The 72,089-nt window shown below is 42.7% G+C and overlaps 1 pseudogene; it reads left to right on the plus strand.

Annotated features, from left to right (window-relative positions):
* Nucleotides 1-8,507: 8,507 nt before the first annotated feature.
* On the plus strand, nt 8,508-59,820 carry LOC123120757 (uncharacterized; annotated as a pseudogene).
* Nucleotides 59,821-72,089: the final 12,269 nt, after the last annotated feature.

Here is a 72,089-nt window from a genome sequence, read left to right on the forward strand (position 1 = left end):
TGCGCTCGCGATCTACAAGGGTATGTAGATGCACTCCTTCCCTCTCGTTGCTAGTAAACTCCATAGATTGATCTTGGTGATGCGTAGAAAATTTTGAATTTCTGCTACGTTCCCCAACACACGGTTCCCGTGCTCCTGGACGCGCCCACTGCGGTGCTCCCTGCGCCCGTGGCCAGGCGCCCATGGGGTACGACCCGTGGCTGGTGGCCGGCCCGAGCGCCCCCATGATGCACGGGGCCGCTACCGCACCTGCCCTGCCCACTGGGTCTCCACCTCCACCACCTCCTCCGCCGGCCGCATGGATCCCGCCGTCAACGCCGACGCCTGATGCCGTGGCCGCTGGCCCGAGCCTCCGCCCGCCTGGCTACGCCCCGGTGCCGATGCGCTCGACGGTGAATGCAGAGGAAGCGCTCGCCTTCATCTTCGCTCCATCCGGCGCCTCTGGTGTCGTCCGCCTTGGAGTCGGCATGGAGGGCGCCGCCGCCGGCACGCCTCAACAGGAGACAACCGCGGGCTCGAGCAGCCGCGCGGAGCGGCGTTTCGGCCGCCTCTTCGGGCGTGCCGTCGCAGCCCTCGATCGCCGTCCCGGCCGTCGCCCAGGCTCATGGGCTCCGGCGAACCTCGGCTTCACCGCTACTCCACTGCGCCAGGCCTCCACCGTCGTCGTCTCCTCTTCAGATGAAGAGGCCTCGTCGGTGTCGCATCGCTGACAACTGGAGATGCGAGGGGAGGCGCCGGCACTTGCCCCAATCGCCGGCACTTGCCCCAATCGCCGGCGACTGGGCTCCCTGCTCCTTGCGAGTACTGGTGGTGGTGGGGGATCGAGCGTGGTGCGGGTCGGGACGGGTCCTTATCCGTAACCGCCCCACCCCTCGCCTCCTCTTATGCGGTATGTGTGGCTGCCGGCTGGCCTCGGTCGGCGGTGGCAGGCCCAGGCGATCGACCTGCTCCCTTCAAGTTTTTTTTTTAAAATCTCTGTTTTTATTAGTCTAGTACTAATTATTATATATGGTGCAGTTTTAGACCCTGTTTAGTACCTAGTTTGACTGCTACTTACATACTAGTCCAGTTCTAGATTAAATCTGACCAGGTCTTGTGTAATTATTAGTGTGTTTATATTATGTAATGGATTGATAATATAAATAAAGTACCGGATTTCATCTCGGAAGAATGACATGTTCCATGTGTTTACCACATCTCATTTTTATTAAACATGTCTTTGCGATTGAGATCTTCTCTCGCATATCAAACTTGCAAATTTTTGAATGTTTCTCCCTCGTCTTATTTGGAATCACAAGGTAATGAGTTGTGATCTACTGCTCATTTGCAGACTATCCTCTCTTACTGTGAGGTCTACGCTTTGTCATTCTCGACAAACGATTACCTCCAACGTGTATTCCTTATATCTGAATTGTAGCATACACAAGGTAATGGCGATGTAGCCTATTACTGTGAGATCTAAGTGATCTTCAAAGTGTTATGTTCACACAATTGAGGTTGAGAATTTTTCAAGTTTACACTTGAGTATCAAATTTTTGCATTCTTATTACACAACCATGATGGTTTTTAATTTACCACCCGTAAATTATTTATCTCTGGTTTCCCATGTAGGCAAAGATGACTGCCAAAGAGTTTGAGGAGCTTGCCCTCAATGGCCACAATTACCCTACATGGGCTATGGACATCAAGATCAGTCTTGCGTCCCGTGGGATAGCGCGTGCAATACAACCCCCGGAGACTCCTCTCCCGGCTGGGGCCACGCCGCTGACAGAACAGCAGAACTATGCTGCCTTATTCATCATAAGGCATCATATTCATCCAGATCTCAAGTCTAAGTATTTACAGGAGGAATCTCCTAGTACTCTGTTTCTGGCCCTCAAAACGAGGTATGAACAGCAGAAGGCAGTAGTCCTGCCCGAAGCACTCCATGATTGGACTCATCTCCGTCTTCAGGATTTCAAGTCCATCGGTGAGTACAATCATGCTGTTCATAAGATATGTTCCAAACTGCGCTTTTGTGAGAAGGAACCTACTGAGGGGGAGAAGATAGAGAAAACTTTGTCTACTATGCTCCCTTCAGATAAGATCCTCCAACAACAATACCGTGCTCGTAACTACACTGTCTATTCCGAGCTTATTCGCATGTTACTTCAGGCTGAAAAGCATGATGAGCTACTTGCTAAGAATGGCTCTCAGCGCCTAGTTGGGACACAACCTTTACCTGAAGTCCATCTGAATGTTGCAAATAGACAAAAGTTTAATGGTACCCCTCGGGGTAAACAATCCAATTTCGAGCATAAGCGAAAGCGCAATGGGAACAGGAGATCTAGATACCCAGGCAAGGGAAAAGGCACTTCAAAGCCCAGGCTTGATAAATCTAAGCTTTGCAACAAGTGTGGATGCTCCAGGCATTCTACTGAAAAGTGCACAATGCCCAAGCATCTGGTTATGCTGTACCAGCAATCTCAGGGACGCAAAGCACCTCAAGGGAAAAGGTTTGAAGCCAACTTCAACCTTCATCCGGATAGCGCAAAAGGAGCTGGTGGTTCACACGATGTTCCTCCTGGACCGAGCAACGCCGTGGTTCCTTATCTGCCTGAGGCTACTGCTGAAATGGAGAACACATTGATTGAGTACACCGCAAACAACGTGTTTGGCGACTTCGACTAGTCCCTCAATCTCCTAGTGATCTACTTAATTATGTCCATTTGTGATGATTGTAATAAGAACATAAGTTTGTTGTTGTCTTTTTATTGTATTGTATCAGCATATTTGATATAATAAAGATTGTATTCTATATATTACTATGAGGTTTTCTTATTGAAAATTCTTTGTTTTATATAGTTTTCTACGGGGACAATCCGATGGAAGAGGAATTATGCCTTGTGGACAGTGGTGCCACAAACTCCATACTGAGGGAGATGAAATATTTCCAAACTCTGAAAAAGACGAATGGAGATATTCTAACTATCGCTGGACGCGATACTGTGATTGTTGGTACTGGACGTGCCATATTCACCCTCCCAAGTGGTACATATGTGACCATTGAGGATGCTTTACTGTATCCCGATTCTGCACGTACCCTGATCAGTTATCGAGATATCCGTAAAAATGGTTTTCATATTGAAACCCATGAAGACAACAAAGAGGAGTATCTACTCTTTACTAAAGATGACGGATATGGCAAAAAGGTACATGAGAAAATTCCTTCTCTATCATCTGGTTTGTACCATACGTACATCAAACCCGTGGAACATGTTGCATACAAAGTAATTTTCAGAATGTTAACGAATTCCAAACCTGGCATGATCGCCTAGGCCATCCTGGAATAGGGATGATGAGAAAAATTACTAGCAATTCCATTGGTCATAATTTGCTTGAGTCAAAATTTCCTCAATCATCTGATTTTGTGTGCACATCTTGTGCCACGGGAAAGCTAATTTTGAGGCCCTCACACCTCAAAATACAAGCTGAACCACTTCAGTTCCTTGAACGTATTCAAGGAGACATTTGTGGTCCCATTCACCCATTATCTGGACCTTTCCGGTATTTCATGGTTCTGATTGACGCATCTACACGATGGTCACATGTGTGTCTTCTATCCACACGAAACCATGCATTTGCCAAGATAATGAGGCAAGTCATTAAGTTGCAAGCCCATTATCCTGAAAGTCGAATTAAATCAATTCAAATGGACAATGCTGCAGAATTCTCCTCACGTGCTTTCAATGATTATTGCATTGCTTTGGGGATCGAAGTTCAGCACTCTGTTCCATATGTCCATACACAAAATGGTTTGGCTGAAGCGTTGATTAAGAGGATCAAACTCATTGCAAGACCTTTGTTGACGAATTGCAACTTGCCAACCTCTTGTTGGGGTCACGCTGTTTTACACGCTGCTGACTTCATACAATTGAGGCCAACTGCATATCACAGTTCTTCCCCTCTGGAATTGGTACGTGGAAATCCTCCAAGCATTTCCCATCTGCGTAAGTTCAGATGTGCTGCATACATCCCGATCTCACCACCACAGCGGACATCGATGGGCCCACACAGGAAGTTGGGGATCTATGTGGGGTACAAATCGCCGTCGATTATCAAGTACCTGGAACCCCTGACTGGGGATCTGTTCACAGCCCGTCACGCTGATTGCATATTTAATGAGGAACATTTTCCAGCATTAGGGGGAGATTTCAAGTACCAGAAAGAATGCCCGGAAATTGATTGGAATGCTCATGCCATTTCATCCTCTGATCCACGTACCCAAGAGACCGAACTTCAAGTTCAGAAGATCATTAATTTGCAACATCTTGCAAATAATCTGCCAGATTCATTTACTGATTTGAAAGGTGTTACAAAATCCTTAAACCCGGCCAGAAACGCGCCAGAAAGAGTGGAGGTACCAATAAAAACCACTCAACTCCCTATTCCTAAAAAGAGGGGGAGTAGTACGGCCTCTGACCCGGAGCATGCTTCTAGCAAGCAGCAAAGGAAATCGAGGAGAAAAACCTCGGAGTCAGTAAATGCAGGTCAACTCAACGTTGACAAACACCTGATGGGTAGTATACACCCAGTGGAAGGGCAACCTCCACAACCCAGTTCCAGTATGCACAAACTGACTGGGACATCGGAACACCCAGACTCGATCGTATTGGGAAATCACGAAGAGTCACTAGGGGTGCAGGAAATTTCCATCAACTATGTTGATTCTGGAGAATCATTTGACCGTAAGACTATGACTGTCGACATATATTTTGCTGAAAAGATTGCAGATACCCTTCTCACTGATCATGATCCAAGGTCTATCGTTGAGTGCCAAAAGCGCTCCGACTGGCCTAAATGGAAGGATGCAATCCAAGCAGAAATTGCCTCGCTTAACAAAAGAAAGGTATTCACTGAAGCAATACCTACACCTCCCGGTGTTTTCCCTGTGGGATTCAAATGGGTTTTTCTCCGAAAACGGAATGAGAACAATGAGGTGGTGAGATATAAAGCAAGGCTCGTAGCACAAGGTTTCACGCAAAAACCCGACATTGATTTCACTGAAACATATTCTCCAGTAATGAGTGCAACTACTTTCCGATATATTATACCCTTGGCAGTGCAAAATCGTCTATCTATGCATTTGATGGACGTCGTGACCGCATACCTTTACGGGTCACTAGATTCGGACATATATATGAAGGTTCCTGATGGAATCTCTGTCCCGAATAAAAATGCAGAACGCAACATGTATTGTGTAAAGCTGAATAAGTCATTATATGGCTTAAGGCAGTCGGGATGGATGTGGTACAACCGACTCAGTGAGTTCCTTCTTCAAAAAGGTTACTCCAATAGTGCTGATTGCCCATGTGTTTTCATCAAGAAGTCCTCTACAGGATTTTGCATCATTTCTGTGTATGTTGACGATCTCAACATCATCGGCAGCACACCAGACATTGATGAAGCACGCAATCACCTAAAGATGGAATTTGAGATGAAGGATTTGGGTAAAACCAAATTTTGCTTAGGTATTCAACTTGAGCATCTTCCCTCAGGAATCATGGTACACCAATCTTCCTATATCCAGAAAATACTGGAGAAATTCAATATGGACAAGTCCTATCCATCTAAAACTCCCATGGTGGTTCGGTCTCTAGACATAGAGAAAGATCCGTTCAGACCAAGGGATGATGGAGAAGGGGTGTTGGGACCTGAAGTTCCATACCTTAGTGCTGTTGGAGTGCTTATGTATCTTGCAAATTGCACAAGACCTGATATTGCATTTGCAGTGAATCTACTTGCTAGACATAGCGCAGCTCCCACCAAACGTCATTGGTCTGGAGTGAAGAATATCTTTCGATATCTCCAAGGCACAAAGGATCTTGGCCTATTTTTCCAGTTCCAGAAAAATCAGGACTCTGATATGATTGGATATGCAGATGCCGGTTATTTGTCTGATCCCCATAATGCCAGATCTCAGACCGGCTTCGTGTTCCTACATGGTGGCACTGCTATATCATGGAAGTCTTCGAAACAGACTCTGGTGGCAACATCTACCAATCATTCTGAAATAATTTCATTATTTGAAGCAACATGCGAATGTGTATGGCTTCGCAGAATGATAAACCACATACAACAGTCATGTGGAATGGGTTCGATAAAATCACCTACCATTATCTATGAAGATAATGCGGCCTGTGTTGCGCAGATGCAAACAGGATACATCAAGAGTAATATCACCAAGCATATTTCTCCTAAATGTTTTTCCCCCCATAATCTTCAGAAAAGCGGGGAAATAAGCATTCTGCAAGTCAAATCATGCGACAACCTTGCTGATTTATTTACCAAGTCTCTACCAAATTCTACATTCCAAAAATGTGTTCATGGAATTGGTATGCGAAGACTTAGGGACTTGCAGGTGTCAGGGGGAGTCTCTTCTTGAGATATCCTCATTTTAATGACATCACATTATGCTATCTTTCTTTGTGAGTATATGTTTCAGGATCTCATCAAAGATTTTATGAAGAACTTTTGAAGGAGAATCTTTTGAGATGATAGAGCTTCCCGGACAATTGTGAAGATGATCTACATGGTCAAGCGTAGATTAGGGGGAGTGTTAAAACTAATTCTGTAATTAGGGGAAAATCTCCCCTTGCCCAAACCGTCATTTCCGCAACCGACGCCTCCCTTCGATCTCCTGGAACCGACGCCCCCTCGAGGGATCGTCGTGTCTCTTCGGGACATATAAAAGGGGGCCTGTAACCATCGATCAATGGATTCGATCATTCTGATTCAAAACACGTATCATTGCATTGATAGGGGGGAAAACATACAGGGCGATGTCACGGTCGCGTATATAAAGCTCATGTTTCATTTTTTTTGAAAAGAGAATATACTATCAAGTGCTAGATACCAATTACATCCAGCCTCTACACCGACAATATGCATAAAAATATCCAGATTGCACACAGCCAAAACAAAAAGAGAGAAAAAAAAGAAAATACTACCCTGCCACGGTACGGTGATCAATCACCCGCAGTAGTAGTGCTCTAACCACCACCAAAGACAGCAGCTGGACTATAAAGAAGATTTTTCAAAAGCAACGCCTCCGAAAAGGAAACAATGCACAAGCGTTATCTTTGCCCGATCAAAGATCATAGATTTTCACCTTGGAGAAAGACTGCGTCCTAAAAAACAATGCCTTCAATAAGGCCACTGCCAGAGACAACCAATAAAGGTCAGACCTTGAGTTTTCACCCTGAAAATCATGGCTCGGTACTCCAAGGAGCACCACCAACAAAGAAGTCCTCCAATGTTGCGGAGGCTACTACTACAAGTCACGTACCATCAGGCTGACAGGAACTTGTGCCCGATCTGGACGGGAACATACCCCGCAAGCCAAGTCTGAACAACTGTGTGTGAAGCAAAGTCTTCATCGCCTCCAAGACCCGCCATCGCCGTTGTAGGTCCTCCAACCACACCATGGCATTCTCCGCATGTGTTGATTTCATGAAAATCTTGCTGCAGACATGTCCCGAGGTGTCAACAAAAGCAGAGCTTTGCGATACCTCAGAGGTGAACTTTCCGAGACAAATACCCATGATGGGATCATAAAAAATTGAGAGAGGAGAATTTATGCGGCACACTTATGCATTCTCTTTCTGAGGATTTATACAAGTTACAACAGCTTGTGATCACCTTAATAAATCCTAATAAACAACAGAGAAGTTATGGGAGGTGGGTTAGACGATCGAGGAGAATAGGACTCGTGAGATAAGATAACGATGGAGAGCCGGATGGATTAGCCCAAAAAACAACCTGATCCGGATTTTCGGAGGGGCGACTTCACGGCTGCGGTGGTCGTACCTCCTCCTACCCACCCCTCCTCACCCTTGCCGCCGGTGGCGGCTGGCGGTAGCGGCGTGGCTACCATCGGCATCGCGCGGGTCCGTGTGACCCGGAGGGCTGCAATCCGGTGGAAGTTTGCCGCATCTTGCACCGTCCGGCAGCTGCCAACAGCTCGAAACAACCACCATCGACGCTCAAGCTGCAGGTGAGACTTGAGCGGGCAACCCGCCAAATCTTACATGGATTAAGGGAATCTCCAATGTCAACATGGAATTTTCCTCTCGCATCCGTCCGCGGATAGAGGGATCAGTCCGCGGACATGGATACAGGAGGATGACATCCAACCGTAGTCGCATCTATTTGACAATAGTTCGAACCAACCAGGCGAAATTCACACAAACCAGGTAAATTTTGCTATAAACACAGATGGATTTCATATAAACATGAAGGATTTCATTACATTTACATCAACTAGGCGGTGCTAGTCCGCCTCTATAGGTAAAATTAATACCTAATCTAAATGGTCGCCGGCTTCATGGTCGTGGCGGCGGGGCGCGGCCTCGGCGGTGTCCTCCTCCTCGTCGGTCTTGCCGAACACCGCCTCGTCGCACTCCTTGTAGCGGCCACCACTTCTGCCTCTTGCTGGCGGCACTGCCAGCGGGCGAGGCGGATCTCGCATGCGGAGCGGTGGACTCGAGCAGCGCCTCCTGCTCCGCCAGGTCTGCATCCGACGCGATCGCTCTGCAGGCAGTGTGCTGCTCCTCTGCCTGCTGGTGCTACTGGAGGAGGTGGTGGTTGTAGGTGGCATCGACATGCGCCTCCTGAAACTGCTCCTCCCGCACCATGTCCATGTAATGGGCACGGCCCTCGCCGATGTTCATGGTGCAGTGCACCAACGAGGGTGGCACAGAAGAGGAGGAGGGTGGCATGGAGAAGTAGGAGGATGGCACCGGCTCGTCGTCGCCCGCGTCCTTCATTGGGACATCGTTGTCCTCCGGTTGCCTTTCGGCCAGCCAACCGGCAACAATGTGAGTTCAAATGCAGAGAAACTTTTTGGAGAATTTTTCTGGACCCGAAGACATATGATGGGCCAAGGAAGTACCAGAGGGGGGCTCCGAGGGGAGCACAACCCACATGGGCGCTCCTGGGGGCCCAAGCGCGCCTTGGTGGGTTGTGCCCACCTCGGCCTCCTCCCGCACCGCCTCTTTGCTCTATAAATACCCGAAAAATCCAAAACCCTAGAGGAGTCAACGAAACACAATTCCAGCCGCTGCAAGTTCCAGAAACAACAGATCCAATCTAGACACCATCACGGAGGGGTTCATCGTCCTCATTGGTGCCTCTCCGATGATGCGTGAGCAGTTCATTGTAGACCTACGGGTCCGTAGTTAGTAGCTAGATGGCTTCCTCTCTCTCTCTTTTGATTCTCAATACAATGGTCTCTTGGAGATCTATTTGATGTAATTCTTTTTGCGGTGTGTTTGTTGGGATCCAATGAACTTTGAGTTTATGACACTAGTAGAAAAAGGGTCAAATGTGAAGCACATTAGTGCCGGTTTGATTTTGAGCCGGCACTAATGTGCCCATTAGTGCCGGTTCCAACAGCTAGGCAGGCGGAGATCATTAGTACCGGTTCGTGAGCAACCTTTTGTACCGATTCGTGTCACGAACCGGTACTAATAATGCTGCGTCAGGCTATGGTCAGGCTGTGGCCCCACAGGCACCTTTAGTACCGGTTCGTGCCATGAACCGGTACTATAGTTTCTTAGTAAGCTGTTTTTTAGTCCCACCTCACGAAGAGAGAGGCACTAGGAGCGGTTTATAAGCCCTGAGTGCAGAGACGATGAAGGAGAGGCGCAATGCTCATCTGCACGTTGCTTAGCTTTAAGCCTTGAGGAATAGTGTAGACTGCACGGAGCTATGTGCAGTGCAGTTTGCACTATTCCGAAAGGCTTGAAGCTAATTAACGAGCATTGTGCCTCTTTTTTATCTTTAATAACCTATTACAACTCCGGACTTCTTGTGTTATGGCAAAAACTGGACGCACTTCGTGTACAAACTGGACAATCTCTTTCGAAGTATCAGGGTTTCTGACGAGAACTCATCTGTTACATGGGCACTTCATTTTTTTAAACTTATTACAACTCCAGACCTTTTTGCGTTTCGTACACACCATTCAAAGCGACGTCATCAATTTCCAACACGTTCTGACATCATTTGCTATTTTTCAGTCATTTGAACTCCAGCCTATTTTTGCATTCAGTATGCATCATTCAAAGCGACGTCATAAAATTTCCAACATGTTCTGACATCATTTGCTGTTTTTCAGTCATTTACCGATTTGTTTAGAGAGCTAAATGACGGTGAAATTGAAAATCACTACAAAATGAACTCTGAAAATGTTGGAACTTGGCATGGTATCATCATTTCGCCCGCATAGCATGTGCAAAAGAGTAGAGAGGGTCACGGCGAAAACTGGATGCACCTCGTGTACAAACTGGACAATCTCTTTCGGAGTATCAGGGTTTCGGACGAGAACTCATCTGTTACACGGGCACTTCAATTTTTTTAAAACTTATTTGAACTCCAGCCTATTTTTGCGTTCAGTATGCTTCATTCAAAGCGACGTCATCAATTTCCAACAAGTTCTAACATCATTTGCTGTTTTTCAGTCATTTACCGATTTGTTTAGGGAGCTAAATGACGGTAAAATTCAAAATCACTACAAAATGAACTCTGAAAATGTTGGAACTTGGCATGGTATCATCATTTCGCCCGCATAGCATGTGCAAAAGAGTAGAGAGGGTCGTGGCGAAAACTGGACGCACCTCGTGTACAAACAGGACAATCTCTTTCGGAGTATCAAGGTTTCGGACGAGAACTCATCTATTACACGGGCACATCAATGTTTTTTAAACTTATTTGAACTCCAGCCTATTTTTGCGTTCAGTATGCATCATTCAAAGCGACGTCATCAATTTGCAACACGTTCTGACATCATTTGCTGTTTTTCAGTCATTTACCGATTTGTTTAGGGAGCTAAATGACGATGAAATTGAAAATCACTACAAAATGAACTCTGAAAATGTTGGAACTTGGCATGGTATCATCATTTCGCCCACATAGCATGTGCAAAAGAGTAGAGAGGGTCACGGCGAAAACTGGACGCACCTCGTGTACAAACTGGACAATCTCTTTCGGAGTATCAGGGTTTCGGACGAGAACTCATCTGTTACACGGGCACTTCAATGTTTTTTAAACTTATTTGAACTCCAGCCTATTTTTGCGTTCAGTATGCATCATTCAAAGCGACGTCATCAATTTCCAACACGTTCTGACATCATTTGCTGTTTTTCAGTCATTTACCGATTTGTTTAGAGAGCTAAATGACGGTGAAATTGAAAATCACTACAAAATGAACTCTGAAAATGTTGGAAGTTGGCATGGTATCATCATTTCGCCCGCATAGCATGTGCAAAAGAGTAGAGAGGGTCACGGCGAAAACTGGACGCACCTCGTGTACAAACTGGACAATCTCTTTCGGAGTATCAGGGTTTCGGACGAGAACTCATCTGTTACACGGGCACTTCAATGTTTTTTAAACTTATTTGAACTCCAGCCTATTTTTGCGTTCAGTATGCATCATTCAAAGCGACGTCATCAATTTCCAACACGTTCTGACATCATTTGCTGTTTTTCAGTCATTTACCGATTTGTTTAGGGAGCTAAATGACGGTGAAATTGAAAATCACTACAAAATGAACTCTGAAAATGTTGGAACTTGGCATGGTATCATCATTTCGCCCGCATAGCATGTGCAAAAGAGTAGAGAGGGTCACGGCAAAACTGGACGCACCTCGTGTACAAACTGGACAATCTCTTTCGGAGTATCAGGGTCTCGGACGAGAACTCATCTGTTACACGGGCACTTCAATGTTTTTTAAACTTATTTGAACTCCAGCCTATTTTTGCGTTCAGTATGCATCATTCAAAGCGACGTCATCAATTTCCAACACGTTCTGACATCATTTGCTGTTTTTCAGTCATTTACCGATTTGTTTAGGGAGCTAAATGACGGTGAAATTGAAAATCACTACAAAATGAACTCTGAAAATGTTGGAACTTGGCATGGTATCATCATTTCGCCCGCATAGCATGTGCAAAAGAGTAGAGAGGGTCACGGCGAAAACTGGACGCACCTCGTGTACAAACTGGACAATCTCTTTCGGAGTATCAGGGTTTCGGACGAGAACTCATCTGTTACACGGGCACTTCAATGTTTTTTAAACTTATTTGAACTCCAGCCTATTTTTGCGTTCAGTATGCATCATTCAAAGCGACGTCATCAATTTCCAACACGTTCTGACATCATTTGCTGTTTTTCAGTCATTTACCGATTTGTTTAGGGAGCTAAATGACGGTGAAATTGAAAATCACTACAAAATGAACTCTGAAAATGTTGGAACTTGGCATGGTATCATCATTTCGCCCGCATAGCATGTGCAAAAGAGTAGAGAGGGTCACGGCGAAAACTGGACGCACCTCGTGTACAAACTGGACAATCTCTTTCGGAGTATCAGGGTTTCGGACGAGAACTCATCTGTTACACGGGCACTTCAATGTTTTTTAAACTTATTTGAACTCCAGCCTATTTTTGCGTTCAGTATGCATCATTCAAAGCGACGTCATCAATTTCCAACACGTTCTGACATCATTTGTTGTTTTTCAGTCATTTACCGATTTGTTTAGGGAGCTAAATGACGGTGAAATTGAAAATCACTACAAAATGAACTCTGAAAATGTTGGAACTTGGCATGGTATCATCATTTCGCCCGCATAGCATGTGCAAAAGAGTAGAGAGGGTCACGGCGAAAACTGGACGCACCTCGTGTACAAACTGGACAATCTCTTTCGGAGTATTAGGGTTTCGGATGAGAACTCATCTGTTACACGGGCACTTCAATGTTTTTAAACTTATTTGAACTCCAGCCTATTTTTGCGTTCAGTATGCATCATTCAAAGCGCATCATCAATTTCCAACACGTTCTGACAGCATTTGGTGTTTTTCAGTCATTTACCGATTTGTTTAGGGAGCTAAATGAAGGTGAAATTGAAAATCACTACAAAATGAACTCTGAAAATGTTGGAACTTGGCATGGTATCATCATTTCACCCACATAGCATGTGCAAAAGAGTAGAGAGGGTCACGGCAAAAACTGGACGCACCTCGTGTACAAACTGGACAATCTCTTTCGGAGTACCAGGGTTTCGGACGAGAACTCATCTGTTACACGGGCACTGCAATGTTTTTTAAACTTATTTGAACTCCAGCCTATTTTTGCGTTCAGTACGCATCATTCAAAGCGACATCATCAATTTCCAACACGTTCTGACATCATTTGCTGTTTTTCAGTCATTTACCGATTTGTTTAGGGAGCTAAATGACGGTGAAATTGAAAATCACTACAAAATGAACTCTGAAAATGTTGGAACTTGGCATGGTATCATCATTTCGCCCGCATAGCATGTGCAAAAGAGTAGAGAGGGTCACGGCGAAAGCTGGACGCACCTCGTGTACAAACTGGACAATCTCTTTCGGAGTATCAGGGTTTTGGACAAGAACTCATCTGTTACACGGGGACTTCAATGTTTTTTAAATTATTTGAACTCCAGCCTATTTTTGCGTTCAGTATGCATCATTCAAAGCGACGTCATTAATTTTCAACACATTCTGACATCATTTGCGGTTTTTCAGTCATTTACCGATTTGTTTAGAGAGCTAAATGACGGTGAAATTGAAAATCACTACAAAATGAATAGCAGAAAATAAATAATGCAGAAAAGAAAAAAACTAGATAATTTTTTTATATTCACAAAGAAACTAAATACAGCAAAAACAATTACTCGGAAATAAATAGAAGAAAGTTATATAAATAATTGTTGGGGCGCTGCCCGCTGGGCCTGCCAACCCTAGGGTTTGCAAATACAGGCCCAGAAGGGCTAGGAGGCTCAATGGGCAGCGCACCAAAGTTAGGCCCAGAAGCCTACTATAGAGAGGAGTTCGAGACAGCAGCCGTGCCGGGGCTTTTAAACTGGTGCGGGCGCCCCTCGGCTAGCAAGGTGGGACTAAACTTGCCCGCACCGCTCCTGCGCCAGCGCACACCTTTAGTACCGGTTCGTGGCTCCAACCGGTACTAAAGGGGGGCCTTTAGTACCAGTTGGAGCCAAGAACCGGTACTAAAGGGGCAGTTTCCCGCCGCTTGACCTGGCCAAAATTGGCCTTTAGTACCGGTTGGTGGCTCCAACCGGTACTAAAGGCCCCTCCTATATATATGACACTTACGAAAAATTCAGTTTCATCGACCACCACTTCTTCTCCAACTACTTCGCGCGACATTGCCGCCGCCCTCGCCGCCCCCGCCGCGCGCCGTCGCCCCCGCTGCGCGCTGTCGCCCCCGCCGCCCGTCGTCGCCGTCACCGCCGTCGCCATCACCGCCCGCCGTCGCCGTTGCCCTCACCGCCCGTCGTCGCCGTCGCCCCCGCCGCCCGTCGCCGCCGCCCCGTACCATGTCGCCGTCTCGATCGCGCCGTCGCCCCCGGCCTGCCGCTCGTCGTCGCGCCGTCCCCGTCGCATCGCCGTCTCGCGCCGCCGCCCGTATGCCGCCGCCCCCCGCTCGTACACACACACATACGTACACACACAAAGACACACACACACACACATATTGTTTTTACTTATTTTCTGTTTTCTGTTGTTTAGATTAATGTTAGATAATTTACGTAGATAAGAATGTTAGAATGTTAATGTTAGATGAATTATATGGAAAAGATGTTAAATATTAATGTCAATTTTAGATGAATTAGCTAGATATTAATTAGGTATATATATGAGATTTGAACTAGTTGAATTAATATAACTAGTTTATTTTTAGTATGAAAATTAATAGAACAAGTTTATTTAACATTAGTGCCGGTTTGATGTGAAGCACATTAGTGCCGGTTTGATTTTGAGCCGGCACTAATGTGCCCATTAGTGCCGGTTCCAACAGCTAGGCAGGCGGAGATCATTAGTACCGGTTCGTGAGCAATCTTTTGTACCGATTCGTGTCACGAACCGGTACTAATGATGCTGCGTCAGGCTATGGTCAGGCTGTGGCCCCACAGGCACCTTTAGTACCGGTTCGTGCCATGAACCGGTACTATAGTTTCTTAGTAAGCTGTTTTTTAGTCCCACCTCACGAAGAGAGAGGCACTAGGAGCGGTTTATAAGCCCTGAGTGCAGAGACGATGAAGGAGAGGCGCAATGCTCATCTGCACGTTGCTTAGCTTTAAGCCTTGAGGAATAGTGTAGACTGCACGGAGCTATGTGCAGTGCAGTTTGCACTATTCCGAAAGGCTTGAAGCTAATTAACGAGCATTGTGCCTCTTTTTTATCTTTAATAACCTATTACAACTCCGGACTTCTTGTGTTATGGCAAAAACTGGACGCACTTCGTGTACAAACTGGACAATCTCTTTCGAAGTATCAGGGTTTCTGACGAGAACTCATCTGTTACATGGGCACTTCATTTTTTAAACTTATTACAACTCCAGACTTTTTTGCGTTTCGTACACACCATTCAAAGCGACGTCATCAATTTCCAACACGTTCTGACATCATTTGCTATTTTTCAGTCATTTGAACTCCAGCCTATTTTTGCATTCAGTATGCATCATTCAAAGCGACGTCATAAAATTTCCAACATGTTCTGACATCATTTGCTGTTTTTCAGTCATTTACCGATTTGTTTAGCGAGCTAAATGACGGTGAAATTGAAAATCACTACAAAATGAACTCTGAAAATGTTGGAACTTGGCATGGTATCATCATTTCGCCCGCATAGCATGTGCAAAAGAGTAGAGAGGGTCACGGCGAAAACTGGATGCACCTCGTGTACAAACTGGACAATCTCTTTCGGAGTATCAGGGTTTCGGACGAGAACTCATCTGTTACACGGGCACTTCAATTTTTTTTAAACTTATTTGAACTCCAGCCTATTTTTGCGTTCAGTATGCTTCATTCAAAGCGACGTCATCAATTTCCAACAAGTTCTAACATCATTTGCTGTTTTTCAGTCATTTACCGATTTGTTTAGGGAGCTAAATGACGGTGAAATTCAAAATCACTACAAAATGAACTCTGAAAATGTTGGAACTTGGCATGGTATCATCATTTCGCCCGCATAGCATGTGCAAAAGAGTAGAGAGGGTCGTGGCGAAAACTGGACGCACCTCGTGTACAAACAGGACAATCTCTTTCGGAGTATCAAGGTTTCGGACGAGAACTCATCTATTACACGGGCACATCAATGTTTTTAAAACTTATTTGAACTCCAGCCTATTTTTGCGTTCAGTATGCATCATTCAAAGCGACGTCATCAATTTGCAACACGTTCTGACATCATTTGCTGTTTTTCAGTCATTTACCGATTTGTTTAGGGAGCTAAATGACGATGAAATTGAAAATCACTACAAAATGAACTCTGAAAATGTTGGAACTTGGCATGGTATCATCATTTCGCCCGCATAGCATGTGCAAAAGAGTAGAGAGGGTCACGGCGAAAACTGGACGCACCTCGTGTACAAACTGGACAATCTCTTTCGGAGTATCAGGGTTTCGGACGAGAACTCATCTGTTACATGGGCACTTCAATGTTTTTTAAACTTATTTGAACTCCAGCCTATTTTTGCTGTTTTTCAGTCATTTACCGATTTGTTTAGGGAGCTAAATGACGGTGAAATTGAAAATCACTACAAAATGAACTCTGAAAATGTTGGAACTTGGCATGGTATCATCATTTCGCCCGCATAGCATGTGCAAAAGAGTAGAGAGGGTCACGGCAAAAACTGGACGCACCTCGTGTACAAACTGGACAATCTGTTTCGGAGTATCAGGGTTTCGGACGAGAACTCATTTGTTACATGGGCACTTCAATGTTTTTTAAACTTATTTGAACTCCAGCCTATTTTTGCGTTCAGTATGCATCATTCAAAGCGACGTCATCAATTTCCAACACGTTCTGACATCATTTGCTGTTTTTCAGTCATTTACCGATTTGTTTAGGGAGCTAAATGACGGTGAAATTGAAAATCACTGCAAAATGAACTCTGAAAATGTTGGAAGTTGGCATGGTATCATCATTTCGCCCGCATAGCATGTGCAAAAGAGTAGAGAGGGTCACGGCGAAAACTGGAAGCACCTCGTGTACAAACTGGACAATCTCTTTCGGAGTATCAGGGTTTCAGACGAGAACTCATCTGTTACACGGGCACTTCAATGTTTTTTAAACTTATTTGAACTCCAGCCTATTTTTGCGTTCAGTATGCATCATTCAAAGCGACGTCATCAATTTCCAACACGTTCTGACATCATTTGCTGTTTTCAGTCATTTACCGATTTGTTTAGGGAGCTAAATGACGGTGAAATTGAAAATCACTACAAAATGAACTCTGAAAATGTTGGAACTTGGCATGGTATCATCATTTCGCCCGCATAGCATGTGCAAAAGAGTAGAGAGGGTCACGGCGAAAGCTGGACGCACCTCGTGTACAAACTGGACAATCTCTTTCGGAGTATCATGGTTTCGGACAAGAACTCATCTGTTACACGGGGACTTCAATGTTTTTTAAACTTATTTGAACTCCAGCCTATTTTTGCGTTCAGTATGCATCATTCAAAGCGACGTCATTAATTTTCAACACATTCTGACATCATTTGCGGTTTTTCAGTCATTTACCGATTTGTTTAGAGAGCTAAATGACGGTGAAATTGAAAATCACTACAAAATGAATAGCAGAAAATAAATAATGCAGAAAAGAAAAAACTAGATAATTTTTTTATATTCACAAAGAAACTAAATACAGCAAAAACAATTACTCGGAAATAAATAGAAGAAAGTTATATAAATAATTGTTGGGGCGCTGCCCGCTGGGCCTGCCAACCCTAGGGTTTGCAAATACAGGCCCAGAAGGGCTAGGAGGCTCAATGGGCAGCGCACCAAAGTTAGGCCCAGAAGCCTGTTATAGAGAGGAGTTCGAGACAGCAGCCGTGTCGGGGCTTTTAAACTGGTGCGGGCGCCCCTCGGCTAGCAAGGTGGGACTAAACTTGCCCGCACCGCTCCTGCGCCAGCGCACACCTTTAGTACCGGTTCGTGGCTCCAACCGGTACTAAAGGGGGGCCTTTAGTACCAGTTGGAGCCACGAACCGGTACTAAAGGGGCAGTTTCCCGCCGCTTGACCTGGCCAAAATTGGCCTTTAGTACCGGTTGGTGGCTCCAACCGGTACTAAAGGCCCCTCCTATATATATGACACTTACGAAAAATTCAGTTTCATCGACCACCACTTCTTCTCCAACTACTTCGCGCGACATTGCCGCCGCCCTCGCCGCCCCCGCCGCGCGCCGTCGCCCCCGCTGCGCGCTGTCGCCCCCGCCGCCCGTCGTCGCCGTCACCGCCGTCGCCATCACCGCCCGCCGTCGCCGTCGCCCTCACCGCCCGTCGTCGCCGTCGCCCCCGCCGCCCGTCGCCGCCGCCCCGTACCATGTCGCCGTCTCGATCGCGCCGTCGCCCCCGGCCTGCCGCTCGTCGTCGCGCCGTCCCCGTCGCATCGCCGTCTCGCGCCGCCGCCCGTATGCCGCCGCCCCCCGCTCGTACACACACACATACGTACACACACAAAGACACACACACACACATATTGTTTTTACTTATTTTCTGTTTTCTGTTGTTTAGATTAATGTTAGATAATTTACGTAGATAAGAATGTTAGAATGTTAATGTTAGATGAATTATATGGAAAAGATGTTAAATATTAATGTCAATTTTAGATGAATTAGCTAGATATTAATTAGATATATATATGAGATTTGAACTAGTTGAATTAATATAACTAGTTTATTTTTAGTATGAAAATTAATAGAACAAGTTTATTTTTAGTAAGAAAATTTAGGTATATGAGATTATTTAAACTAGTTGAATTAATATAACTAGTTTATTTTTAGTAAATGCTTAGTTGAACTAGTTGAATTAGTAGAACTAGTTTATTTTTAGTAAGAAAATTTAGGTATATATGAGATTTGATGATCTAATTAAAATATTACTATATATATAGCTACTTTATATATTTTAGTAAGAAAATTAATAGAACTAGTTTATTTTTAGTAAATTCTTAGTTGAATTAATAGAACTAGTTTATTTTTAGTAAGAAAATTTAGATATCTGAGATTTGATGATCTAATTAAAATATTACTATATGGAACTAGCTACTTTATTTTCGTAAGAAAATTAATAGAACACGTTTATTTTTATTAAATGCTTAGTTGAAATAGTTGAATTAATAGAACTAGTTGAACTAATAGAAATAGTTGAATTAGTTGAATTAATAGAACTAGTAAGTGTTTAATGTTTCACCTATATGAACATAGGAAATGTTGTCTGACGACGAAAAAGATTTCATTAAGTGTGAATTCTGTGAAGACCAGCGCGGCCTGTGCGACAGAAATTTCCTTGTTGATGATAGGCGCTTCAGCATCAAGCTGGATGAGACCTTCGAAGTGGATACAGTAAGTCACAACGACAAGTCTTTTTTCGTAATTAAGCATGACTTATATATGCTTCATTTGCTTCAACTTATAATTTTAAATTTTCACTATTCTACTAGCGCATCCCCTGCCATGCAAGAATTTTTGTCTTGGATAAGATAGGTTTCAGTGCTATGGAAACTATGGAGGTAAAGAGAGTTTACCTGAAGACCGAGCATGCTGGTTATACTTTCAACGTCAAATTATACAATGCAGACACGTACACCTATTTTGAATGCAAAACTTGGCAAGCACTATGCAAGGCTTTTGCATTTGAGCCTGATATGGTTATCACCTTTGATATTCGTCCGGAAGATGATATTGAAGGTAATAGGGACATCTGGGTCGATGTGCAGACGCCTCCAGTTCTACCATTATGTGAGTTTCTCAACCATATTTATGTCTTTGATATTGTTTATTCAAAAATAGTTGACAACTAATTTCTATTGACAGCTTATTTCCATTCAAGCAAACATGTCCGGCGCTTGGTAGACAGGACCTACTACTGTCCCGGAGCTGAACTAAACTGCGAGGAGATAAGTCATTATGTTTCATGGCTTGAGGATCTTGATGCTGTTAAGAGAAATCATTTTCCTGAATTTGAAAATCTTAGTACTCAAAACGTGCGACCAATAGTGATCGTATTGAACTACGGTCACATGTATTTAGGAAAGATGGTAAGGTCTTTACTATTAGTCCTCAGTGCATCTTTTGCATACATTATTTTTCAAGATAAACTTTCATTGATAAGTATATTAATTACTATACGATGTTCTTCATCAGGGACTCCCGATGACAGTTGTGCCTTAGTGGATCGAGACTAAAGGTCGCATGTCAATTTTTAGCTTACGGCCAAGATATCCTACAGTGCACATGAGTGCATTTAGGATTTCTGAAAGCGATGAATGCTTAATAGTGAAAGATTGGAGCAAAATTGTTAACGATCGCAGAGAAGTGCTAGGGGGCAGCAATCAGAAGCGCAACCCACGATTAGGAGACAGGTTCATCTGCATGCTCCAATATGATGAATCAGGAGAGCTATACATGTTCTATGCTATTTTACCTGAGAGAGAGCAGCAGGAGTGATTTAGCTAGTTATCATGCTCTTAGTACTTGTTGTCCTCTCATGCATTTCCGTGTTCTTCGTCCTGAACTTAATCTCAAAGAGTGATTTGCTTTTGTGGTGTTATGAACGCTTATAATATCATGACCATGTTGAACTCGATGATATCTTTGCTAGCTAGTATATACTGTTGTTGGTGATGATATGATGCAAGAGTTTTTATATTAATATGATGATGATGATGAGTTATTATATCATTTATGAAAGAAACCGCATATTAGTTTCAACTGGATGGATCCTAGCTAAGTGATCAAGTATATGCCATATCCATATTACTTAGATCACTAAGTGATCAAGTAATATGGATATGGCATATACTTGATCACTTAGCTAGGATCCACATGCATCCAGTCGAAACTAATCTGCGGTACTTTCACCTAATGATTTAACAACTCATTATAATGTAAAACAATCACTAAGTTAAATTGAAAACACATAACTAAAGGGAAAATAAAAATTAAAACCAAAACACACCCAAACATTTAGTATCGGTTGGTGTTACCAACCGGTACTAATGTCCTACACGCACCCGGGCCTAGCTCGTGCCACGTGGTGGCACGTTAGCGCCGGTTCGTGCCAAACCGGTACTAAAGGGGGGGCCTTTATTCTCCACTCCATAGTGCCGGTTGCAGAACCGGCACTAAAGGCCCTTACGAACCGGTGATAAAGGCCGGTTCTGCACTAGTGTGATCAGATCTATTTTATCCATGAAAGTTATTTGAGTTTTGTTCTCTTATATGCATGATTGCTTATAGCCTCGTATTTCTTCTTTGAATCTTTGGTTTAGTTAGGCCGACTAGATCGATTTTTCTTGCCATGGGAAGAGGTGCTTTGTGATGGGTTCGACCTTACAGTGCTCAATCCCAGTGACAGAAGGGGACATGACACGTATGTATCGTTGCTATTAAGGATAACAAGACGGGGTTTATTCTTACATGAATAGATCTTGACAGAAGGGGACATTACTCTGTTTTTCCATGAACTTAATACACCAGATGCATGCTGGATAGCGATCGATGTGTGGAGTAATAGTAGTAGATGCAGGCAGGAGTCGGTCTACTAATCTTGGACATGATGCCTATATAATGATCATTGCCTAGATATCGTCATAATTGTTTGAAGTTATATCAATTGCCCAACAGTAATTTGTTTACCCGCCGTATGCTATTTTTCTTGAGAGAAGCCACTAGTGAAATCTACGGCCCCCGAGTCTCTTCTTTATCATATTTGCCTTCAAGATCTATTTTTATTTGCTTTTATTTTCAGATCTATTAATACAAAAACCGAAAAATACCTTGCTGCAATTTTTTGTTCTTTATTTTATTTCACATTTCTGCGAGATCTATTTATCCAATCTACTACAAATTTATCAATCCTTTTACCCGGGAGGGATTGACAACCCCTCTTTCACGTTGGGTTGCAAGTATTTGTTCTTTGTGTGCAGGCACCGTTTACATAGTGTTGCGTGGTTCTCCTACTGGTTCGATAACTTTGGTCTCTGTTAGGAATATGCAACTTGTATTTCCAGGTGGCCATAGGCCAGTATATATACATGTACAGGTGTGGAATATATGCAGGAAACCCCTTATACAATAGGGTAAATATGAAAGGTTACATGGCTATATATATATAACTCTAACACCCCCCTCAAACTCATGGTGGATTAACAACACTGAGTTTGGAGAGATAGAAGCCATGCCGCGCTCTAGTCTGGGCCTTCGTCAGAAAATCCGCCAACAGTAACTCGGAAGGCACATACTGATGAGCAATAACCTGATCCTGCACACCAGCGCGCACATAGAAAGCATCAACACCAATATGCTTGGTGAGCTCATGCTTCACAGGATCGCGCGCAATGCTAATAGCACCTGTACTGTCAGACAAGAGCGGAGTAGGTTTAGTAATAGAAACACCAAAATCCTGAAGTAACCACCGTAACCAAGTCACCTCTGCCGTCAAAAGAGCCATAGCTCATAACTCAGCCTCTGCACTTGAACGGGAAACTGCAGTCTGTTTCTTCGTCTTCCAGGAAATGAGAGAACCACCAAGAAAAACACAGTAAGCAGAAAGTGAACGGCGATCAGAGGGATCACTAGCCCACGTAGCATCCGAATAGGCCTGAAGTTGTAAAGAACTGGAGCGAGGAAAGAATAGACGGTGAGAGATCGTGCCCCGAAGATATCGGAGAACACGAAGGAGGTGACTATAGTGAACCGAAGTGGGAGCAAAGACAAACTGACTCAGAATATGAACCGGAGAAGAGATATCTGGACGAGTGACAGCTAGATAGACAAGACTCCCAACAAGATGACGATAACGCGTCGGGTCAGGCAAGGGGTCACCATCAGTATCACGGAGGTGAACATTGAGCTCCATGGGAGTCTCAACAATGCGCTCATCGATAAGAGCAGCACGAACAAGAAGATCATGTATATACTTTTCCTGGGATATAAAAAAGTCATCAGAGGTAGAAGAGACTTCAATCCCAAGAAACTAGCGAAGAGGTCCAAGATCGGACATAAGAAACTGCTCACTAAGACGGGCCTTTACAAAGGCAATATACTCGGGGTCGTCGCTAGTGATGATCATGTCATCAACATAGAGAAGAAGAAGAGTCCGACCACGAGGAGAAAGGTGGACAAACAATGCTGGATCATGAGCACCCGATGAAAAACCAGCGGCAGTCACCACAGAGGCAAAATGCTCAAACTAGGCGCGGGGGGCTTGCTTAAGGCCGTAGAGAGAGCGACGAAGATGACATACCATGCCATCAGGAACATAATACACAGGTGGTGGCTGCATGTATACCTCCTCATGGAGCTCACCGTTAAGAAAGGCATTCTTAACATCAAGCTGAGATACAGACCAGTGGCGTGCAGAGGCCACGGCAAGAAGTGTGCGGATAGTGGTCATATGGACCACAGGAGCAGATGTCTCATCATAATCACGACCATGCTCCTGTTGAAAAGCACGAGCCACAAGACGAGCTTTGTAACGCTCAAGAGAACCATCAGAGCGAGTCTTAACCTTGTAGACCCACTTACAAGTGATGGGACGGACACCTGGAGGAAGAGAAACAAGATCCCATGTACCAGTGCGTTCAAGAGCAGAAATCTCCTCTGCCATCGCAAACTGCCATTCAGGGTGAACAACAGCCTCACAATAAGCAGTCGGTGCTACCTCTTGAGCATGCGTTGTTTTCCCTTGAAGAGGAAAGGGTGATGCAACAAAGTAGCATAAGTATTTCCCTCAGTTTTTGAGAACCAAGGTATCAATCCAGTAGGAGACTACACGCAAATCCCTAGTACCTGCACATACAATTAAGAACCTTGCAACCAACGCGATAAAGGGGTTGTCAATCCCTTCACGGCCACTTGCAAAAGTGAGATATGATAAAGATAATAAGATAAATATTTTTGGTATTATTGTTGTATAGATTGAAAAGTAAAGATTGCAAAATAAAATAAATAGTAAACAAGTGTAGATCGAAAACTTATATGATGGAAAATAGACCCGGGGACCATAGGTTTCACTAGTGGCTTCTCTCAAGATAACAAATTCTACGGTGGGTGAACAAATTACTGTCGAGCAATTGATAGAAAAGCGCATAGTTATGAGAATATCTAGGCATGATCATGTATATAGGCATCACGTCCGTGACAAGTAGACCGAAACGATTCTGCATCTACTACTATTACTCCACACATCGACCGCTATCCATCATGCATCTAGAGTATTAAGTTCATAAGAACAGAGTAACGCATTAGGCAAGATGACATGATGTAGAGGAATGAACTCAAGCAATATGATATAAACCCCATCTTTTTATCCTCGATGGCAACAATACAATACGTGCCTTGCTGCCCCTGCTGTCACTGGGAAAGGACACAGCAAGATTGAACCCAAAGCTAAGCACTTATCCCATTGCAAGAAAGATCAATCTAGTAGGCCAAACCAAACTGATAATTCGAAGAGACTTGCAACGATATCAAATCATGCATAAAAGAATTCAGAGAAGAATCAAATATTGTTCATAGATAATCTTGATCATAAACCCACAATTCATCGGATCTCGACAAACACACCACCATAAGTATTACATCGAATAGATCTCCAAGAGAATCGAGGAGAACTTTGTATTGAGATCCAAAGAGAGAGAAGAAGCCATCTAGCTAATAACTATGGACCCGAAGGTATGTGGTAAACTACTCACACATCATCGGAGAGGCTATGGTGTTGATGTAGAAGCCCTCCGTGATCGATTCCCCCTCCGGCGAAGCGCCGGAAAAGGCCCCAAGATAGGACCTCACGGGAACAGAAGGTTGCGGCGGTGGAAATAGGGTTTCGTGGTGCTCCTGGATGTTTTCAGGGTATATGAGTATATATAGGCGAAAGAAGTAGGTCGGTGGAGCTACGAGGGGCCCACGAGGGTGGGGGGCACGCCTACCCCCCTGGGCGCGCCCTCCTACCTCGTGGCTTCCTTGATGTCCACTCCAAGTCTCCTGGATTGCGTTTGTTCCAAAAACGATCATCGCGAAGGTTTCATTCCGTTTGGACTCCGTTTGGACTCCGTTTGATATTCCTTTTCTGCGAAACACTGAAATAGGCAAAATAACAACAATTTGCACTGGGCCTCCGGTTAGTAGGTTAGTCCCAAAAATAATATAAAAGTGCATAATAAAGCCCATTAAACATCCAAAACAGATAATATAATAGCGTGGAACAATAAAAAATTATAGATACGTTGGAGACGTATCAAGTATCCCCAAGCTTAATTCCCGCTCGTCCTCGAGTAGGTAAATGATAAAAACAGAATTTTTGATGTGGAATGCTACCTAACATAATCCTCAATGTAATTTTCTTTATTGTGGCATGAATGTTCAGATCCGAAAGATTCAAGACAAAAGTTTAATATTGACATAAAAATAATAATACTTCAAGCATACTAATAAAGCAATCATGTCTTCTCAAAATAACATGGCCAAAGAAAGTTATCCCTACAAAATCATATAGTCTGGCTATGCTCTATCTTCATCACACAAAATATTAAATCATGCACAACCCCAATGACAAGCCAAGCAATTGTTTCATACTTTTGATGTTCTCAAACTTTTTCAATTTTCACGCAATACATGAGCGTGAGCCATGGACATACCACTATATGTGGAATAGAATGGTGGTTGTGGAGAAGACAAAAAAAGGAGAAGACAGTCTCACATCAACTAGGCGTATCAACGGGCTATGGAGATGCCCATCAATAAATATCAACGCGAGTGAGTAGGGATTGCCATGCAACGGATGCACTAGAGCTATAAGTGTATGAAAGCTCAACAAAAGGAACTAAGTGGGTGTGCATCCAACTCGCTTGCTCACGAAGACCTAGGGCATTTTGAGGAAGCCCATCATTGGAATATACAAGCCAAGTTCTATAATGTAAAATTCCCACTAGTATATGAAAGTGACAACATAGGAGACTCTCTATCATGAAGATCACGGTGCTACTTTGAAGCACAAGTGTGGTAAAAGGATAGTAACATTGTCCCATCTCTATTTTTCTCTTTTTTTTGTTTGGGACTTTTTCTCTTTTTTATGGCCTCTTTTTTCCCTTTTTTTTCGTCCGGAGTCTCATCCCGACTTGTGGGGGAATCATAGTCTCCATCATCCTTTCCTCACTTGGGACAATGCTCTAATAATGATGATCATCACACTTTTATTTACTTACAACTCAAAAATTACAACTCAATACTTAGAACAAAATATGACTCTATGTGAATGCCTCCGGCGGTGTACCAGGATATGCAATGAATCAAGAGTGACATGTATGAAAATCATGAACGGTGGCTTTGCCACAAATACGATGTTAACTACATGATCATGCAAAGCAATATGACAATGATGGAGCGTGTCATAATAAACGGAACGGTGGAAAGTTGAATGGCAATATATCTCGGAATGGCTATGGAAATGCCATAATAGGTAGGTATGGTGGCTGTTTTGAGGAAGGTATATGGTGGGTGTATGATATCGGCAAAAGGTGCGCGGTATTAGAGAGGCTAGCAATGGTGGAAGGGTGCGAGTGCGTATAATCCATGGACTCAACATTAGTCATAAAGAACTCACATACTTATTGCAAAAATCTATTAGTTATCGAAACAAAGTACTACGCGCATGCTCCTAGGGGGATCGATTGGTAGGAAAAGACCATCACTCGTCCCCGTCCGCCACTCATAAGGAAGACAATCAATAAATAAATCATGCTCCGACTTCATCACATAACGGTTCACAATACGTGCATGTTACGGGAATCACAAACTTTAACACAAGTATTTCTCAAATTCACAACTACTCAACTAGCATGACTCTAATATTACCATCTTCATATCTCAAAACAATCATAAAGAATCAAACTTCTCATAGTATTCAATGCACTTTACATGATAGTTTTCATTATACCTATCTTGGATGCTCATCACTTTAGGACTAATGTTTTTAACCAAAGCAAATTACCATGCTGTTCTAAAAGACTCTCAAAATAATATAAGTGAAGCATGAGAGATCAATAATTTCTATAAAATAAACCACCACCGTGCTCTAAAAGATATAAGTGAAGCACTAGAGCAAAATTAGCTAGCTCAAAAGATATAAGTGAAGCACATAGAGTATTCTAATAGATTCCGATTCATGTGTGTCTCTCCAAAAGGTGTGTACAGCAAGGATGATTGTGGTAAACTAAAAATAAAAGACTCAAATCATACAAGATGCTCCAAGCAAAACACATATCATGTGGTGAATAAAAATATAGCCTCAAGTAAAGTTACCGATAGACAAAGACGAAAGAGGGGATGCCTTCCGGGGCATCCCCAAGCTTAGGCTTTTGGTTGTCCTTAAATTTTACCTTGGGGTGCCTTGGGCATCCCCAGGCTTAGGCTATTGCCACTCCTTGTTCCAAAATCCATCAAATCTTTACCCAAAAACTTGAAAACTTCACAACACAAAACTTAACAGAAAATCTCATGAGCTCCGTTAGCGAAATAAAACAAACCACCACTTTAAGTTACTGTAATGAACTCATTATTTATTTATATTGGAGTTAAACCTACTGTATTCCAACTTCTCTATGGTTCATCAAAATAAGCAAACAACACACGAAAAATAGAATCTGTCATAAAACAGAACAATATGTAGTAATCTGTAGCAAACGCAAACTTCTGTAACTCAAAAATTCTGTCAAAATAGGACGACTTAAATAATTTTATTATTGATCTACTTCATTTGGAATCATTATTTTATCACTTTCTGGTGATTTTTAACAATTTTTTTGTGAGCAGGAAGTTTCTGTCTTTTTCAGCAAGATCAAATAATTATCACCCAAGAAGATCCTATAGGTTTTACTTGGCACAAACACTAATTAAAACATAAAACCAAATCTAACCAGAGGATAGATGAAATATTTATTACTAAATAGGAAGAAAAATCAAGGAACAAAAATAAAATTGGGTTGTCTCCCAACAAGCGCTATCGTTTAACGCCCCTAGCTAGGCATAAAAACAAGGATAGATCTAGGTATTGTCATCTTTGGTATGCAAATCATAAGTGTCCCTCGTAATAGATTCATAAGGTAATTTAATTTTCTTCCTAGGAAAGTGCTCCATGCCCTTCCTTAATGGAAATTGGAATCTAATATTTCCTTCTTTTATATCAATAATTGCACCAATCGTTTTAAGGAAAGGTCTACCAAGAATAATAGGACATGTAGGATTGCAATCTATATCAAGAACAATGAAATCTACGGGCACATAATTCCTATTTGCAACAATAAGAACATCATTAATCCTTCCCATAGGTTTCTTAATGGTGGAATCCGGAAGATGCAAATTTAAAGAACAATCATCAAATTCATGGAAACCTAGCACATCACACAAAGTTTTTGGAATCGTGGAAACACTAGCACCCAAATCACACAAACAATAGCACTCATGATCTTTAATTTTAATTTCAATAGTAGGTTCCCACTCATCGTAAAGTTTTCTAGGGATAGAGACTTCTAATTCAAGTTTTTCTTCATAGGATTGCATTAAAGCATTAACGATATGTTTAGTAAAAGCTTTATTTTGACTATAGGCATGAGGAGAATTTAGCACGGATTGCAACAAGGAAATACAATCTATCAAAGATCAATTATCATAATTAAATTCCTTGAAATCCAAAATAGTGGGTTCATTGCTATGTAAAGTTTTGACCTCTTCAATCCCACTTTTACCAATTTTTGCATCAAGATTTAAAAACTCCGAATCATTGGGACGCCTTTTAACTAAAGTTAACTCATCTCTAGTCCCATCTTTATCAAGATTCATATTTCAAAACAAAGATTTAATAGGAGACACATCAATTACTTTTGGATCTTCATCATTATTATCATGAAAACTAGAAGAACACGCTTTCACAAAGCAATCTTTTTTAGCACGCATCCTAGCGGTTATTTCTTTGCACTCATCAATGGAAATTCTCATGGCTTTGAGAGACTCATTGATATCATGCTTAGGTGGAATAGATCTAAGTTTCAAAGAATCAACATCAAGAGAAATTCTATCCACATTCCTAGCCAACTCATCAATCTTAGGCAATTTTTCTTCAAGCAAAGCATTGAAATTCTTTTGCGAAATCATAAATTCTTTAACACTAGTCTCAAATCAGAGGGCATCTTATTAAAATTTCCATAAGAGTTGTTGTAGGAATTACCATAGTTATTAGAGGAATTACTAGGGATCGGCCTAGAATTAAAGTTTCCTCTATATGCGTTGTTGCCAAAATTGTTCCTACCAACAAAATTCACATCCATAGATTCATTATTATTCTCAATGAAAGTGGACAAAGGCATATCATTAGGATCGAAAGAAACACTCTTATTAGCAAACAATTTCATAAGTTCATCCATCTTTCCACTCAAAACATTAATCTCTTCAATCGCATGAACCTTTTTACTAGTGGATCTATCGGTGTGCCATTGGGAATAATTAACCATAATATTATCTAGGAGTTTAGTAGCTTCTCCTAAAGTGATTTCCATAAAAGTGCCTCCCATGGCCGAATCTAAAGGATTTCTAGAAGCAAAATTCAATCCGGCATAACTTTTTTGTATAATCATCCATAAATTCAAACCACGTGTAGGCAATACATATCATTAATTTTATCCTCTCCCAAGCTTGTGCAACATGCTCATGATCAAGTTGCTTAAAGTTCATGATATCGTTTCTAAGAGAGATGATCTTAGCGGGAGGAAAATACTTAGAGATAAAAGCATCTTTGCACTTATTCCATGAATCAATACTATTTTGGGCAAAGAAGAGAACCAAGTTTTAGCACGATCTCTAAGCGAAAACGGAAATAGCTTCAATTTAACAATATCATTATCCACATCTTTCTTCTTTTGCATATCGCACAAATCAACGAAGTTGTTTAGATGAGTAGCGGCATCTTCACTAGGAAGGCCAGAGAATTGATCTTTCATGACAAGATTCAAAAAAGCAGCATTAATTTCACAAGATTCAGCATCGGTAATAGGAGCAATCGGAGTGCTAAAAAATCATTGTTGTTGGTATTGGAAAAGTCACACAGTTTAGTATTGTCTTGAGCCATCGTGACAAACAATCCAACACACAAGCACACAAGAAGCAAGCGAAAAGAGACGAACGGAAAAAGGGAAAATAAAACGGCAAAGGTGAAGTGGGGGAGAGGAAAACGAGAGTCAAATGGCAAATAATGTAATGCGAGGGATAAGAGTTTGTGATGGGTACTTGGTATGTCTTGACTTGTGCGTAGATCTCCCCGGCAACGGCGCCAGAAATCCTTCTTGCTACCTCTTGAGCATGCGTTGGTTTTCCCTTGAAGAGGAAAGGGTGATGCAGCAAAGTAGCGTAAGTATTTCCCTCAGTTTTTGAGAACCAAGGTATCAATCCAATAGGAGACTACACGCAAATCCCTAGTACCTGCACAAACAATTAAGAACCTTGCAACCAACGCGATAATGGGGTTGTCAATCCCTTCACGGCCACTTGCAAAAGTGAGATCTGATAAAGATAATAAGATAAATATTTTTGGTATTTTTGTTGTATAGATTGAAAAGTAAAGGTTGCAAAATAAAATAAATAGTAAACTAGAAGTGTAGATCAGAAACTTATATGATGGAAAATAGACCCGAGGGCCATAGGTTTCACTAGTGGCTTCTCTCAAGATAGCAAATTCTACGGTGGGTGAACAAATTACTGTCGAGCAATTGATAGAAAAGCGCATAGTTATGAGAATATCTAGGCATGATCATGTATATAGGCATCACGTCCGTGACAAGTAGACCGAAACGATTCTGCATCTACTACTATTACTCCACATATCGACCGCTATCCATCATGCATCTAGAGTATTAAGTTCATAAGAACAGAGTAACACATTAGGCAAGATGACATGATGTAGAGGAATAAACTCAAGCTATATGATATAAACCCCATCTTTTTATCCTCGATGGCAACAATACAATACGTGCCTTGCTGCCCCTGCTGTCACTCGGAAGGGACACTGCAAGATTGAACCCAAAGCTAAGCACTTCTCCCATTGCAAGAAAGATCAATATAGTAGGCCAAACCAAACTGATAATTCGAAGAGACTTGCAAAGATATCAAATCATGCATAAAAGAATTCAGAGAAGAATCAAATATTGTTCATAGATAATCTTGATCATAAACCACAATTCATCGGATCTCGAAAAACACACCGCAAGAAGTATTACATTGAATAGCTCTCCAAGAGAATCGAGGAGAACTTTGTATTGAGATCCAAAGAGAGAGAAGAAGCCATCTAGCTAATAACTATGGACCTGAAGTTCTGTGGTAAACTACCCACAATTCATCGGATCTCGACAAACACACCGCAAGAAGTATTACATCGAATAGCTCTCCAAGAGAATCGAGGAGAACTTTGTATTGAGATCCAAAGAGAGAGAAGAAGCCATCTAGCTAATAACTATGGACCCGAAGGTCTGTGGTAAACTACTCACACATCATCGTAGAGGCTATGGTGTTGACGTAGAAGCCCTCCGTGATCGATTCCCCCTCCGGCGGAGCGCCGGAAAAGGCCCCAAGATGGGATCTCATGGGTACAGAAGGTTGCGGCGGTGGTAGGGTTTCGTGGTGCTCCTGGATGTTTTCAGGGTATATGAGTATATATAGGCGAAAGAAGTAGGTCGGTGGAGCTACGAGGGGTCCACGAGGGTGGGGGCGCGCCTACCCCCTGGGCGCGCCCTCCTACCTCGTGGCCACCTCGTGGCTTCCTTGACGTCCACTCCAAGTCTCCTGGGTTGCTTTTGTTCCAAAAACGATCATCGCGAAGGTTTCATTCCATTTGGACTCCGTTTGATATTCCTTTTCTGCGAAACACTGAAATAGGCAAAAAAAACAGCAATTTGCACTGGGCCTCCGGTTAGTAGGTTAGTCCCAAAAATAATATAAAAGTGCATAATAAAGCCCATTAAACATCCAAAATAGATAATATAATAGCATGGAACAATAAAAAAATTATAGATACGTTGGAGACGTATCAGTCGGCTCAAGAACAACATCACTATCGGTTGAAAAACCAAGGTGATCAACATGCGGAAGCGGACGAGGACGCAAACCATATGTAGGTTGAGACGAGGAGGATGACACGTCAGCAGACACATCCACATTATGTGAACGACGAGTGTAATACTGAGGCAAAGATGGAAGAACACGAGGAGGAATAGCCGAGGTAGAATCAGGAGGTGGAGACAAAGAAATCACCGGGGGTGAAGGTGTAGAATCTGGTGACATGCGAGGTGAGGAAACCGTGGGAGATGGTGGCGGCATAGCAGGACCTCGAGTAGTGAGCACAAAGGGAACCACAAGTAAACCAGCACCACGGAGGCGAGTCTCCTCAGCACGGATCTCAGAAAGCGCCTCCATGAGGGAGATACGACCACGAGCAAACAACTGAGCGCGCCGGTGCTCAAACTCCTTACGGAGTCGAGACAAGAACTCATAGACACGATGAAACTCCAAATCAGCCCGCACAGCCTGGCAACACTAACAAGTACGACAACCAGCAGTGCCGAGAGAATCAAGCTGACGCCAGATAGCAGAACTCTGTGCATAGAACTCATCAACAGTGGAATCACCCTGCTGAAGAGCATGCTCCTGACGAACCACAGACAGGTGTAAGGCATCACTAGAGGGCTGATGGCGCCGACGAAGCCGAGTCCACATCTCAAATACAGTAGAGAGGCCGAGAACTCAGAGGCAAACTGAGGAAGAACACTAGCAGTGAGAACATCTGCGGCACGAGCATCATCATCAAGCCACTGAGTGTAAGCAGACAGAGCTGCATGATAAGTCTGAAGTGCGTCCTCATAGGTCTGAACCTGCTCATCATAAGCAAGAACAGCAGTGTCATCAGCCAGCTTAGCTGCATCCTTCACAGCCTGATCAGCATCGGCATCAAGAACCGGTGGCGTCGGTGGAGTAGGAGCCACAGGAGGAACTAGACACGGCGGACTGGGGACCTCGCCAGAAAGAACGCCCCAGAGACGAAGGACACGCATGTGAATGCACATGAAGCCAACAAACTCAATGTAGTTGGTACCATCAAAAATCATCGGATAGCGAGGAACAACAACATAGCCGGAGGACAGAGACATCACGCCTGTTTTTTTAGACAAATGATCAGGATCCTCAATCTGCAGCAGCGGAGGGATCAGGCCGAAGGAATCAGAGGTGGCCGACGATCAGGAGTCTCGATCGGGATCTGGCGGCTGGATCGAGGGTAGTTGGGACCCAGCTATAGCAGCGATGGGACCTGGCGGCTGGTCGGCTGGATCATGGGCAGGACCTAGCGGCTGGATCCTCCGACTGGATCGGGATTCAGGCAGAGAGCAACCGCGAGCGTTGATGCAGATTGGAGCATGGGAGGGCGATGGAGATCGGGCGAGGGCGGCGGCTGGGATCCAGCGAGGACGGCGGAGATCGGCGACAGGAAGGAACTGGCGGCCACAAAAGAACAACACGTCCTGGCATTGACCTGTAGGGGGAGAGGAGCAGGCACGGAGAGCCAACAACGGCCACATACAAGGGTAACGGCGCGACGTGGATCAACAACACGAGTTGCAGCGTGCAAAAAATTGACCTAGCTCTGATACCATGTTAGGAATATGCAACTTGTATTTCCAGGTGGCCATAGGCCAGTATATATACATGTACTGGTGTGGAATATATGCAGGAAACCCCTTATACAATAGGGTAAATACGAAAGGTTACATGGCTATATATATAACTCTAACAGTCTCATCACCGAGGGAAATACCTACCGTAGCTGTGCTGCATCATCCCTTCCTCTTTGGGGAAATACCGACGTAGTTCAAGCTGCAGCAAAAGGAATTTCTCGCGCCGTTGCCGGGGAGACATCATCAACATCGATCAGGTTCCTAATCACAAATCTCATCTCCTTGCAATTTACATTATTTTCCATTTGCCCCTCGTTTTCATTTCCCCCACTTCACAAAAAATTGTCGTTTTATTTGCCCTCTTTTTTGTTCGTTGTTTTCTCGTTAGATCTATCTTTTTGCTTGCAATCATTAGTGATTTTGGTATGGCAGAAATAGATGATGGCCTAACTCCTAAAATTGGATGATCTGGCAATCTGGATGCTAAAACTTTTGTTTTGGGGCAAGGGAATGTTATGGGAAAGGAACATATCCAAGAATTTTTCATTTGTGTTGGAAATTTATGTCTTGATGATGCTCCTATACTTAAAAGGACTAAATCTTATGCGGAAGCTATTTCAACACTAGTTCTGAAACTTGAAAATAAATTTAACCGTACTCATCCGACCTTGCAAAGATTGTTTTATGAGCTACCAGTTATAAAGAATCCCAAGGCTAAAAAATTGGCCACCCTTGTTCTTATGAATGAATTTGATTACATAATACGAGAAGCTAGGGAATTTTTTATTTTTATGGTATGAATCATGAAAAACCGGTGATAGACGAGATCCTTTATGATAGTGATTATGTGCTAAGACATCTGCTTGGGGATAATCAAATCTTTGATGAGAATCTTAAAAAGGAAGTCCCTGTTTTAGATATAATCCAACAAGTTTTCAATGATTTTAATCAACACTATTCTTGGATTGTTGCCGGAAATCAAAGGGGATATGATGATAAGCAACTTGATAGTGCTAAAGTCTCTATGGATAAGGTGTTTTATGTTGTTTTTGCAAAACCTTCTGACAAAAACACCTCTAAGGAAAATGAAAAGAAAGATGACAACACTTAGATCTATGCTTTATGCCTAGCTAGGGGCGTAAAATGATAGCGCTTGTTGGGAGGCAACCCAATGAATAAAATTTATTTTTGCCTTTTTCTTTCTGTTCTTGAGTGTTTGCACAATTATTCCTCTGTTATGATTGTGTTTTTTATGTTTTAATTAGTGTTTGTGCCAAGCAAAGCCTTTGGGATCATGTTGGGTGATAGTTGATTTGATCTTGTTGGAAAACAGAAACTTTTGCGTCTAGTAAAATAATTTTCCAAAATCACAGAAGCGAAGAAAGCTTCTAATTTTTTTACACAAGATTTATATACATATTGCCTACATCGTCCTAATTTTTAATAATTGTTGGAGTTACACAAGTATACGAAGTTTTCATATTGCTACAAACTGTTCTTTTTTTGACAGATTCTGTTTTCTTTGCGTTGTGTGCTTATTTTAATGAATCTATTGTTGGGTAACGTAGCAGAAATTCAAAATTTTCTACGCATCACCAAGATCAATCTATGGAGTAATCTAGCAACGAGGGGAAGGGGAGTGCATCTACATACCCTTGTAGATCGCGATGCGGAAGCGTTGCAAGAACGCGGATGAAGGAGTCATACTCGTAGCGATTCAGATCGCGGTTGATTCCGATATAAGCACCGAAGAACGGTGCCTCCGCGTTCAACACACGTGCAGCCCGGTGACGTCTCCCACGCCTTGATCCAGCAAGGAGAGAGGGAGAGGTCGGGGAAGACTCCATCTAGCAGCAGCACGACGGCGTGGTGGTGATGGAGGAGCGTGGTAATCCTGCAGGGCTTCGCCAAGCACCGCGGGAGAGGAGGAGGAGGGAGAGGGGTAGGGCTGCGCCGAAAGAGAGACGTTCTCGTGTCTTGGGCAGCCCCAAAACACCAATATATATAGGGGAGGGGGAGGGCTGCGCCCCCATCTAGGGTTCCCCCCCCCAAGGGGTGCGGCCAGCCCTAGATGGGGCTTGGGGGGGCGGCCAAAGGGGGGAAGAGAGGGGGCGCCCCACTAGATGGGCCTTAGGCCCATCTGAGCCTAGGGTTTCCCCCTTCCCCCTTGTCCTGCGCCCTGGGCCTCTTGTGGGGGGGGGTGCACCAGCCCACCTGGGGCTGGTCCCCTCCCACACTTGGCCCATGCAGCCCTCTGGGGCCGGTGGCCCCACTTGGTGGACCCCCGGGACCCTCCCGGTGGTCCCGGTACATTACCGATATCACCCGAAACTTTTCCGGTGACCAAAATAGGACTTCTCATATATAAATCTTTACCTCCGGACCATTCCGGAACTCCTCGTGACGTCCGGGATCTCATCCGGGACTCCGAACAACATTCGGTAACCATGTACAAACTTTCCCTATAACCCTAGCGTCATCGAACCTTAAGTGTGTAGACCCTACGGGTTCGGGAACCATGCAGACATGACCGAGACGTTCTCCGGTCAATAACCAACAGCGGGAGCTGGATACCCATGTTGGCTCCCACATGTTCCACGATGATCTCATCGGATGAACCACGATGTCGGGGATTCAATCAATCCCGTATTCAATTCCCTTTGTCTATCGGTATGTTACTTGCCCGAGATTCGATCGTCGGTATCCCTATACCTTGTTCAATCTCGTTACCGGCAAGTCTCTTTACTCGTTCCGTAACTCACATCATCCCGTGATCAACTCCTTGGTCACATTGTGCACATTATGATGATGTCCTACCGAGTGGGCCCAGAGATACCTCTCCGTTTACACGGAGTGACAAATCCCAGTCTCGATTCGTGCCAACCCAACAGACACTTTCGGAGATACATGTAGTGCACCTTTATAGCCACCCAGTTACGTTGTGACGTTTGGTACACCCAAAGCATTCCTACGGTATCCGGGAGTTGCACAATCTCATGGTCTAAGGAAATGATACTTGACATTAGAAAAGCTCTGAGCAAACGAACTACACGATCTTGTGCTAGGCTTAGGATTGGGTCTTGTCCATCACATCATTCTCCTAATGATGTGATCCCGTTATCAACGACATCCAATGTCCATGGTCAGGAAACCGTAACCATATATTGATCAACGAGCTAGTCAACTAGAGGCTTACTAGGGACATGGTGTTGTCTATGTATCCACACATGTATCTGAGTTTCCTATCAATACAATTCTAGCATGGATAATAAATAATTATCATGAACAAGGAAATATAATAATAACCAATTTGTTATTGCCTCTAGGGCATATTTCCAATAGTCTCCCACTTGCACTAGAGTCAATAATCTAGTCCACATCACCATGTGATTAACACTCATAGGTCACATCACCATGCGACCAACATCCAAGAGTTTACTAGAGTCAACAATCTAGTTCACATCACTATGTGATTAACACTCAATGAGTTCTGGTTTGATCATGTTATGCTTGTGAGAGAGGTTATTAGTCAACGGGTCTGAACCTTTCAGATCCGTGTGCGCTTTACGAATATCTATGTCATCTTGTGGATGCTACCACACGCTACTTGGAGCCATTTCAAGTATCTGCTCTACTATACGAATCCGGTTTACTACTCAGAGTCATCCGGATTAGTGTGAAAGTTCGCATCGACATAACCCTTTATGACGAACTCCTTTTCACCTCCATAATCGAGAAAATTCCTTAGTCCACTAGATACTAAGGATAAGTTCGACCGCTGTCGTGTGATCCTTTCCCGGATCACTATTGTACCCCTTGACCAACTCATGGCAAGGCACATTCCATGTGCGGTACACAGCATAGCATACTATAGAGCCTACGTCTGAAGCATAGGGGACGACCTTCGTCCTTTCTCTCTCTTCTGTTGTGGTCAGGTCTTGAGTCTTACTCAATACTCACACCTTGTAACACAGCCAAGAACTCCTTCTTTGCTGATCTATTTTGAACTCTTTCAAAATCATGTAAGGTGTGTGTTCTTTGAAAGTATCATCAGGCGTCTTGATCTATCTCTATAGATCTTGATGCCCAATATGTAAGCAGCTTTATCCAGGTCTTCCTTTGAAAAACTCCTTTCAAACAACCCTTTATGCTTTCCAGAAATTTTACATCATTTCGGATCAACAATATGTCATTCACATATACTTATCAGACATGTTGTAGCGCTCCCACTCACTTTATTGTAAATACAAGTTTCAAACAAACTATGTATAAACCCAAAAACTTTGATAACTCCATCAAAGCGTATATTCTGACTCCGAGATGCTTGCTCTAATCCATGGAAGGATCGCTGGAGCTAGCATATATTTTAGCATCCTTAGGATTGACAAAACCTTTCTGATTGTATCACATACAACCTTTCCTTACGAAAACTGGTAAGGAAACTTGTTTTGACATCCATCTGCCAGATTTCATAAATGCAGCCAATGCTAACATGATTCCGACGGACTTAAGCATCGCTACGGATGAGAAAATCTCATCGTAGTCAACTCCTTGAACTTGTGGGAATACTCTTTGCCACAAGTCGAGCTTCATAGACGGTAACATTACCGTCCACGCCCGTCTTCTTCTCAAAGATCCATTTATCTCGGATTTCATGGTTTCTAACCATTTGTCGGAATATGGGCCCACCATCGCTTCTCCATAGCTCATAGGTTCATCGTTGTCCAATAACATGACTTCCAAGACAGGATCACGTACTACTCTGAAGTATTACGCATCCTCGTTGTCCTACGAGGTTTGGCGGTGACTTGATCCGAAGTTTCATGATCACTATCATAAGCTTCCACTTCAATTGGTATAGGTGCCACAGGAACAACTTCCTGTGCCCTGCTACACACTAGTTGAAGTGACGGTTCAATAACCTTATCAAGTCTCCACCATCCTCCCACTCAATTCTTTCGAGAGAAACTTTTCCTCGAGAAAGGACTCGTTTCTAGAAGCAATTACTTTTGCTTCCAGATCTGAAATAGGAGGTATACCCAACTGTTTTGGGTATTCTTATGAAGATGTATTTATCCGCTTTGGGTTCGAGCTTATCAGCCTGAAACTTTTTCACATAAGCTTCGCAGCCCCAAACTTTTAAGAAACGACAACTTAGGTTTCTCTAAACAGTGTCGTCTCAACGGAATTGCGTGGTGCCCCTTTTAAAGTGAATGCGGTTATCTCTAATGCCTAACCCATAAACGATAGTGGTAATTCGATAAGAGACATCATGGTATGCACCATATCCAATAGGGTGTAGTTATGATGTTCGGACACACCATCACACTATGGTGTTCCAGGCGGTATTAATTGTGAAACACTTTCCACAATGTCTTAACTGTGTGCCAAACTCGTAACTCAGATACTCATCTCTATGATCATATCACAGACATTTTATCCTCTTGTCACGATGATCTTCAACTTCACTCTGAAATTACTTGAACCTTTCAATAATTCAGACTTGTGTTTCATCAAGCAAATACACTCAGCATCTACTCAAACCATCTGTGAAGTAAGAACATAACGATATCCACTGCATGCCTCAGCACTCATTGGACTGCATACATCAAAATGTATTACTTGCAATAAGTTGCTCTCTTGTTTCATCTTACTGAAAACGAGGCCTTTCAGTCATCTTGCCCATGTGGTATGATTTGCATGTCTCAAGTGATTCAAAATCAAGTGAGTCCAAATGATCCATCTGCATGGAGTTTCTTCATGCATATATATCAATAGACATGGTTCGCATGTCTCAATCTTTTCAAAAACGACTGAGTCCAAAGATCCATCTACATGGAGCTTCTTCATGCGTTCTATACCAATATGACTCAAATGGCAGTGCCACAAGTATGTGGAACTATCATTACTATCTTATATCTTTTGGCATGAACATGTGTATCACTACGATCGAGATTCATTTTAGGTGCAAGACCATTCAAGGTATTATTCAAATAAACAGAGTAACCATTATTCTCCTTAAATGAATAACCGTATTGCGATAAACATAATCCAATCATGCTCAACGCAAACACCAAATCTCGGTAGTAGAGGGAGCATGCGATGCTTGATCACATCAACCTTGGAAACACTTCCAACACACATCGTCATCTCACCTTTAGCCAGTCTCCATTTATTTCGCAGCTTTTATTTCGAGTTACTAACACTTAGCAACCGAACCGGTATCTAATACCCTGGTGCTGCTAGGAGTACTAGTAAAGTACACATTCATATAATGTATATCCAATATACTTCTGTCGACCTTGTCTTCCTTCTCATGTACCAAGTATCTAGGGTAGTTCGGCTTCAGTGACCGTTCCCCTCATTACAGAAGCACTTAGTCTCGGGTTTGGGTTCAACCTTGGGATTCAGCACTAGAGCAGCAAATGATTTGTTGTTTCATGAAGTATCCCCTTTGCCCTTGCCCTTCTAGAAACTAGTGGTTTTACTAACCATCAACAATTGACGCTCCTTCTTGATTTCTAATTTCGCGGTGTCAAACATCGCGAGTTGCTCAAGGATCATCATGTCTATCCCTGATATGTTATAGTTCATCACAAAGCTCTACTAGCTTGGTGGCAGTGACTATGGAGAACCATCACTATCTCATCTGGGAGATTAACTCCCACTTGATTCAAGTGATTGTGGCACTCAGACAATCTGAGCACATGCTTAACGATTGAGCTCTTCTCCCTTAGTCTGCAGGCTCAAGAAACTTGTCAGAGGTCTCATACCTCCTGACGTGGGCACTAGTCTGAAATCCCAATTTCAGTCTTCGGAACATCTCATATGTTTTGCGACGTTTCACAAACGTCTTTGGTGCCACAATTCTAAACCATTAGAACTATCACATAGTCATCAAAACGTGTGTGTCAGATGTTTCGCAACATCTACAGACGACGCTGAGGTTCAGCACACCGAGCGGTGCATTAAGGACATAAGCCTTCTGTGCAGCAATGAGGACAATCCTCAGTTTACGGACCCAATCCGCATAATTGCTACTACCAACTTTCAACTAAATTTTCTCTAGGAACATATCTTAAACAGTAGAACTAAAGCGTATGACATAATTTGTAAAGACCTTTTGACTATGTTCATGATAATGAAGTTCATCTAATTATTTAATGAACTCCCACTCAGATAGACATCCCTCTAGTCATCTAAGTGATACATGATCCGAGTCAAACTAGGCCGTGTCCGATCATCACGTGAGACGGACTAGTCATCATCGGTGAACATCTCCATGTTGATCGTCTCTGCTATACGACTCATGTTCGACCTTTCGGTCTCTTGTGTTCCGAGGCCATGTCTGTACATGCTAGGCTCGTCAAGTCAACCTAAGTGTCTCGCATGTGTTCCGAGGCCATGTCTGTACATGCTAGGCTCGTCAACACCCGTTGTATTTGAACGTTAGAATCTATCACACCCGATCATCACGTGGTGCTTCGAAACAACGAACCTTCGCAACGGTGCACAGTTAGGGGGAACACTTCTCTTGAAATTTTAGTGAGGGATCATCTAACTTACTACCGTCGTTCTAAGCAAATAAGATGCATAACATGATAAACATCACATGCAATCAAATAGTGACATGATATGGCCAATATCATTTTGCTCCTTTGATCTCCATCTTCGGGGCACCATGATCATCTTTGTCACCGGCATGACACCATGATCTCCATCATCATGATCTCCATCATTGTGTCTTCATGAAGTTGTCACGCCAACGATTACTTCTACTTCTATGGCTAACGTGCTTAGCAATAAAGTAAAGTAATTTACATGGCGTTATTCAATGACACGCAGGTCATACAAAAAAATAAAGACAACTCCTATGGCTCCTGCCGGTTGTCACACTCATCGACATGCAAGTCGTGATTCCTATTACAAGAATATGATCAATCTCATACATCACATATATCATTCATCACATCTTCTGGCCATATCAAATCACATAGCACATGCTGCAAAAACAAGTTAGACGTCCTCTAATTGTTGTTGCAAGTTTTTACGTGGCTTGTATAGGTTTCTAGCAAGAACGTTTCTTACCTACGTAAAACCACAACGTGATATGCCAATTTCTATTTACCCTTCATAAGGACCCTTTTCATCGAATCCGTTCCGACTAAAGTGGGAGAGACAGACACCCGCTAGCCACCTTAGGCAACTAGTGCATGTCAGTGGGTGGAACCTGTCTCACGAAAGCGTACGTGTAAGGTCGGTCCGGGCCGCTTCATCCCACAATGCCGCCGAAACAAGATAAGACTAGTAGCGGCAAGAAGAATTGGCAACATCTACGCCCACAACTGCTTTGTGTTCTACTCGTGCATAGAAACTACGCATAGACCTAGCTCATGATGCCACTATTGGGTAACGTAGCAGAAATTCAAAATTTTCTACGCATCACCAAGATCAGTCTATGGAGTAATCTAGCAACGAGGGGAAGGGGAGTGCATCTACATACCCTTGTAGATCGCGATGCGGAAGCGTTGCAAGAACGTGGATGAAGGAGTCGTACTCGTAGCGATTCAGATCGTGGTTGATTCCGATATAAGCACCGAAGAACGGTGCCTCCGCGTTCAACACACGTGCAGCCCGGTGACGTCTCCCACGCCTTGATCCAGCAAGGAGAGAGGGAGAGGTTGGGGAAGACTCCATCCAGCAGCAGCACGACGGCGTGGTGGTGATGGAGGAGCGTGGTAATCCCGTAGGGCTTCGTCAAGCACCGCGGGAGAGGAGGAGAAGGGAGAGGGGTAGGGCTGCGCCGAAAGAGAGACGCTGTCGTGTCTTGGGCAGCCCCAAAACCCCAATATATATAGGGGAGGGGGAGGGCTGCGCCCCCATCTAGGGTTCCCCCCCCAAGGGGTGCGGCCAGCCCTACATGCGGCTTGGGGGGCGGCCAAAGGGGGGAAGAGAGGGGGCGCTCCACTAGATGGGCCTTAGGCCCATCTGAGCCTAGGGTTTCCCCCTTCTCCCTTGTCCTGCGCCCTGGGCCTCTTGTGGGGGGGCGCACCAGCCCACCTGGGGCTGGTCCCCTCCCACACTTGGCCCATGCAGCCCTCTGGGGCCGGTGGCCCCACTTGGTGGACCCCCGGGACCCTCCCGGTGGTCCCGGTACATTACCGATATCACCCGAAACTTTTCCGGTGACCAAAACAGGACTTCCCATATATAAATCTTTACCTCTGGACCATTCCGGAACTCCTCGTGACGTCCAGGATCTCATCCGGGACTCCGAACAACATTCGGTAACCACGTACAAACTTTCCCTATAACCCTAGCGTCATCGAACCTTAAGTGTGTATACCCTACGGGTTCGGGAACCATGCAGACATGACCGAGACGTTCTCCGGTCAATAACCAACAGCGGGATCTGGATACCCATGTTGGCTCCCACATGTTCCAGGATGATCTCATCGGATGAACCACGATGTCGGGGATTCAATCAATCCCGTATTCAATTCCCTTTGTCTATCGGTATGTTACTTGCCCGAGATTCGATCGTCGGTATCCCTATACCTTGTTCAATCTCGTTACCGGCAAGTCTCTTTACTCGTTTCGTAACTCACATCATCCCGTGATCAACTCCTTGGTCACATTGTGCACATTATGATGATGTCCTACCGAGTGGGCCCAGAGATACCTCTCCGTTTACACGGAGTGACAAATCCCAGTCTCGATTCGTGCCAACCCAACAGACACTTTCGGAGATACCTGTAGTGCACATTTATAGCCACCCAGTTATGTTGTGACATTTGGTACACCCAAAGCATTCCTACGGTATCCGGGAGTTGCACAATCTCATGCTCTAAGGAAATGATACTTGACATTAGAAAAGCTCTGAGAAAACGAACTACACGATCTTGTGCTAGGCTTAGGATTGGGTCTTGTCCATCACATCATTCTCCTAATGATGTGATCCCGTTATCAACGACATCCAATGTCCATGGTCAGGAAACCGTAACCATCTATTGATCAACGAGCTAGTCAACTAGAGGCTTACTAGGGACATGGTGTTGTCTATGTATCCACACATGTATCTGAGTTTCCTATCAATACAATTCTAGCATGGATAATAAACGATTATCATGAACAAGGAAATATAATAATAACCAATTTGTTATTGCCTCTAGGGCATATTTCCAACATCTATGGACTTTATCAGGGGGTATGAGCGATAGAAAAGTTGGAATACAGTAGATATAATTCAAGAATAAAATATGAATGCGTTTGCAACAGTACTTAGAGTAGTGATTTGCTTTGTTATACTAACGGATCTCACGAAGGTTTTTGTTGAGTTTTGTGTGATTGAAGTTTTCAAGTTTTGGATGAGATCACGATGGATGAAGGAATAAGGAGTAAGAAGAGCATAATCTTGGGGATGCTCTATGGCATCCCAAACTATTATCTAAAAGAGAAGCAAGCAACTAAGCTTAGGGATGCCCCCGAGTGGCATCCCCTCTTTCTTCTAACGACCATTGGTATTTTACTTGGAACTATATTTCTATTCGTAACTTATCATGAGTTTTGCTTGGAGCATCTTGTAGTATATGAGTCTTTGCTTGTTTTGCTTTTTATTTTGTGTCATCTATCCTTGTTGGACACACCTATTTGAGGGAGGCAAAATTATGCTTCGATTTGTTAAAAATGCTCTTTGTACTTCACTTAAATCTTTTTGAGCTATGGAATTGCTCTAGTGCTTCACTTATATCTTTTTGAGCACGATGTGCTTTAATACTTTTGAAGAAATGCTCTCATGCTTCACTTAGATTTATTTGAGAGTTATTAATTTTTTTAAGAAATTCTCTCATGCTTCACTTAAATTATTTTGAGAGAAGAAACTTTTTATGCTCATGTTCTTCACTTAGATTTGTTTGAGCTATCAAAAGCAACATATGAAATTAGTTCCAAAGTGATAGATATTCAAGAGGGATATAATAAAAACTTTGATGAAGATCATTGGACAAAATAAACTTTATTCTTTGTAATAGTTTTGCGATATGATGATATAATATGTGAGTCATGTTGATGAGTAATTATGCTTTAGTAAGAATATTGGTGTTAAGGTTTGTGATTCCCTATGCAAGCACGAAAGTCAATATTTTTGCAATGAAATTACATCCTACTTGTGGTACATTATTTGGTATTAGTTATGCTTAATGCTCGCTGATAACCCACAGGTATAGGCGATCGCAACAGTTTTCGAGGGTAGAGTATTCAACCCAAATTTATTGATTCGACACAAGGGGAGCCCAAGAATATTCTCAAGTATTAGCAGTTGAGTTGTCAATGCAACCACACCTGGATAACTTAATATATGCAGCAAAGTATTTAGTAGCAAAGTAATATGGAAGTAATGGTAATGGTAGCAAAAGAAATATTTTTGGGTTTTGTAGTGATTGTAACAGTAGCAACGGAAAAGTAAATAAGTGGAGAACAATATGTGAAAAGCTCGTAGGCATTGGATCGGTGATGGAGAATTATGCCGGATGCGGTTCATCGTGTAACAGTCATAACATAGGGTGACACATAACTAGCTCCAATTCATCAAAGTAATGTAGGCATGTATTCCGAATATAGTCATACGTGCTTATGGAAAAGAACTTGCATGACATCTTTTGTCCTACCCTCCTGTGGCAGCGGGGTCCTAGCGGAAACTAAGGGATATTAAGGCCTCCTTTTAATAGAGTACCGGACCAAAGCATTAACACATAGTGAATACATGAACTCCTCAAACTATGGTCGTCACCGGGAGTGGTCCCGATTATTGTAACTTCGGGTTTGCCGGATCATAACACATAGTAGGTGACTATAGACTTGCAAGATAGGATCAAGAACTCACATATATTCATGAAAACATAATAGGTTCAGATCTAAAATCATGGCACTCAGGCCCTAGTGACAAGCATTAAGCATAGCAAAGTCATAGCAACATCAATCTCAGAACATTGTGGATACTAGGGATCAAACCCTAACAAAACTAACTCGATTACATGATAAATCTCATCCAACCCATCACCGTCCAGCAAGCCTACGATGGAATTACTCATGCACGGCGGTGAGCATCATGAAATTGGTGATGAAGGATGGTTGATGATGACGATGGCGACGGATTCCCCTCTCCGGAGCCCCGAACAGACTCCAGATCAGCCCTCACGAGAGAGTTTAGGGCTTGGCGGCCGCTCCGTATCGTAAAACGCGATGAATCCTTCTCCCTGATTTTTTTTCTCCCCGAACACGAATATATGGAGTTGGAGTTGAGGTCGATGGAGCAACAGGGGGCCCACGAGGCAGGGGGCACGCCCAGGGGGGCAGGCGCGCCCCCCACCCTCGTGGACAGGTGGTGGGCCCCCTGGCCTTGATTCTTTCGCCAATATTTTTAATATTTTCCAAAAATAAGTTCCGTGGAGTTTGAGGTCATTTCGAGAACTTTTTTTTCTGCACATAAATAACACCATGGCAATTCTTCTGAAAACAGCGTCAGTCCAGGTTAGTTCCATTCAAATCATGCAATTTAGAGTCCAAAACAAGGGCAAAAGTGTTTGGAAAAGTAGATACGACGGAGATGTATCAACTCCCCCAAGCTTAAACCTTTGCTTGTCCTCAAGCAATTCAGTTGACAAACTGAAAGTGATAAAGAAAAACTTTTACAAACTCTGTTTGCTCTTGTTGTTGTAAATATGTAAAGCCAGCATTCAAGTTTTCAGCAAAGATTATGACTAACCACATTCACAATAACTCTTAGGTCTCATGTTTACTCATGTCAATGGCATAATCAACTAGCGAGCAATAATAATAAATCTCAGATGACAACACTTTCTCAAAAAAATCATAATATGATATAACAAGATGGTATCTCGCTAGCCCTTTCTGAGACCGCAAAACATAAATGCAGAGCACCTTTAAAGATCAAGGACTGACTAAACATTGTAATTCATGGTAAAAGAGATCCAGTCATAGTCATACCCAATATAAATTAATAGTAATGGATGCAAATGACAGCGGTGCTCTCCAGCTGGTGCTTTTTAATAAGAGGGTGATGACTCAACATAAAAGCAAATAGATAGGCCCTTCGCAGAGGGAAGCAGGGATTTGTAGAGGTGCCAGAGCTCGATTTTGAAATAGGGATAAATAATATTTTGAGCGGCATACTTTCATTGTCAGCATAACAACCAAGAGATGGCGATATCTTTCATGCTACACACATTATAGGCGGTTCCCAAACAGAATGGTAAAGTTTATACTCCCCCTCCACCAACAAGCATCAATCCATGGCTTGCTCGAAACAACGAGTGCCTCCAACTAACAACAGTCCCAGGGGGAGTTTTGTTTGCAATTATTTTGATTTGATTTGCATAAAGCATGGGACTGGGCATCCCGGTGACCAGCCATTTTCTCGTGAGTGAGGAGCGGAGTCCACTCCACTTGAGAATAACCCGCCTAGCATAGAAGATAAGGACAGCCCTAGTTGATACATGAGCTATTCGAGCATACAAAACATAATTTTATTTGAAGGTTTAGAGTTTGGCACATACAAATTTACTTGGAACGGAAGGTAGATACCGCATATAGGAAGGTATAGTGGACTCATATGGAATAACTTTGGGGTTTAAGGGATTGGATGCGCAAGCAGTATTCCCGCTTAGTACAAGTGAAGGCTAGCAAAAGACTGGGGAGCGACCAACTAGAGAGCGACAACAGTCATGAACATGCATTAAAATTAATGAACATTGAGTGCAAGCATGAGTAGGATATAATCCACCATGAACATAAATATCGTGAAGGCTATGTTGATTTGTTTCAACTACATGCGTGAACATGTGCCAACTCGAGTCAATTAAATCATTCAAAGGAGGATACCACCCTATCATACCACATCACAACCATTTTAATAGCATGTTGGCACGCAAGGTAAACCATTATAACTCATAGCTAATCAAGCATGGCACGAGCAACTATAATCTCTAATTGTCATTGCAAACATGTTTATTCATAATAGGTTGAATCAGGAACGATGAACTAATCATATTTACAAAAACAAGAGAGGTCGAGTTCATACCAGCTTCTCTCATCTCGATCAGTCCATCATATATCGTCATAATTGCCTTTCACTTGCACGACCGAATGATGTGAAAATAATAATAGTGCACATGCATTGGACTAAGCTGGAATCTGTGAGCATTGAATAAACAGGAGAAGACAAGGCAATATGGGCTCTTGGTTAAATCAACAATAATGCATATAAGAGCCGCTTCAACAATTTAATTATGGTCTTCTCCTATCGACCCCCAAAGAAAAGAAAAGAAATAAAACTATTTACACGGGAAAGCTCCCAAAAAGCAAAAAGAACAAGAAATCTTTTTGGGTTTTCTTTTTAATTATTACTACTACATCATGAAAAGTAAACTAACTAAAAGCTACTACTAATTTTTTTGGTTTTTCTTAAGGTTTATTAAACACACAAGAAAAAAGCGTAAAAAGGAAAATAAACTAGCATGGATAATACAATGAAAGAGTATGAGCACCGACAACTAGCAATGAGTGTGCAAACATAAATGTAATGTCGGTGGGAAATACGTACTCCCCCAAGCTTAGGCTTTTTGCCTAAGTTGGTTTATTGCCACGGATGGCCTGGCGGATATCCATAGTTGTAGTTGGGGTCGGACTGCGAAGAGGAGGACTCTGATTTGCCACTGGTTGGCAATCATCTCCGGATCCCACTGGTAATGAGACTGTCGTGGAGGATCATATTGTGGTTCCGGCTCTGGCTCTGTGGCTGATGTAGGGTTCCGGTAGGCGTGAATGGCCGCCAACGGAACGAGATACTGGCCTGTAGATAAATCAAACAAGGAAGGAGCAGGCAAGGTAATAGTCTCAGGATGATGTTTATCAAAGAACAATTTGTATTTAAGCTCCCTTTCCCTATTCTTTACAATAAAATCATGCGCTACCATGCTCTTATAATCTAAATAAACAGTAGGCATCAATTTTTCTTCTTTTTCATAGTGTCTAATAGGTATGTTATAATATGCAGCAAGGCGTGAAGCATAAACACCTCCAAAGATGGGGCCCTTTGTACGGTTTAGACTTAACCGTTTGGCAATAATACCGCCCATACTAACAGAGTCGTCACGGAATAAACCATGGAACAAAATAATAATATCAGGGACACTAAGGTTTCCATAGTTTCCGCGACCAATTAAGCAACGACTAGCAAATATTGCAAAGTAGCGTAAAACAGGAAAATGTATGCTAGTGATTCTTGCATCGGAAACCTTCCTAGTTTCCCCTATAGTAATAGTGTCAATAAACCCGTCCACATCTTTACGATGCGGTTCCTCTAAACTACCCTCGAAAGGTATTTTGCAAACCCTGCAAAATTCATCTAGTGACATCTTCTTAACCACATCATATAAATGAAACTCTACTGAAGGAGGTGATTCCTTAGGATAATAGTAGAAGTTTTGCACAAAAGTATTGGTGAGTAAGAGATACTGTTCACGTTGGTCGCGGAGGAAGTCGGTAAGGCCTGCATTCTCAGCCAATTCATAAAAATCATCATAAATCCCGGCTGCTCTCAAGAAATCATTGGAAGGCCATTCACACGGCCAAACCTCCGCGGTGCGAGGCAAATTATATTTGGGCCTCTCTGCTTCCTCACTTTGCTTTCCCTTCGAGCTTCGGCTCGATGAGCCCCTCAAAAATCTCTTCATTATTTCTGAAAAATTCTGAAATTTTTAGTAACTTCAAATAAAATTAAACCAAACGCAACAAAATTGATAGCAACTACTCCTACAAGTGCCTAGAGCCTATATCATGCATTAGAACTACTTGGAACCATATAAATTTGACATGGAGGCTCAAGAACATGGTCACCTAGGCAGCACAAATTTGCAATGAATAAAGCACTAGAACAAAAACTAATTGGACCAATGCACGAGTCACATACCAAGGAACAATCTCCCAAAGCAGTTTTGTGAGAGGTGCTTTGAGCAAGGAGATCGAAAATCGCAGGAAAATGAGCTAGAACTCGTGCTTGAGCTGGATGGTGATTTTTTTGGGAGGAAGAAGAAGTGTGTGGGTGCAGGAATAAGTGGAGAGGAGCCACCATGGGCCCACGAGGGGGGCGCGCCCTGGACCCACGTGGCTAGGTGCTTGCTCCCCCTGGTGTGTTCTCAGTGCCAGATGTTCTCAAATATTCCAGAAAAATCATATTTCAATTTCGGGGCATTTGGAGAACTTTTATTTTTGGGGTATTTTTATATTGCATGGATAATTCAGAAAATAGACAGAAAAATACTATTTTTACTTTATTTCAACTAAATAACAGAAAGTAAAAGGAAGGTACAGAAGGTTGTGCTTTCTAGTTTCATCCATCTCATGCTCATCAAAAGGAATCCACTAACAAGGTTGATCAGGTCTTGTTAACAAACTCATTCCGAATCACACGAAACCGGAGAAATTTCGAATAACACTATGTTACCTCAACGGGGATATGCACATCCCCAATAATAAGAATATCATATTTCTTCTTGACAGTAGGGAGAGGAAATTCAAAACCTCCGAAAATAATTGATGGAATTTTTCCAATAGAATTGATACTGTGGACTTGAGGTTTTTTCCTCAGAAAGTGTACCGTATGCTCATTACCATTAACATGAAAAGTGACATTGCCTTTGTTGCAATCAATAACAGCCCCTGCAGTATTCAAAAAGGGTCTTCCAAGAATAATAGACATACTATCGTCCTCGGGAATATCAAGAATAACAAAGTCCGTTAAAATAGTAACGTTTGCAACCACAACAGGCACATCCTCACAAATACCGACAGGTATAGCAGTTGATTTATCGCCATTTGCAAAGATATTTCAGTAGGTGTCAACTTATTCAAATCAAGTCTACGATATAAAGAGAGAGGCATAACACTAACACCGGCTCCAAGATCACATAAAGCAGTTCTAACATAGTTTCTTTTAATGGAACATGGTATAGTTGGTACTCATGGATCTCCTAGTTTCTTAGGCATTCCACCCTTAAAAGTATAATTAGCAAGCATGGTGGAAATTTCAGCTTCCGGTATCTTTGTTTTATTAGTAACAATTTCTTTCATGTACTTAGCATAAGGATTCATTTTAAGCATATCAGTCAAACGTATACGCAAAAATATAGGTCTGATCATTTCAGCAAAGCGCTCAAAATCCTCATCATCCCTTTTCTTGGATGGTTTCGGAGGAAAAGGCATGGGTTTCTGAACCCATGGTTCCCTTTCTTTACCGTGTTTCCTAGCAACAAAGTCTCTCTTATCATAACGTTGATTCTTTGATTGTGGGTTATCAAGATCAACAGCAGGTTCAATTTCTACATCATTATCATTGCTAGGTTGAGCATCATCATGAACACTATCATTAACATTTTCACTAGGTTCATGTTCATTACCAGATTGTGTTTCAGCATCAGAAATAGAAAAATCATTGGGATTCTCAGGTGGTTCAGCAATAGGTTCACTAGAAGCATGCAAAGTCCTATCATTTTTCTTTTTCTTCTTTTTAGAAGGACTAGGTGCATCTATATTATTTCTATGAGAATCTTGCTCAATTCTCTTAGGGTGGCCTTCAGGATACAAAGATTCCTGAGTCATTTTACCAGTTATAGTAGCCACTCTGACAGCATAGTCATTATTCTTATTGTTCATTTCATTGAGCAAATCATTCTGAGCTTTAAGTACTTGTTCTACTTGAGTGGTAACCATAGAAGCATGTTTACTAATGAGTTTAAGTTCACCTTTAACTCTAGACATATAATCACCCAAGTGTTCAATCATATATGCATTTTGTTTTAATTGTCTACCAAAAATAAGCATTAAAATCTTCTTGCTTAACCATAAAGTTATCAAACTCATCCAAACATTGGCTAGCAAACTTAGTAGGAGGGATTTCAGCTTTATCATATCTATAGAGAGAATTTACCTTACTACCTGTTTCGGGTTATCAAGACCATGTGTTTCTTCAATTAGTAATGAATTAAGATCATATATTTCTTCAACAGATGGTAAATTAAGACCATGTATCTCTTCAATAGGAGGTAAATTCTTAACATCTTCAGCTTTTATACCCTTTTCTTTCATAGATTTCTTTGCCTCTTGCATATCTTCAGGACTGAGAAATAGAACACCCCTCTTCTTCGGAGTTTGTCTAGGAATAGGCTCAGGAGCTGGCTCAGGAAGTGTCCAATTATTTTCATTTTCAACATATTATTTAATAGAATTTCAGCTTCATATGGTGTTCTTTCCCTGAAAACAGAACCAGCACAACTATCCAGGTAATCTCTGGAAGCATCGGTTAGTCCATTATAAAAGATATCAAGTATTTCATTTTTCTTAAGAGGATGATCAGGCAAAGCATTAAGTAATTGGAGAAGCCTCCCCCAAGATTGTGGGAGACTCTCTTCTTCAATTTGCACAAAATTATATATATCCCTTAAGGCAGCTTGTTTCTTATGAGCAGGGAAATATTTAGCAGAGAAGTAATAAATCATATCCTGGGGACTACGCACACAACCAGGATCAAGAGAATTAAACCATATCTTAGCATCACCCTTTAATGAGAACGGAAATATTTTAAGGATATAAAAGTAGCGAGTTCTCTCATCATTAGTGAACAGGGTGGCTATATCATTTAATTTAGTAAGATGTGCCACAACAGTTTCAGATTCATAGCCATAAAAAGGATCAGATTCAACCAAAGTAATTATATCAGGATCAACAGAGAATTCATAATCCTTATCAGTAACAAAGATAGGTGAAGTAGCATAAGCAGGATCATATTTCATTCTAGCATTCAGAGTTTTTTGTTTCAGCTTAGCTAATAATTTCTTAAGATCACTTCTATCATTGCAAGCAAGAAAGTCTCTTTTAGTTTCTTCATCCATAACATAGCCCTCAGGCACAACAGGCAATTCATATTTATTAGGGGGAGAGTCTTCATCATCACTCTTCAATATTATCAGTTTCAATAATTTCATTCTCTCTAGCCCTAGCAAGTTGTTCATCAAGAAATTCACCAAGTGGCACAGTAGTATCAAGCATAGAAGTAGTTTCATCATAAGTATCATGCATAGCAGAAGTGGCATCATCAATAACATGCGACATATCAGAATTAATAGCAGAAGCAGGTTTAGGTGTCGCAAGCTTACTCAAAACAGAAGGTGAATCAAGTGCAGAGCTAGATGGCAGTTCCTTACCTCCCCTCGTAGTTGAGGGATAATTTTTTGTTTTCTCATCTTTCAAGTTCCTCATAGTGACCAGCAGATATAAATCCCAAGTGACTCAAAGAATAGAGCTATGCTCCCCGGCAACGGCGCCAGAAAATAGTCTTGATAACCCACAAGTATAGGGGATCGCAACAGTTTTCGAGGGTAGAGTATTCAACCCAAATTTATTGATTCGACACAAGGGGAGCCAAAGAATATTCTCAAGTATTAGCAGTTGAGTTGTCAATTCAACCACACCTGGATAACTTAATATCTGCAGCAAAGTATTTAGTAGCAAAGTAATATGGAAGTAACGGTAACGGTAGCAAAAGTAATATTTTTGGGTTTTGTAGTGATTGTAACAGTAGCAACGGAAAAGTAAATAAGCGGAGAACAATATGTGAAAAGCTCGTAGGCATTGGATCGGTGATGGAGAATTATGCCGGATGCGGTTCATCATGTAACAGTCATAACATAGGGTGACACAGAACTAGCTCCAATTCATCAATGTAATGTAGGCATGTATTCCGAATATAGTCATACGTGCTTATGGAAAAGAACTTGCATGACATCTTTCGTCCTACCCTCCCGTGGCAGCGGGGTCCTAGCGGAAACTAAGGGATATTAAGGCCTCCTTTTAATAGAGTACCGGACCAAAGCATTAACACATAGTGAATACATGAACTCCTCAAACTATGGTCATCACCGGGAGTGGTCCCGATTATTGTCACTTCGGGGTTGCCGGATCATAACACATAGTAGGTGACTATAGACTTGCAAGATAGGATCAAGAACTCACATATATTCATGAAAACATAATAGGTTCAGATCTGAAATCATGGCACTCGGGCCCTAGTGACAAGCATTAAGCATAGCAAAGTCATAGCAACATCAATCTCAGAACATAGTGGATACTAGGGATCAAACCCTAACAAAACTAACTCGATTACATGATAAATCTCATCCAACCCATCACCGTCCAGCAAGCCTACAATGGAATTACTCACGCACGGCGGTGAGCATCATCAAATTGGTGATGAAGGATGGTTGAGGATGACGATGGCGACGGATTCCCCTCTCCGGAGCCCCGAACAGACTCCAGATCAGCCCTCCAGAGAGAGTTTAGGGCTTGGCGGCGGCTCCGTATCGTAAAATGCGATGAATCCTTCTCCCTGATTTTTTTCTCCCCGAACACGAATATATGGAGTTGGAGTTGAGGTCGATGGAGCAACAGGGGGCCCACGAGGCAGGGGGCACGCCCAGGGGGGCAGGCGCGCCCCCCACCCTCGTCGACAGGTGGTGGGACCCTGGCCTTGATTCTTTTGCCAATATTTTTAATATTTTCCAAAAATAAGTTCCGTGGAGTTTCAGGTCATTCCGAGAACTTTTTTTTCTGCACATAAATAACACCATGGCAATTCTGCTGAAAACAGCGTCAGTCCAGGTTAGTTCCATTCAAATCATGCAAGTTAGAGTCCAAAACAAGGGCAGAAGTGTTTGGAAAAGTAGATACGACGGAGACGTATCAACTCCCCCAAGCTTAAACCTTTGCTTGTCCTCAAGCAATTCAGTTGACAAACTGAAAGTGATAAAGAAAAACTTTTACAAACTCTGTTTGCTCTTGTTGTTGTAAATATGTAAAGCCAGCATTCAAGTTTTCAGCAAAGATTATGACTAACCACATTCACAATAACTCTTAGGTCTCATGTTTACTCATGTCAATGGCATAATCAACTAGCGAGCAATAATAATAAATCTCAGATGACAACACTTTCTCAAAACAATCATAATATGACATAACAAGATGGTATCTCGCTAGCCCTTTCTGAGACCGCAAAACATAAATGCAGAGCACCTTTAAAGATCAAGGACTGACTAAACATTGTAATTCATGGTAAAAGAGATCCAGTCATAGTCATACCCAATATAAATTAATAGTAATGGATGCAAATGATAGCGGTGCTCTCCAGCTGGTGCTTTTTAATAAGAGGGTGATGACTCAACATAAAAGTAAATAGATAGGCCCTTCGCAGAGGGAAGCAGGGATTTGTAGAGGTGCCAGAGCTCGATTTTGAAATAGGGATAAATAATATTTTGAGCGGCATACTTTCATTGTCAACATAACAAAATTGATAGCAACTACTCCTACAAGTGCCTAGAGCCTATATCATGCATTAGAACTACTTGGAACCATATAAATCTGACATGCAGGCTCAAGAACATGGTCACCTAGGCAGCTCAAGAACGGCGGTGAGCATCATGAAATTGGTGATGAAGGATGGTCGATGATGACGATGGCGACGGATTCCCCTCTCCTGAGCCCTGAACGGACTCCAGATCAGCCCTCCTGAGAGAGTTTAGGGCTTGGCGGCGGCTCCGTATAGTAAAACGCGATGAATCCTTCTCCCTGATTTTTTCTCCCCGAACACGAATATATGGAGTTGGAGTTGAGGTCGGTGGAGCAATAGGGGGCCCACGAGGCAGGGGGCGCGCCCCCACCCTCGTGGATAGGTGGTGGGCCCCCTGGCCTTGATTCTTTCGCCAATATTTTTAATATTTTCCAAAAATAAGTTCCGTGGAGTTTCAGGTCATTCCGAGAACTTTTGTTTCTGCACATAAATAACACCATGGCAATTCTGCTGAAAACAGCGTCAGTCTGGGTTAGTTCCATTCAAATCATGCAAGTCAGAGTCCAAAACAAGGGCAAAAGTGTTTGGAAAAGTAGATACGACAGAGACGTATCACTCGCTTATGAGATTTTTAGTTTCTTGGTTGGATGCTTCTCAATATTTTTGCTAGCCTTCACTTGTACTAAGTAGAAATACTACTTGTGCATCCAAAATTCTTAAGCCCAATTTTTTCCATATGAGTCCACTATACCTACCTATATGCGGTATTTCCGTGCCGTTCTAAGCAAAATTGTATGTGCCATCTCTAATCTTCAAAATATATTTCCTTTTTTGTGTGCTCGTACAACTCATGAAACGGCAGGGGGTGGATTATATTTTTTTCATGCTAGATGTGTTATTCTCAAGATGAGTGTTTATTCACTTGTCATTGCACGAGAGTACGACAAAGGTTTTAGGGATGCCAGGTCCCAAAATGAAAAATGAATTTATTTTATGTTGCCAAATAATAAATTCCTTGAAAGTGTTGGTATGGACGGCACTCGTGGATTCAGTTAGCCGTGGAATGTGAAAGTATGGTGGAAAAAGGAATAAACTTTAATTTCTGTTTGGGAACCGCCTATGATATATCTAGCATGGAAAGTATTGGGAACTACCCGATCATTTTCGTTGGCAGGAAAGGCATGCCACCCAAAATGTTTTATCTCTATCTTTTTCGCTTTGAGATCTGGCACCTCTACAGATCCCTACTTCCCTCTACGAAGGGCCTTTCTATTTATTTTATGAAAAAAAATATTTGAGTCTCCATCTTCTCTTATAAAGTACTAACTAAGGGGCACTATGATCGTACTTGAGCATTGGGTATAGCTAATATGCGAGTGTGTTTCATGAATGGATCAATGATTGAGCATAATGGGCTAGGGATAACTTGTTTTAGTGTTGATATTTTGAAAGACATGGTTGCTTGTTGATATGCTTGAGTATTGAAATCTTGATGTCAAAGCTAGACTATTGCTTTGAATCATATAAAAGTCCAAATGTCCATGCTACAAAAGAAAATAATATGCGATGAACATGTTAGGCAGCATTCCACATCAAAAATTTTGTTTTTATCATTTACCTACTCGAGGATGAGCATGAATTAAGCTTGGGGATGCTGATACGTCTCCAACGTATCTATAATTTTTTATTGTTCCATGCTATTATATTATCATTCTTGGATGTTTTACAATCATTTTATAGCAACTTTATATCATATTTTGGGACTAACCTATTGACATAGTGCCCAGTGCCAGTTGCTGTTTTTGCTTGTTTTTTAACTTCGAAGAAAATCAATACCAAAGGGAGTCCAAACGCAGGGAAACTTTTTGGAGAATTTTTCTGGACCAGAAGACACACGATGGGCCAAGGAAGTACCAGAGGGGGGCACCGAGGGGAGGAAAACCCACCTGGGCGCGCCTGGGGGCCCAAGCGTGCCCTGGTAGGTTGTGCCCGCCTCGTCCGCCTCCTACACCGCCTCTTTGCTCTATAAATACCCCGAAAATCTAAAAACCCTAGGGGAGTCGACGAAACACAATTCCAGCCGCCACAAGTTCCAGAAACCAACAGATCCAATCTAGACACCATCACAGAGGGGTTCATCATCCTCATTGGTGCCTCTCCGATGATGCGTGAGTAGTTCATTGTAGACCTACGGGTCCATAGTTAGTAGCTAGATGGTTTCCTCTCTCTCTCTCTCTTTTAATTCTCAATACAATGGTCTCTTGGAGATCTATTTGATGTAATTCTTTTTGCGGTGTGTTTGTTGGGATCCAATGAACTTTGTGTTTATGACCAGATCTATTTTATCCATGAAAGTTATTTGAGTTTTGATCTCTTATATACATGATTTCTTATAGCCTCGTATTTCTTCTTCGAATATTTGGTTTAGTTAGGCCGACTAGGTCAATTTTTCTTGCGATGGGAAGAGGTGCTTTGTGATGGGTTCAATCTTACGGTGGTCAATACCAGTGACAGAAGGGGACATGACACGTATGTATCGTTGCTATTAAGGTTAACAAGATGGGGGTCTATTCCTACATGAATAGATCTTGTCTACATCATGTTATCGTTCTTATTGCATTACTCAGTTTTTCCATGAACTTAATACACTAGATGCATGCTGGATAGCGGTCGATGTGTGGAGTAAGAGTAGCAGATGCAGGCAGGAGTTGGTTTACTAATCTTGGACGTGATGCCTATATAATGATCATTGCCTAGATATTGTCATAATTATTTGAAGTTCTATCAATTGCCCAATAGTAATTTGTTTACCCGCCGTATGCTATTTTTCTCAAGGGAAGCCACTAGTGAAATCTACGGCCCCCGTGTCTCTTCTTTATCATATTTGCCTTCGAGATCTATTTTTATTTGCTTTTATTTTCAGATCTATTAATCCAAGAACCCAAAAATACCTTGCTGCAATTTTTTGTTTTTTTTACTTTATTTCACGTTTCTGCGAGATCTAGTTATCCAATCTACTACAAATTTATCTATCCTTTTACCCGGGAGGGATTGGCAACCCCTCTTTCATGTCAAGTTGCAAGTATTTGTTCTTTGTGTGCAGGTACCATTTACATAGTGTTGCATGGTTCTCCTACTGGTTCGATAACCTTGTTCTCATCACTGAAGGAAATACCTACCGTAGCTGTGCTGCAACATCCGTTCCTCTTTGGGGAAATACCGACGTAGTTCAAGCCGCATTAGCCCTTGTTTAGTTTGTACGGACTGCAGTCACCTGCATCGGGAAGCGGCGCGGGCAGTGCTCCCTTGGTCGGCGTGCCACTTCAATGCCGACGTTAGTGAGCGGTCTCGTCCTCTCTCGCCGGGCATGAACGCGGGCACTGACGTTCTGAAGCGAGCTGTCCGTTTCAGGCAGGAAGCGCGGGGGGTGAGGGAGGGGTTTTTGGTGGGTCAGGGTGGTCAGAAGCGGGCGCGGAAGCGGTCTGGACTCCCACAAAGCCCCCATGCTTGTCTCTGATTTGCGGAAGAATGCACACGTGGACCGCGCTCGTGTTGGATGGCTTCCGTTGTGCGGATGCATGCAGGAGGTTTGCCGATCGGCGTTCGACATGCCCTTAGTGGGTTATGTGGGGCAAGCTGTAGAAGTAGAATCCTAACAGATGAATCGATCATCGAGAAAACAGAGAATGTAGTTAGATGGTGCACACAAGAGGACGTCACTGAGTTTGCATCCTCTACAGGCGCTGCCCAGCGGGTCACGAACGGGCTTCCACAAGGTCGGTCTCGAGTGCAGGTGTGCCCGACTGTCATGGTGTCTTGGCCCGACCTATGGCGCACCGACGCGGACAACCCTGCCATGTACCGTCAGGACCTTCAAGGTGTGCCGAGTGTCGGACTCCAAGTGCACCGAGTCTGTTAGTGCGCACGACGATGAAGTGATCACCATGGCCGCCGTCGGGTTCGACAGCGTCGTGTTCACTGGATCGGCTGACGGCACCATCAAGGTGCGGCGGCGGAAGATGGCCGGGAAGGGTGGCACGACAAAGCATATCCTCGAGAAGGTACTCAGGAAGGGCGAGAGCGCGGTCACCGCCATCGCCATGTTGCCCAAGGACCGCGTCGTCTACGTGGGCTTGTCGGACAGGCTAGTCACCTAATGGTACTGGGTCACCGGCGAGTCGAGGTATGGTGGTGTCCTCTAGGGCCACAAGATGTCGGTGATATGCCTGGCGATGCGCGGCAACATCGTCGGAAGCGGCTCGGCTGACCGGCCCCTCTGCGTTTGGCGTTGTGACGGGCGGAGCATGTCTGTCTACGCGTGCTAGCCGGACACATCGAACCCATGAAGTGCATTGCCATGGATGAGAAGGTTTGGACAGTGATCGACAGTTCGTGGTGTACAACGGAAGCCTCGACAGGTCGGTCAAGGTTTGTCGCTTGTCGGACGTGGAAGCAGAGCGAGCCGTGCCAACGCTGGTGAAGGAGAACACCAGCACCACCGCAGCCATCGCAAGTGTGGAGGGGTCGACCGGCTCTGGTGCCGTACGCGGAAGCGTGGGCGCTGTACCAAACGTCGGAGCTGAAGCCCGTGCACGTGGCAGCTGAGTGAGGTCAAAGCAATCGTACGTGCGTGCATGGAAACAATGTGATGGGATCGGCAAAGCGGGTTTAGTGGGGTTCCCATGGGTTAAATGGGATAGCCCTCGGGGGAATTCATTATCTCCTCTAAATTTTGATTTAGCAGCTGATGCCTTGGCTATTTATGCTTAATAGTGCTAAAAAGCTGGTCTTATAAAAGGGGTTCTCATTGAAAATACTGTAAATGGTGTTAATATGCTTCAGTATGTAGATGACACAATTTTTTTGTTACAGGATGATTATGACAGTGCTCACAAAAATATGTTTTATGTCTCTTTGAGCAAATGTCTGGTTTAAAAAATAACTTTCACAAAAATGAACTCTTTCTTTTTGGAGATGTTGTTGATAAGGCAGATGCCTATACTAGGATTTTTACTTGCCTTGTTGGTACTTTACCCATGAAATACTTGGGACTCCCTCTAGATGAACAAAGGATTAGAAACAAACATTGGAAAGCTCCTGAGGAGAGGATGGAAGGTAAATGTGAAAACTGGCGGGGGAGATTACTAGCTAGTCCTAGGAGAATCACCCTGATACAGTCTTCGTTAACTGGGATTCCATACTTTATGATGTCTTTTTAAGGGTAACCAGTGGGTGTTTGTAAACGTATGGGAGTTTTTTAGATCTAGACTACTATGGCAAGACAATGTTGATAAGAAAAAAACCATCTTGTTAAGTGGTCTGAGGTTTGTGGACCTAAAGACATGAGTGGATTAGGGATTCAAAATTTAACTTTGATGAACAAAGCTCTGTTGTATAAGTGGTGGTGGAAACTGCTACCTCTTGAGCTTGCATTGGTTTTTCCCTTGAAGAGGAAAGGGTGATGCAGCAAAGTAGAGTAAATATTTCCCTTAGCTTTTGAGAACCAAGGTATCAACCCAGTAGGAGACAACGCAACAAGCCACTGAATACATGCCCAAACAAACACCAACTTGCACCCAACGCGATAAAGGGGTTGTCAATCCCTTCACGGTTATTTGCAATGTGAGATCTGATATAGATGGATAAACGGTAAAGTAATATTTTTGGTATTTTTGATTTATGTAACGAAAGTAAAATATTGCAAAGGAAGTAAATAGGAAACCAAAATGGTAGATCTGAAACTTATATGATGGAAAATAGACCCGGGGGCCATAGGTTTCACTAGAGGCTTCTCTCAAGATAGAAAATAATACGGTGGGTGAACAAATTACTGCCGAGCAATTGATAGAAAAGTGCAAAGTTATGACGATATCTAAGGCAATGATCATGAATATAGGCATCATGTCCGTCTCAAGTAGACCGAAACGATTCTGCATCTACTACTATTACTCCACACATCGACCGCTATCCAACATGCATCTAGAGTATTAAGTTCATAAGAACAGAGTAACACATTAGGCAACATAACATGATGTAGAGGAATTAACTCAAACAATATGATGAAAAACCCATCTTTTTATCCTCGATGGCAACAATACAATATGTGTCGGTTCCCCTTCTGTCACTAGGATTGAGCACCGCAAGATTGAACCCAAAGCTAACCACTTCTCCCATTGCAAGAAAAACCAATCTAGTTGGCCAAACCAAATCGATAGTTCGAAGAGACTTACAAAGATATCAAATCATGCATATAAGAATTCAGAGAAGATTCAAATAATATCCATAGATAAGCTGATCATAAATCCACAATTCATCGGATCTCGGCAAACACACCGCAAAAGAGTATTACATCGAATAGATCTCCAAGAACATCGAGGAGAACTTTGTATTGCGAATCAAAGAGAGAGAAGAAGCCATCTAGCTACTAGCTATGGACCCATAGGTCTATGGTAAACTACTCACGCTTCATCGGAGAGGCAATGGTGTTGATGTAGAAGCCCTCCGTGATCGAAGCCCCCTCCGGCAGGATGCCGGAAAAGGTCCCTAGATGGGATCTCACGGGTACAGAAGGTTGCGGCGGTGGAAAAGTGGTTTCATGGCTCCCCCGGAAGGTTTTGGGGTATTTTAGAATATATAGGAGGAAGATCTAGGTCAGGGGGTCACCAAGGGGCCCACAAGGTCGGGGGCGCGCCCTACCCCCTGGGCGCGCCCTCCACCCTTGTGGCCGCCTCGTGGCTCTTCTGACTTGCACTCCAAGTCTCTTGGGTGTCTTCTGGTCCAAGAAAAATCATCGCAAAAGTTTTATTCCGTTTGGTATTCCTTTTTTGCGAAACTCTAAAACAAGGAAAAAATAGAAACTGGCACTGGGCTCCAGGTTAATAGGTTAGTCCCAAAAATCATATAAAATAGCATATTAATGCATATAAAACATCCAAAACAGATAATATAATAGCATGGAACAATTAAAAATTATAGATACGTTGGAGACGTATCAGAAACTTCTTGATTCAGAAGGCTTATGGCAGGAGATTATTAGTAATAAATAAAAAAGGACAAATGTTTGAATGCAGTCACATCTAGACAGGGCATTCTCACTTCTGGTGTGATATTCTTAAACATAAAGATCATTTCCTATCTCTCTGTATCTCTCTCTCTATGTGTGTGTGTGTGTGGGTGTGTATGTTTATTGTAGGGAATGGGGACAATGTGAGGTTTTGGGAAGATTTGTGGATTGGACCTAAATCCCCGAAATGTAGTTTCCCTAGATTATACAACATATGCTTTGATAAAAACAAGTCTGTTAGAAATATCCTTGACAAGGGAATAAATAATGTGAGATTCGGGAGGACTCTGATAGGAGATTCTCTTGAATTATGGAATCACATTAAAGAGGCTTGTGCCTCTCTTGTTCTGAACAACAGAAATGATGAGGTTGTATGGACCCTGATAAAGAATGGCATTTATTCCGTCAAGTCTTTTTTATAGACATTTGATTGAAAACAGGGTTAAATACCCACATCTCTTTATGTGGAAAGTTAAAATGTTGCCTAGTGTGAAGGTTTTCATGCGGCTAACTCCCAGAAATAGTATTCTCACTAAAGATAACTTGCTCCGTAGAGGTTGGAGAGGTGATAAGAACTGCCCCTTTTGTGGAAGGGATGAAATTGTTAATCATCTCTTCTTCACTTGCTCGGTTGCACGCTTACTCTGGAATGTATTAATGTGCTTTTAACTTGACTGATGTGCCTAATAACATATATTCTTTGGTTGGGTCTTGGGTGAATTTTTTTACTAAAATGGAGAGAAACTTGGTGATGGTGGGGATCTCTGCAATTTGCTGGACCCTATGGAAATTACGTAATGGTATAATTATTATTAATAATAATGTGGATAATCCTTGTACCCTTGTCGATTTATTCTTGAAATGGCTTCATGATTGGAATATTTTGTAGAAAACCCTCAAAAGAAGTAAATTGCTCGCAGCAGGTGCGAGGCAAGTTGGGAGAGTTGCTGAGGAGGTTTTCATGGCGGCCCGTGGATGATGGCCCGGAGGGAGAAGAATTACAAAACGCTGATGTTGTTGGTGTTCTGCTTCCTGGAATCGCCAAAACAAGCTTAGTGTTGCTTCAAGGCTCTTCTCTTCTACTATTTTCACTTGTTGGTCCTGTAATAAAAATGAACGTATCGCTCCTACTTTAAAATGCTTGTAATAATGTTGATACTTGATTTGTAGGTTCTGGGATGATTTTGAGCCCAGGCCGTAGATCTGGTCCTTGTGCGGGGGGGGGGGGGGGGGAGGGGGTTGTGGGGGAGGGATGGCTCCCCTTCTGACCTTTCTTAGTTGGGATTAGATGCGTCGTTGGTAGGTGTGGTACGTCCCAAACGTATCTACTTTGCCAAACACTTTTGCTCTTGTTTTGGACTCTAATTTGCATGGTTTGAATGAAACAAACCCAGATTGACGTTGTTTTCAGCAGAACTACCATGGTATTATTTTTGTGCAGAAATAAAAGTTCTAAGATTGGGCTAAAACTTGACGGAGAATATTTCCAGAATATATAAAAAATATTGGTGAATATACCTACTGGAGGGGTGCCACCAGGGATCCACGAGCTCAGGCGGCGCCCCCTAGGGTGCGCCCTGTGAGCTCGTGGGTCCCACATGCCTCCGTTAGCCCTAACTCCAACTGCATAAGTGAAGTCTCGCGAAGAAAAAATTAGAGAGAAATAATCATCATGTTTTACGAGGCGGAGCCGCCGCCACTGATACGTCTCCAATGTATCTACTTTTCCAAACACTTTTGCCCTTGTTTTGGACTCTAACTTGCATGATTCGAATGGAACTAACCCAGAATGACGTTGTTTTCAACAGAATTGCCATGGTGTTATTTTTGTGCAGAAATAAAAGTTCTCGGAATGACCTGAAACTTCATGGAGAATTTTTTGGAATAAATAAAAAATACTGGCGAAAGAATCAATACCAGGGGGGCCACACCCTGTCCAGAAGGGTGGAGGGCGCGCCCACTCCCCTGGGGCGCGCCCCCCTGTCTCGTGGCCCCCTGAGGCTCCACCGACCTCACCTCCAACTCTATATATTCACGTTCGGGGAGAAAAAATTCAGAGAGAAGGATTCATCGCGTTTTACGATACGGAGCCGCCGCCAAGCCCTAAACTCTCTCGGGAGAGTTGATCTGGAGTCCGTTCGGGGCTCCGGAGAGGGGAATCCGTCGCCGTCGTCATCATCAATCATCCTCCATCACCATTTCATGATGCTCACCGCCGTGTGTGAGTAATTCCATCGTAGGCTTGCTGGACGGTGATGGGTTGGATGAGATTTATCATGTAATTGAGTCAGTTTTGTTTGGGTTTGATCCCTAGTATCCATTATGTTCTGAAATTGATGTTGCTAAGACTTTGCTATGCTTAATGCTTGTCACTAGGTCCCGAGTGCCATGAATTCAGATCTGAACCTATTATGTTTCCATGAATATATCTGAGTTCTTGATCCTATCTTGCAAGTCAATAGTCACCTACTATGTGTTATGATCCGGCAACCCCGAAGTGACAATAATCGGGACCACTCCCGGTGATGACCGTAGTTTGAGGATTTTTTGTATTCACTAAGTGTTAATGCTTTGGTCCGGTACTCTATTAAAAGGAGGCCTTAATATCCCTTAGTTTCCAATAGGACCCCGCTGCCACGGGAGGGTAGGACAAAAGATGTCATGCAAGTTCTTTTCCATAAGCACGTATGACTATATTCGGAATACATGCCTACATTACATTGATGAACTGGAGCTAATTCTGTGTCACCCTATGTTATAACTGTTGCATGAGGAATCGCATCCGACATAATTATCCATCACTGATCCAATGCCTACGAGCTTTTCACATATTGATCTTTTCTTAGTTACTTTTCCTTTGCCACTGTTACAATTACTACAAAACTGCTACTGTTACCTTTGCCACCGTTACCGTTACTTCCATACTACTTTGCTACTAAATACTTTGCTGCAGATATTAAGTTTTCCAGGTGTGTTTGAATTGACAACTCAACTGCTAATACTTGAGAATATTCCTTGGCTCCCCTTGTGTCCAATCAATAAATTTGGGTTGAATACTCTACCCTCGAAAATTGTTCCGATCCCCTATACTTGTGGGTTATCAGCCACCTCCTGTTCTTCATCAGGAGAGATGATCTGGAATCCATTCGAGGATCTGGAGAGGGGTATTCGCTGCCGCCATCATCATCAACCCTTCTCCATCAACAATTACATGATGCTCACCATCGGGAGTGAGTAATTCCTTCGTAGGCTTGCTGGATGGTGATGGAGTTGGATGAGATTTATCATGTAATCGAGTCAGTTTGTTAGGGCTTGATCCCTAGTATCCACTATGTTCTGAGATTGATGTTGCTATGACGTTGCTATGCTTAATGCTTGTCACTAGGGCCCGAGTGCCATGATTTCAGATCTGAACCCTCTATATTTTCATGAATATATTTCAGTTCTTGATTTTCTCTGCTAGTTATATGCACTTGAATATATTTGAGTTCTTGATCTTATCTGCTAGTTATATGCACTTGTTATTGTTCTGATCCGTAGACCCCAAAGTGACTATAGTTGGGATACTCTCTGGGGATGACTGTAATTCGAAGAGTTCATTGATGTATACTATGCAACTTTATTCTTGTAGACGCGTGTTGGGCCTCCAAGCGCAGAGTTTTGTAGGACAGTACCAATTTTCCCTCAAGTGGATGACCTAAGGTTTAGCAATCCGTGGGAGGTGTAGGATGAAGATGGTCTCTCTCAAACAACCCTGCAACCAAATACAAGAAATCTCTTGTGTCCCCAACACACCCAATACAATGGCAAATTGTATAAGTGCACTAGTTCGGCAAAGAGATGGTGATAAAAGTGTAATATGGATGGTAGAAATTATGTTTATAATCTGAATAAATAAAAACAGCAAGGTAGCAATCGATAAAAGTGAGCACAAACGGTATTCAAATGCTTGAAAATGAGGCCCAGGGTCCATACTTTCGCTAGTGCAATCTCCCAACAATGCTAATATAATTGGATCATACAACCATCCCTCAATGTGCGATGAAGAATCACTCCAAAGTTCCTATCTAGCAGAGAACATAAGAAGAAATCATTTGTAGGGTACGAAACCACCTCGAAGCTATTCTTTCCGATCGATCTATCCAAGAGTTCGTACTAAAATAACACCAAATAATTTCAGATTCATTATACTCAATCCAACACAAAGGACCTCAAAGAGTGCCCCAAGATTTCTACTAGAGAAACAAAGACAAGAATGTGCATCAACCCCTATGCATAGATTACCCCAATGTCACCTCAGGAATCCGCGAGTTGAGTGCCAAAACATATATCAAGTGAATCAATACGATACCCCATTGTCACCACGATTATTCATATGCAAGACATATATCAAGTGCTCTCAAATCCATAAAAGTATTCAATCCGATAAAATGAAATCTCAAAGGGAAGACTCAATTCATCACAACAACAAAGAGAGGGGAAAACACCATATGATCGGACTATATTAACAAAGCCCCTGATACATCAAGATCGTGCCATCAAGAACACGAGAGAGAGGGAGAGAGATTAAACACATAGCTACTGGTACAAACCCTCAGCCCCGAGGGTGGACTACTCCCTCCTCATCATGGTGGCCGCCGGGATGATGAAGATGGCCACCGGTGATGATCTCCCCCTCCGACAGGGTGCCGGAACGGGGTCTAGATTGGATCTCGTGGATACAGAGGCCTTGCGGCGGCGGAACTTCTGATCTAGGGTTACCCCGACGGTTTTTGGAATATTTGGTGATTTATAGGGCAAAGAGGGGGTGTGGGAGGCCACCGAGCTGGGTGATACGTCTCCGTCGTATCTATAATTTTTTATTGTTCCATGCCAATATTATACAACTTCCATATACTTTTGGCAACTTTTTATACTATTTTTGGGACTAACATATTGATCCAGTGCCCAGGGCCAGTTCCTGTCTGTTGCATGTTTTTTGTTTTGCAGAAAACCCATATCAAACGGAGTCCAAACGGGATAAAAACTGACGAAGATTTTTTTTCCGAATATTTATGATCTTTGGTAAGAAGAATCAATGCGATACGATGCCCGAGGGGGCCACAAGGCAGGGGGCGCGCCCTGGACCCTCGTGGCCACCCCGTAAGGCGGTTGGAGCCCTTATTTCGCCGCAAGAAAGCTAATTTCCGGATAGAGATCGTGTCCAAAATTCAGCCCAATCGGAGTTACGGATCTCCGGTTATAAAAGAAACGGTGAAAGGCCAGATCTGAGAACGCAGAAACAGAGAGAGACAGAGAGACAGATCCAATCTCGGAGGGGCTCTCGCCCCTCCCACGCCATGGAGACCATGGACCAGAGGGGAAACCCTTCTCCCACCTAGGGAGGAGGTCAAGTAAGAAGAAGAAGGAGGGGGGCTCTCTCTCCCCCTCGCTTCCGGTGGCGCCGGAGTACCATCGGGGGCCATCATCATCACCGCGATCTTCACCAACACCTCCGCCATCTTCACCAACATCTCCATCACCTTCCCCCCTCTATCTACAGCGGTCCACTCTCCCGCAACCCTCTGCACCCTCTACTTTAACATGGTGCTTTATGCTTCATATTATTATCCAATGATGTGTTGCCATCCTATGATGTCTGAGTAGATTTTCGTTGTCCTATCGGTGGTTGATGAATTTCTATGATTGATTTAATTTGCTTGTGGTTATGTTGCTGTCCTTTGGTGCCCATCATATGAGCGCGCGCGTGGATCACACCATAGGGTTAGTTGTACGTTGATTAGACTATGTATTGGAGGGCAAGAGTGACAGAAGCTTCAACCTAGCATAGAAATTGATGCATACGGGATTGAAGGGGGACCAATATAACTTAATGCTATGGTTGGGTTTTACCTTATTGAACGTTAGTAGTTGCGGATGCTTGCTAATAGTTCGAATCATAAGTGCATAGAATTCCAAGTCAGGGATGACATGCTAGCAGTGGCCTCTCCCACATAAAACTTGCTATCGGTCTAGTAAAGTAGTCAATTGCTTAGGGACAATTTCGCAACTCCTACCACCACTTTTCCACACTCGCTATACTAACTTTATTGCTTCTTTACCTAAACAGCCCCTACTTTTTATTTACGTGCTCTTTATTATCTTCCAAACCTATCCAACAACACCTACAAAGTACTTCTAGTTTCATACTTGTTCTAGGTAAAGCGAACGTCAAGCGTGCGTAGAGTTGTATTGGTGGTCGATAGAACTTGAGAGAATCTTTGTTCTACCTTTAGCTCCTCGTTGGGTTCGACACTCTTACTTATCGAAAGAGGCTACAATTGATCCCCTATACTTGTGGGTTATCAAGACCTTTTTCTGGCGCCGTTGCCGGGGAGTCATAGCGTGGGGTGAATATTCTCGTGTGTGCTTGTTTGCTTTATCACTAAGTAATTTTTATTTGCTGTTCTTAGTTGTTTTCTATCTTTAGTTATGGGTAGGAAACGCAAATACCAAAAAAATTAGTTGTACCCACTGAACCAATGGTTGAAGAACCACTCAAAATCTATCACACTACTGAAGCTTTTTACTTGGATCATCTTCGATCCCTATGTGCTGGTGCTGAAACCCCAACTAGCTTAGTTGAGGGCAAATCTTTAGATGAGCATGCTTGTTATGTGCGACACCATATATCTGAAAAAGGGAAACTTTTACTGGATCAAATTCATCGTTTGCAATGCTATGCTTGGAATTTATGTGAAATATATGATTTTACTTGTTGTTCTGAAAACCCTAAGAAACACCTTCCCTATCAATGTGAGTTTAGTGATAATGGAATCGTATCTTCGTATGCTAAGGGTGTTTATAATTACTATGATGTTCAACAAATTGAAGAATTTGTTGCTTTTAAGGGTACTTATGAAATTGCTTCTTTGATTGAAAAGTATGATGCTACTCTTTACAAATCTGAAAACTTTGCCATACTTAAATATTGTTATGATAATTATGCTTCTAATGCCTATGTTAAACCATATATTGAGGACTCCTCTGCTGTCCAAGAAGAGACTAATATTTTGCAGGAGTCTATGGAAGAAGAAAGTGATGAAACTGTGAGCTCATTGGATGAAAAAGATGATGAGGAGAGCGAAGAACAAAAGGAGGAAGAGCGGATTAGCTACCCGTGCCCACCTTCTAATGAGAGTAACTCTTCAACTCATACATTGTTTAATTTCCCTTCGTGCTTACCGAAGGATGAATGTTATGATGATTGTTATGATCCCGTTGATTCTTTTGAAATATCCCTTTTTGATGATGCTTGCTATGCTTGTGGCCAAGATGCCAATATGAATTATGCTTATGGAGATTAAATTGCTATAGTTCCTTATGTTAAACATGAAATTGTTGCTATTTCACCCACGCATGATAGTCCTATTATCTTTTTGAATTCTCCCGACTACACTATATCGGAGAAGTTTGCCCTTATTAAGGATTATATTGATGGGTTGCCTTTTACCGTTGCACATGATGATTTTGATGAGTATAATATGCATGTGCTTGCTGCTCCTACTTGCAATTATTATGAGAGAGGAACTATATCTCCACCTCTCTATGTTTCCAACACGATAAAATTGCAAGAAATTGTTTATACTATGCATTGGCCTTTACTTTGTGTGCATGAATTGTTCTTTTATGACATGCCGATGCATAGGAAGAGAGTTAGACCTCGTCATTACATGATATATGTTGCTTTGTGCTCACAACTAAATGCCAAATCATTGCTAATTAAAATTGGCTTTGATATACCTTGGGATCCGGGTGGATCCATTACTTGAGCACTATATGCCTAGCTTAATGGCTTTAAAGAAAGCGCTGCCAGGGAGACAACCCGGAAGTTTTAGAGAGTCATTTATTTCTGTTGAGTGCTTTCATATAGTTTAAAAACAAAAAAAATAAAGAGGGGAACCTAAAACTTTTTCAAAAAGGAAAGTGAAAGTGAGACAGACAAGCATTGTTGAAGTAGGAGCTAGCCTTGAACTTTGTTCATGCTCGCGGAAACTTTGTGAATCTTGATTACAGAAACTTTTCAACAAAAATAATTATCCCCTTGTAAAATTCCATTGTATTATAAAAATAATGTGCCAAGGTTTGCCTTTAGGATGTTTACAATGCTTGTTGGTTTGTACGGTGGATGACAGAAACTTTGGCTGTAGTGCGCGATTTGTAATTTTTTTTACTGGAACGTCAAATGGTTCTGAAACTTTTTGCACTGTCTTTCTATACAAATTTTTTATTTTTCCTAATTTTTGCAGAATTTTTCAAGTATCAGAAGTATGGTGAATGTTCAGATTATTACAGACTGTTCTGTTTTAGACAGATTCTGTTTTTGATGCATAGTTTGCTTGTTTTGATGAAACTATCAATTTATATCAGTGGATTAAGCCATGAAAAAGTTATATTACAGTAGCTACAATGCAAAAACAAAATATGAATTGGTTTGCAATAGTACTTAGAGTAGTGATTTGCTTTATTATACTAACGGATCTTACCGAGTTTTCTGTTGAAGTTTTGTGTGGATGAAGTGTTCGAAGATCGAGGAGGTCTCGATATGAGGAGAAGGAGGAGAGGCAAGAGCTCAAGCTTGGGAATGCCCAAGGCACCCCAAGTAAATATTCAAGGAGACTCAAGCGTCTAAGCTTGGGGATTCCCCGGAAGGCATCCCCTCTTTCTTCAACAAGTATCGGTATGTTTTCGGATTCGTTTCGTTCATGCGATATGTGCAAATCTTGGAGCGTCTTTTGCAATTAGTTTTCACTTTTCTTTTATGAACCATTCTGGTATGAGATAGTCCTTGGTTGATTTATAGAATGCTCATTGCACTTCACTTAAATCTTTTGAGTATGGCTTTATAGAATGCTTCATGTGCTTCACTTATATCATTTGAAGTTTGGATTGCCTGTTTCTCTTCACATAGAAAACCGCCATTTGAAGAATGCTTTTTTTCCTTCACTTATATTTGTTAGAGCGTGGGCATATCTTTTGTAGAAAGAATTAAACTCTCTTGCTTCACTTATATCTATTTAGAGAGATGACCGGAATTGGTCATTCACATGGTTAGTCATAAAATCCTACATAAACTTGTAGATCACTGAATATGATATGTTTGATTCCTTGCAATAGTTTTGCGATATAAAGATGGTGATATTAGAGTCATGCTAGTGGGTAGTTGTGGATTGTATAAATACTTGTGTTGAAGTTTGTGATTCTCGTAGCATGCACGTATGGTGAACCGTTATGTAACGAAGTTGGAGCATGAGGTGTTCTTTGATTGCTTTCCTTATGAGTGGCGGTCGGGGACGAGCGATGGTCTTTTCCTACCAATCTATCCCCCTAGGGGCATGCGTAGTAGTACTTTGCTTCGAGGGCTAATAAACTTTTGCAATAAGTATATGAGTTCTTTATGACTAATTTGAGTCCATGGATTATACGCACTCTCACCCTTCCATCATTGCTAGCCTCTTCGGTACCGTGCATTGCCCTTTCTCACCTCGAGAGTTGGTGCAAACTTCGCCGGTGCATCCAAACCCCATGATACGATACACTCTATCACACATAAACCTCCTTATATCTTCCTCAAAACAGCCACCATACCTACCTATCATGGCATTTCCATAGCCATTCCGAGATATATTGCCATGCAACTTCCATCATCATCATATACATGACTTGAGCATTTATTGTCATATTCCTTTGCATGATCGTAAGATAGCTAGCATGATGTTTTCATGGCTTGTCCTTTTTTGATGTCATTGCTACGCTAGATCATTGCACATCCCGGT

This window comes from Triticum aestivum, chromosome 5D, assembly GCF_018294505.1.
Source record: "Triticum aestivum cultivar Chinese Spring chromosome 5D, IWGSC CS RefSeq v2.1, whole genome shotgun sequence".
Lineage (NCBI taxonomy): Eukaryota > Viridiplantae > Streptophyta > Magnoliopsida > Poales > Poaceae > Triticum > Triticum aestivum.